Here is a 71,802-nt window from a genome sequence, read left to right on the forward strand (position 1 = left end):
ATTCTTCGGCTGCCCAGAGTTGATCTCACCCGAACTCAACTCCGACCTTCTTCTCAAGTAGTTTTCTCCCCCACTTTTTGTCCCTCGGAAGTGTCGCGCGTATCCTTCTCGTCCGTCGGTATACTCTTCTGCAGCTCCTCATCCCTCGACTGCACCGAGTTCGTCGACTCGCTTTCCTTGCCATCTTTCTTAGTCGCTGTATCTTTCGCTCGACTTTTTATGTTCCTAAGTCCCTATACAGACACAAGGGATCAAACCTGTAAAACTTAACTTAACTTAGTTGATTATATCAAAATTAATCCAGACTACTTACAACTAACTTCTACAATGATAACTTTTTATATATTTTACTTTTTTGAATGATAACCTAATTAAAATAATATTTTAACAAATAAAACAAACGATGAAAATGTTGGAGCAATCCCAATGGTCCGCGGGACCATGTGTTTTGGTGTTTGGGCAAAGGGTTTAAGTTAGGTTCACCCTTGTATTTGATATGTGTATTTGAGTTGTGCAGGTTTGCAGGATACACATATGACTCAGGTTGATGGCTTCGGGTCCGGTGAAGGATGGAGCATCCGAGGGACCGTGGACAAGGCAGCGAGGACAAGGGCCGAGGGAAGCGACTTCGAGGCATACGCGAAGGATGGCATTGGGTACGAGCCGCGGGCTTGAATGCATCCGAGGGACGAGAGCCAAAGGAAGTAGGCTTGAAGGCAAAAGGTCAAAGCTGCAAAGGAAGAATCAAGTGAGTCATAAGGGTGAGGGTACGAGTGCACGAGAGATTGTACTCGGAGTAAAATCCTAGTTTTTAGGGTTTACTGTAGCAGTACTGTAGCGCTACTGTAGCAGTACTGTAGCAGTCGACTGCATGTTTTAGCAGTCGACTGGCAATGAACAGAATGTGTGGAATCGAGCCGTTGGGATGTAACAGTCGAATTTCCACAGAGGGCAGTCGACTGCATGTTTTAGCAGTCGACTGGTAGGCGGGGTTTTCCAACCCGTGGCCTATAAAACCAAAGCTTGGGAGCTTGGTTTGAGTTGACGAAATAGAGGTGGTTAATCTCTATTAGTAGTCTACTTGTGCCCTAGCGTCAAAAGAGCTCTTGTGAGGGTTGTGGTGAGGTTTCTCCACCCACAAGGAGGTTTGAGCTAGCCGGAAGTTTTCCGGGGAGTAATCCACCGAAGGATCGGGATCGTCCACCTTACGGACACGCCGTGGAGTAGGAGCTTTATCTCCGAACCACGTAAATGATCGTGTAGCTTGGTTTGAATTCTTTCCTTTAGTATTTAGCTTTCTACTTGTTTTGTTTGCATTTCCGCTTGCGCACTAACGTTGTAGAAAGAAGCGAGTATTTGGGGGCGCCGCCTATCCAACCCCCCTTCAAGCCGGTCGTCCGATCCCCAACAAGTGGTATCAGAGCGAGGACGCTCTCCATTGGACTAACCGCCAAGGAAGCACAAGATGGCCGGGTTTATTGTCCCTCCAAAATTTGAAGGAGGAAGCCTTGGGGACATCACGTATTGGATGATGAGGATGGAGACCTTCTTCAATACGGATTGGGACATAATGATGGTGGTCAAAGAGCCATTCAAAGTCCCAAAGGACAAGAAAGGAAAGAAGCTCCGAACACGACATTGGACGGAAGAGCAAACCTCACGATCGGAGGCAAACTCAAAGGTAATATCAATCTTAATAGATATATTGCCGTCTAATGTGATAAATGGTGTAGGTGAGTATAAGAACGCCCACGAGTTGTGGAGCAAAATAAAGAAGGTTCAATGGGAAGAACTCATACCTACACAAGAAGAAGAAGAAAAAGAAAAATCCGAAGAAACGGATGTAGAAGCTCAAGTAGAGGAAGATCAACAAGAAGTTGAGAAATGTTCAACATCCGAGGAGGAGAAGAAAGATGAAGTGGTTCAAGAGGAGAAGAAGGACCATTTGGATGTGGAGACCAATTCAACATCAAAAGAGGAAGAGGAAGTGAATTCGGTCACATCCAAGGAGAAGGAGGATGAAGAAAGGCCATCCACAAGTGTGGATGAGGAAGATGAGGCATCATCAACATCCTCAAGAAGTGAAGAAAAATCCAAGACAAGTGAAGAGGATGAAGAAGAGGTCTTGGAAGTGGCCAACATAGCAAGCACCTCCACCGAAGTGAAGTCAAAGGACAACATAATATGCTTCGGGTGCAATGAGAAGGGACACTACAAGAATAGATGTCCTATGGGTAAGAAGAAGGTAAATCCTAAACCCAATCAAGTTATTTTAAATTCTAATGTGGATTGTAGGAATGAAGAAGTCCAAAAGAAGAAGATGCGCATCATATGCTTCACGTGTGGAGAGAAGGGTCACTACCACACCAAATGCCCCAAAAAGGGAGAGTTCAAGAAGTTGGAGCATCTAAAGAAATGGGAGAAGAAGAAGAAGAGCTCAAATCAAGGGGGAGCTTCAAGGGTAAGGGAGGTATACCCTAATTTGAAGTGTAATTCAAATTCAAATTCTTATCTTCCCATGCATGCTAGGAGAAATAATGATTATCATTATGTAGCAATGAAAAATTTTGGATTTAGATATTATGATAGGAGTAGGGTAAATGTGGATCATAACCCTAGGAAATCTATGCATGATAAATTTAGAAATGATAGACCTAAGGAGACCCAAGGCATTAATCCCAAGAAGGGGAGACACATGCCTAGAAAGGGTAGGTCTAGGAATGTCCATGGTGGACATGTTGACTCTAGGGTTAGGAACCTAGAGAGGGAGAATCAAGCTTTGAAGTTAAAGCTTGATAATTTGGAGAAATTCCTTAAGAGATTCACTATTGGATCTAAGGGATTAAATATGGTGTTGGGTAGTCAAAGACCCAACAATGATAGATCGGGCTTGGGATACCGATCTAGTCCCTCCAAGGTTAAAAGAAGACCATGTGCTAGGGTGGCACATGATAAGTGCAAGGGAGAGTCATCCAAGGCCAATAAAAAGAAATATGCTAGGGTTGCATATGATTATGGCAAGGATGATATGTCCAAGGTCAAGAAGATAAGGAGATCTTCTAAGGGACATCATTGTGGTTTGGTCACAATAGATGAGTCACCTAGGGAGGTGACTAAGGTAAAGAGCTCTAGGGGGAGCTCCAAGAGTCAATTTGGGACCCATGGCCAATGGATCTCAGGTGGGTTCTACTTGGGGGTCTAGAGGAGCCATGGAGTGTGCCAAATGGTTTGGAGACGGACTTGAGTCTCAAACCTAGGGTTTTGGCATAATTGGGTTATATTTCATGCTTGAGAATATGACATTGGGGTCATATAGCATGATAATTGGTTTTAGATGTATAGATGTCATATAAACCAATGCTAGGGATGCATTGTGGGTTAGTATGGGCAAATACATCAAGAGGAAGCCAAAACTAGGACTTTAGGTCAAGGTTCAATTGAACTTTTTAGCTAGTTTTGAGTTTTGTGTCAATCTTGGGATTGGTGATAGATACATTTTTGAATGTATTTTTCCCAAGTAGAAATGGGTAAAACAGACCTCTCCACAAAATTTGGGAATTTTTGGAGGTCTGTGGAATTTCTGGTGCATTTCTGAAATTGGGTCAGAAATGCTGAAAAAGGCTGAAAAACTGTGCCAGTCGACTGCAACTTTTAGCAGTCGACTGCACCAGTCGACTGCTAAAAGTTGCAGTCGACTGGCTGGAAACAGAAGCATTCTGTTCGCTCGACCAGTAGCGATCAGTCGACTGGTACTTCTTGCAGTCGACTGATATCAGTCTGAAATTGTCTTCAGCACTGAATTTTGACCAAGTCAACTCATACAAGTGTATGAAATCCATGGGGGATTAATATATGAGTTTAGGTCAATTTGAATGATAAGTTTTCAACAATTGGGATATTGTTGGAGAACTTTTTGGATGTTAGGCAAAGGGGGAGAAGTAAGGTTTAGTTAGGAAAACCTGAAAGTACCTTTGTGAAGGGGGAACCTTGGGATAGGTTCTTAAAAAGCCTGTTGTAAAATTCCTAACTCAATGGGGAGCTTAGGTGTAGGGGGAGCCTTGTGATAGGTTCAAATGCATTGATTTTCATTCGGCGGTTGCCAAGTGTGTAGCCTTGGCAACGTAAGACCATTCGGCGGTTGCCAAGTGTGTAGCCTTGGCAACGTAAGTCCATTTGGCGTTGTAAGTCCAAGTGTGTAGCCTTGGCATCGTAAGTCCATTCGGCGGTTGCCAAGTGTGTAGCCTTGGCAACGTAAGTCCATTCGGCGGTGTAAGTCCAAGTGTGTAGCCTTGGCAACGTAAGTCCATTTGTTTTAGCATGTTTATTTGCTATATGTTTTCCCTAACTTAAACGTATTGCCAAACACCAAAAAGGGGGAGATTGTTGGAGCAATCCCAATGGTCCGCGGGACCATGTGTTTTGGTGTTTGGGCAAAGGGTTTAAGTTAGGTTCACTTGTATTTGATATATGTATTTGAGTTGTGCGGGTTTGCGGGATACACATATGACTCGGGTTGATGGCTTGGTCCGGTGAAGGATGGAGCATCAGAGGGACCGTGGACAAGGCGGCGAGGACAAGGGCCGAGGAAGCGACTTGAGGCATGCGAAGGATGGCATTGGTGCAGAGCCGGGCTTGAATGCATCAGGGACGAGCCAAAGGAAGTAGGCTTGAAGGCAAAGGTCAAAGCTGAAGGAAGAATCAAGTGAGTCATAAGGGTGAGGTCCAGTGCACGAGAGATTGTACTCGGAGTAAAATCCTAGTTTTTAGGGTTTCTTGTGGCGATCTTGTAGCGATCTTGTGGCGCCATCAGATCATTGCATGTTTTAGCGATCGGTGCGATCGATCGGGCGTGAAGAATGTGTGGAATCGAGTTGGGATGTAATTGAATTTCCACGGAGGCGATCGGCATGTTTTAGCGATCGGTAGGCGGGTTTTCTAACTGGCCTATAAAACCAAAGCTTGGGAGCTTGGTTTGAGTTGACGAAATAGAGGTGGTTAATCTCTATTAGTAGTCTACTTGTGCCTAGCGTCAAAAGAGCTCTTGTGAGGGTTGTGGTGAGGTTTCTCCACCCACAAGGAGGTTTGAGCTAGCCGGAAGTTTTCCGGGGAGTAATCCACCGAAGGATCGGGATCGTCCACCTTACGGACACGCCGTGGAGTAGGAGCTTTATCTCCGAACCACGTAAATGATCGTGTAGCTTGGTTTGAATTCTTTCCTTTAGTATTTAGCTTTCTACTTGTTTTGTTTGCATTTCCGCTTGCGCACTAACGTTGTAGAAAGAAGCGAGTATTTGGGGGCGCCGCCTATCCAACCCCCCTTCAAGCCGGTCGTCCGATCCCCAACAGAAAATTCTATGACATTCTTAATATATTTTAAATAAATATAATCTAATTGTAGTAGAAACTAGTATATAACTTCTATATAGTAAGTACTTACTAACTTCTATACCTTATAGAAATTAATCAGGAATTTCTATAATAATGTTAAATTTAAGAGTATTTAAGATAAAATTATGAGAGGTACATCATTTAATTTTTTTTTTTTTTTTTTGAAAAATGGGCATTAATTTGGGATGCCCTCCACACTCCGTTATGAATTCATGCCGTTTTAAATATGCGGCAGCCAGATACGCGTCTTCTTCGGTCTAAATTACTTCATCGCTGGCGACACCCCGTCCGAAAATAAGTAACGATGATAATTATAAATCTAAACCAATGTACGTTTCGATGCTACAATTATAAATCTAAACCGTAGAAATATATATCAGCGACCCATCTGTGAACCTGTCCCTTTCACATTTGACGGCTGAGATGTGAAATTTGGAAAATTGAACGATAATGATAAAGCTTGTAAGATATAAACTTCACGTATAGCTTGATTAGGATGGCCAAGACGGAAGCAGACACACCTTAAACCGGTGCGGAGGCGGCGACGAGCTGAAGTGCTTCAGCCGATATGGATTCCTCCGCCGATCACAGCGATCATAAGAGATCCGAAGGCGATCAATCTACCGACTACGCTCCCTACCCCACGTTAACTGCCGAGGACGTTGCGCCCCCTCCGCCGCCCTCCGTTGCCTCCGGCCATCGCCATGCCGCCTCCATGCCGGCGAATTATAATCCCTATGTCACCTCTTCTCCCGCTAGCAAGAGTATGCGTACCTTTGATCTCCTTGCACGAGCCTCTGTTTTTTTTTTTTTTTTTTTTGGGTTCCCCTTTGTCTGCTTTTTCCTTGCTTTATTCACGCTGTTTAACTTCTTCAGGGCTGGTTTTAAATGATAAAATTTTGTTTCTTGGGAGATGAATAGGTACGGCTGATACGGTGCGGGAAGCTCTAGGGAAATTGGGGAAGAAGGTCAGCGAAGCAGCGAAGAAGACAGAGGGACTCGCCGGGGATGTTTGGCAGCACTGTGAGTGCATTATCTATCTTGATTGTGTATAAAAGATGCGTTTTTATGGTTTTTTTTTTGTGCACTTCTTCTGCCTTTGATTTTTGCTACTTGAGGTTGTAGCGAAGATTCGATCTGAGTTTTGCAACAAAAAAATTAATTTTTTTTGGGTTAAAAGGAGGCCTATAAAGGCATTTGTATGCAAACTTCTACTGGATAGAATTGAGTCCTTGGGTTATTAGATTAAATTCAAGGTTGGTTTATAAATTAAGGATTGCTAATGTAGTTTTTTTTAACGGCACTTATTAGAGTTAATCAAAAGGTTGTTTATTTTGTATGAGTAAACATAGTGTGGTTATACAGATGTGTTCAAGACTAAGGCAGGATTCACAAATTGTCAAGCCTTATATTTATTCTGAACAGCATGTTAGCAACGGGAATATGCGGTTCTGAATAAAAATAAGATGGAATTGGAATTTACTTGTTTAATAAAGTTTTTCTTATTGTTTCAAATTTAGCAAGATGTAGTTGACTCAAATCTTTTCCAATGACAACTAGTGGTATCTCTCGAGATGCCTCTAACCCCTACTTTGTCATCAGAGTCAGTTCATCTTTTAGTTGTAGTATCACTAATAGAGTTGTAAATAAGTCAAGCTAAGCCAAGCTTTGAAGTGTTCAAGCTTATTTGATAAGGTAACCAAACTAAGCCAAACATAAAATGAACGAATCATTTGAAATGATTGTTCAAGCTTGACTTGGTTTATTTTTTATGAGCTTAAGCTTGGTTTAAGCTTGGCCTGAGCTTGGTTCGTTGAGCTGTTATCGAGCTCTTAATTTAAGCTTATTTGATTGTTTGAAACTTTTACATTTTAAGCTTGTTTGGTCGGTTATTGAATTTGATAACACAAAATTATTTCTTCATTTTAAAACTTTCTTTGTTTATTTAGCATGTTGATAAAAGTTTTATTAATGAACATGGTTCACAAATATTGTTCACGAACGCGGTTCATGAAGGCTGTTTATGAATGTTGTTCACGAACATTAACGAGTTGCACATGTGTTGAAGCTTGTTTGTTTAGTTTAACGAGTTGTTCAAGCTTGTTCATTTAATTGATCTTGTGTGCATTGAACGAACATAAACAAGCTCCTACCAAGTCGAACAACAAGCTTGTTCACGACCGTTCGGTTCATTTACAGCCCTAATCACCAAGCAGTGACATAACTAGGAAATTATTCGAATGAGATCATTAATTTAATGATGACCGGGTTTAATGGCTGCAGGGAGTGTTGCCGATGTAGAACTTGAACAAGGTGCGACTCCTAGTAAACTTCTAAGATGCATGAGTAGAAATGTATGAGCACATTGCTGCGGGAGAAATGTGAGCAGCTCATTAGTGTTTACTTTTTATAAATAGATTAAATATGTACACTCAATTAGGGGTGTTCATTATTCGGGTCAATCCATTAACCCACCCGATCCAAATAATATTCGGTTTATTTGGTTTGGTTAAATGAAATTTAGGTCGGTTGAATGAACTGACCCAAAATGTTAATTGGGTTAATGGTTTGATTTTGAATTTAACTCCCTATCCGAATAACCCGTCAGAAACCCGAATAAGGAATTAATATATATTTTTTAATTTTTTTAGTATAATCTTTGGAATGTGTAAGTTTTTTTTTAATGAAACTATTTTATCAAATTTGGAGCTTATTTATTTATAAATATAAATTATTAAGAATTTATTTATATGAAGAAGATTGAAAATTTGAAATGAAAAGAAAATTGGGTTAATTGATACCCGAACCGAATAACTCGAATTAGTTTCAGGTAATTCAATTTGATTTATAGCTAATTCGATTTGGTTCTTGGTTGAATTTAGAAAATTATAAAATCCAAATAACCCGAACCGAATAACCCAAATAATCCGAACCGAACCAAATGAACACTTCTACTCTCAATAACAAGAGGGTTTTTGGTGGAATTGTTTGAACCTCCAAAAGAATACTATATTGAGTGCACTCGGTGCGGAGCAATTCGACAATAGGTGACCATTCGAGAAGCTTCTTTCTTGGAGTCAGATTTTACTATGTGATAAAACCGTGAGACCATTAGAATGGGATGCTAGCTAAAGCAAAGAATAACTATATGTTGTCAGTACATGATGTGTTACAATTAAAATTAAGGGCAAAATTCTGATATGAATTAGTTAGGATTGGATGGTAATTAAGGATAATGATAGTCTTGAAAAGGTTATGATTTTTGAGAAAATAATTGTTATTGACTCACAATGACACAACCAGTTTGGAGAGTGAGGAAAGAAAGGCGATGGGGCAAGAGAGTGCAATCAATGATGATGTGTAAGAGATGAAAGATAAGCATTATGTTGTATCGCGATGAGATTTGGCGGAGTTGTTGACACTCTAGTGGACCAGGAACGAGTAGAGAATGGCAACAATGATGATGGATGGAGCAATTTGTTAAATATATAACATATTTTTTGAAAATCCAATATATATATATATATATATATATATAGAGAGAGAGAGAGAGAGAGAGAGAGAGAGAGAGAGAGAGGGGGGATGATATCCTACCTACCTTACGTCGCACACCACATGCACACCTAAAAAAAATTTCGGTTGGAATTTTTTTTTTTGTACTTAATACTATAACTCAACCCCTAAACTCTAAAGACAAAACCTTAATGACATACCCAAAAACTAAAAAATAAAAAAAAAAAATTGGAAAACACGTTATTGTGGATAAAGTCCGCAACATAGTAAAGTCGTGTGTGTGTGTGCATTTGCATAGATGCTTGATTTTTTGAAAAATTAAAAATATTAAGAAATGGAAAATAAAAATTGGAAAAGTGGACTTCTTTTGTAACCATACAATGCCCAAATTCATGATTTTCCCAATGGTAGATCATTGCTTGTATTTCATTTCCATAAGGCTTGAGATTCACATATATTAGCACACGTCATTAGTTTACACATTTGATTTACCACTTAAGCTTGGAAGTGGAGTTGGATAATCCCATATTTACCTCATGTTGTATGACTTCCATTGCTCTTAAAATGACGACTAGACTTTGAATAAAAAGGTTGAAGGGGATGTGATCTCAATGGTGACATAAAAAATATTTTTTTTAATGTGGAGAGAGTTACCTAACAATGATCAAAACCACAATTTTTGTCACATTGATGCACAAAATGAATATGATGGTGTAATCAATGTGCCAGAACCCAGAACTCACATCATAACAAAGTCATCTTCCATCTAACAATAATGATTTTTCTATGTTAAAAGCATTTCATTACAAAATTTCCTATTGCTGGTGTATTTCAATCTTAATAGAATGAAATAAATAGGAATTTCTCCATTGTCATCAATATAAGACGTGAACCTATATTTTTTTTACCAACCAACATCAACTTCTATACTATTATATTATCAATTATAATATTTTTATTATTTTACATGCTTTTGCATACCAATTATTTTGAATAAAATAGATTTTTAGAAAATATTTATATAATTTTTTTTATTTGGACGTGATTCCACCGATTCAAAAATGTATCAAAATGTTTCTTGTATACATGATTCTTTGCATAGAAACCATTTTGGAGAAGAAACTGAGTCTTTAGAAGAGGTCAACTCCAATTATGATTCGATAATCATATGCATGATCCTTCACCTAAGAAACATCTTAGTTCGTTTCTTATTCCCATCTTTGCGACCTTCTTGTGGGTATGTGTCATATGATGATAGTGGGTCGAAGTAGGCTTGGTATGAATTGATGCTTTGACTTAATTTATAGCTTCCTGATATGATAAGATCAAAGTACACAAATCTTAAATTATTTTTGTATATGACTTCTTAGAGTTCCCATCATTCATATCCTTTATGCATAGTTGAAATATGAGTTAGTAACATTTTTCTGCATTTACTTTGCCTATTTCTTTTCTCTGTATTTCTGTTTTTTTCTGTTGCCTAGATGGTTTGTGGAGTAGCCTTTATTAGATCATGTTTGAACAATAATGATGCATTTGTTTTTCTTATTTCAGTGAAGACAGGCCCTAGTGTTGCTGATGCAGCTATGGGAAGGATTGGTCAGATATCCAAAGTCATAGCTGAAGGAGGTTATGAAAAAGTTTTCCAACAATCTTTTGAAATTCTTCCAGAAGAAAAACTGAAGACTACATATGCTTGCTACTTGTCGACATCAGCTGGCCCTGTCATGGGAGTTCTATATCTCTCAACTGCTAAACTTGCATTCTGTAGTGACAATCCGCTCTCATATAAAGTTGGAGATAAAACTGAATGGAGCTATTATAAGGTACCTTGATCTTCTTCATAGATCCAGAAGGCAGAATCTTAGTTTTTCTTTCCATGGAAATAACAATATTGTTCCTTTATTTTAATCAACCAATTTCATTAATCAGTCAATTTTACTTTCATGTTGATGTGGTGATAAAGGAGGACCCATTAAGTGCGGGTCAAACAACGAACATAGCAGCCAACATGGAGGTCAAAGTCAAGGAAGTCAACGGCAAAGGGATAGATGCTGAGGAGCCAAGCGGATCTCTCCAGCAGTGGCCGATCGGGCATGTATTGCTCGATCGACAAAGAGCCGATCCAAGCGAAGCGCTTGTTCAACCAAGACCATCAGACGGTCGTCACAAAGCAGAGGAGTGTGCGTATGACCGAAGTGTTATCGGGCGGAAACAAACTATCGAGACTTGTCTCCACGCGGAAAAGCAACCAAGTCCGGCCGAGCGGAGGAATACTTAGCCGAGCGGTTATCTCGCTCGGCCGATTGACGTATCCTTCGGGGAGAGAGCGTCGTTGACACAAAACTGTAAGGAACTAGGGCACTAAACACACGGAAGCGCAGCGGAAAACATCTAGTTCCTCCAAAAGATCTATGCGAAAGGAAATCATATACTAAGTCTTACACGAGAGGATTATACCTTTGATGTGTGACCTTCGCAATCCCGGCGCAACCTTTCTTTGGATGTAGATCTCAGCGCGATCAAGTGTCCGCGCCTCTACGGTATCCACACGAACATGTTTTGTTCGTATCACGAACTCTCGATCTGGAGAAGAACCAACTTCGTGGTGCTAGCCATATAAGGTGATTCGGCCATGAGGAAGGATCGACCAAGAGGAAGAAGAAGAAGAAGACAAAAAATGAACTTTCTTACAATCAATGGTTAAAATTCCTCCTTTTGTACTTTAATGGAATACCAAAAGTCCATTTGGCTCTTGATCTCCCTTTTGCCTCTTGATTTTCTTCATGAATTGACTCTTAGTCATCTTTCATGAACAATCTTTTGGTCAAGTTAAAATTGACCTTTCCTCTTCCCCTTTTGGTCAAGTCAAACTTGACCTTTCCTCTTCCTTGGTGAATTCAAGTTCACCCAATGAGTCTAACTCATTGAACCTTATCAAACCCAATTGACTCCATGGACATCAATCCAAATTGACTCCATGAATCTAATTCAAATTAGACACAATCCAGTAATTGGATCCAATTGAGTCTAACTCAATGAGTCTAATTCGGATTTAACTTCTTTTTGTTTTCCTCTTAATAGGTTGGATTATTATATTGGATTAACCATTAACCCAATAACCCAATAAGCCTAATCATCTCATAATTGGCTCTTATGGTTATTACTAACAATCTCCCACTAGCACTAGTGCCAATCATTACAAAGATGACACCAACACTTTAGATTAATCCATTAATCTTAAGATCTTTAGTATTTTAGTCAAACTAAAATATCCATCTCCAAACCAACATGTTTTTTGTGTGTGACCCAATAGGCTCTCGTAACGTTGGCAATGTATCCAAATCAACATTTTCGATACATAAACAATGAGTGACATCTAGCAATGTATCATTGCTACCCAAGTGACGAGAAAGTCAAGATCCGACCTAACCTGTTCGTGGCTATTATCTTGTATGACTCAGTTCCTCTATCCTTGATATCTAGATTGATCAATGAGACATAGACCGTGTCATCCTCTTATCAATCTTTGTGTTTCTTGATCTCCAAGTAGACACACTCAAAACAAATAAACTCAATATCTTATATTGACTCATTTGAGCATGGTCATGCAATCTTGTGTCCTACTAATCAAGGGGCCTACAGATATCGCTTCCGTCATATGGAAGGGATAGATCCCTATCTACATCACTCACATCCCTCTGCATAACTCATTGCATACCCAGTGATCGACTTTATAGTCCACCATGTTACAGGTGATGTTTGACAATACCAAAGTACACAACTCCTTATGTAGGGAACTGTAGTGACTTCAGGTCTAAGGACTCTTTATACTCACATGAGAATGTTTATAATACTCATATAACGATCCATGAAACATTCTCATGGTGGGTCAATTCAGTACATATTCTCTAATATATATCCATGTGTCAACTTGATATCTTATATCTATAACTTGTGAGATTAAGTCATCCGCTGACCTACATGCTTGTCTCAGCGTATTAATATTGTCCTTGTATATTAATGCTTAATTAGGAATAATTAAGAGTAACATTCTATATATCTACAACATCCCACTATCAATTCAGCCAATTGATATGTTGTAGGCTAGAACCTACTACCTTAGGACATTATTATATTTATTCATTCGACATTGAACTGAAATAAATATAATAACCATAACCTTTGTCCTTTAATGAAATAACGAAATATGATACAAAATGTCCTAAGTCAATTAACTATTGATTGCCTCTTAGGGCTTACACTAACATTCTCCTTATGCCACTAGTGTCAATTACTAAAATATCTAATATCCATTGACCTAGTGTGTTCATCATGTTTCCTCGGTGTCAAAGGCTTGGTCAAAGGATCCGTAATGTTAGCATTGTTTAGTTCTCTACATATCCTTACATCTCATATATCGATGATCCCTCGAATGAGATGGAATTGTTGTAGTCTCCAATACCCAGGACTACCATTTAAGTAAAATATATATCCTAACTGTGATCTAGAATCGTTCTTGTCAATTTGGAAGCTTGCACCACTGTAATTCTTTACAACAACTGTTGTAACCCTTTACAGCAAGCTCTTTATCGCCTCTAAAGATCAACAAATAATCTTGAGTTCTTCTCAAATACTTAAGAATATTCTTGACTGCTGTCCAGTGACTTTCAACTGTATCTGACTAGTATCTGCTCATCATGCTTAACGCATACAAGACATCTAAGCGAGTACAAAGCATGACGTACATGATAGACCCTATAGCAGATGCATAAGGAATCTGATCCATGTGGTCCCTGTTTCTTTAGAAGAGGGGCATTGAGTCTTTGAAAGACTCGCATCATGTGACATTGGTAGGAATCCCTTCTTGGAATCCTGCATGACAAAATGTTTAAGTACCTTGTTAATATATATACTCTGACTTAGACCAAACAATCTCTTAGATCTATCTCTATAGATCTTGATGCCTAAAATGTAGGCTGCTTCACCTAAGTCCTTTATTGAGAAATAATTCCTAAGCCAAGTCTTCACTAACTGAAGAGTAGAGATATCATTTCCAATGAGAAGTATGTCATCTACATACAATATGAGAAAGATGACTGTGCTCCCACTAACCTTCTTGTAGACACAAGTTTCATTTTCATTCTTAATGAAACCAAATGTTTTGATCGCATAATCAAATTGAAGATTCCAGCTTCTAGAAGCTTGCTTTAATCCATAAATGGATCTTTGCAACTTACAAACCTTTCCAGCATGCTTTGGATCTACAAAACCCTCAGGTTGTGTCATATACACATCCTCGAGTAGATTTCTGTTAAGAAATGCAGTTTTGACATCCATCTGCTAGATCTCATAATCATAGTAAGCAACAATAGCAAGCATGATCCGAATGGATTTTAGCATCGCAACTGGTGAAAAGGTTTCATCATAGTCTATACCATGAATCTGCTTGAATCCTTTAGCCACCAATCTACCTTTATAGGTATGCACATGCCCATCCATGTCAGTCTTCACCTTGAAGACCTATTTACACCCAATGGGTTTGATCCCTTCAGGTGGATTAACCAAAGTCCATACTTGGTTAGTGTACATGAATTCCATTTTGGATCTCATGGCCTCTAGTCATTTCTCAGAATCTGGGCCCTGTGTAGCTTCCTGATAAGATGTAGGCTCGTTAAGACCAACTAGCACTACATCACCATTATCAGACAAGAGAAAAGAATATCTCTCAGGTTGACGACGGGTCCTATCAGATCTGTGTAGAGCTTGTGCTACTTGAACAGGTTGTTGCTCCACAACTTCTTGTGGTGTAACAACATCATGATCCACAACATCTTGTGGTTCTTGTTCAGTTTCCATCAAGGTGTCAGTGTTAGTTTATGCATCTTGAATTTCTTCAAGATCGACTTTACTCCCACTAGTTTTTCTAGAAAGACACCAGTTCTGACAACAAACACCTTACCTTGTGTGGGATTATAAAAGTAGTATCCATTTGTTTCCTTGGGATATCCTACAAAATAACACTTGTCTGATTTGGGTCCTAGTTTATCTAAGACTTGTTGTCGAACGTATGCCTCACAACCCCAAATCTTCATGAAAGACATCTTGGGACTCTTCCCGGTCCATATTGTATATGGTGTCTTTATGACAGCCTTAGATGGAATGCGGTTAAGTGTGAAAGCGGTCGTCTCTAGAGCATGTCCTTAAAAGAAAGTAGGAAGATCTGTATGACTCATCATCGATCGTACCATATCTAATAAAGTACGATTTCTCCTTTCTGATACACTATTCCATTGTGGTGTTCTAGATGGAGTGAGTTGAGATATGATCCCACGCTCAAGGAGATGATCATGAAACTCTTGACTAAGGTAGTCCCCACCTCGATCTGATCGAAACATCTTAATACTCTTATCAAGTTGGTTTTGTATTTCATTTTTGAATTCTTTGAACTTTTTCAAAAGATTCTGACTTGTGTCTCATCAGATACACGTAGCTGTACCTACTGAAATCATCAGTAAAAGTAATGAAGTAATAGTAGTCTCCTCTAGCTGCTATTCTAAAAGGGCTATATACGTCTGTATGTATAAGTCCTAACAAGTCATTTGCTCTTTTGCTATGTCCACTAAATGAAGTCTTTGTCATCTTGCCTTGAAAACAAGATTCACATGCCTCATATGATTCAAAATCAAATGAGTCCAAAAGTCCATCCTTAAGGAGTTGGGATATGCAACTTTCATTTATGTGACCCAAGTGATAACGCTAGAGATATGTTTGGTATTTATGTTATAGATTGAGTTATAAAAGTCTTGAACACAGAGTCCATTCACAAGATATGCACTACAATAGAACATTTCATTGAAATAAACGGAACAACATTTGTCCTTTATTACAAATGAAAAACCTTTCTTGTCTAAACAAGAAAGAGATATAATGTTCTTAGTTAAAGCAGACACATAACAACACTCTTCAAGTTCTAAAATAAATCCAGTGGACAAAGATAAGGAATATGTTCTAGTAACAACTCTTGCGCCATTGTCTACTCGTAGGTCAACTTGTCCTTTGTCAATAATCTACTATTTCTCAGCCTCTACACATTAGTACAAATGTGAGATGCACATTCGATATCTAATACCCATGAAGAAGAAATAAATAGATTGACTTCTATAACATATATATCTGAGGCAGAAGTCTTACTTCTCTTCCTTTTCAGTTCCTCTAGATACACCTTGCAGTTCCTCTTCCAATGTCCGGTCTCACCACAGTGGAAGTATGTTCCTTCCTTAACAACTCCATCTTTGGGTTTCAATGCATGAGTCTTGCCCTTGTCTTTGGCTTGGGTTCTACCCTTACTTTTGAGCTTCCATTTGCCTTTGCCCTTTTGCATCATCAAAATGATACTAGGCTTTGCCTTCTTAAGGTTGAGTTCAACAGTTCTCAACATGCTTAACATCTAAGGCAATGGTTTGCCAATTTCATTCATATTGTAGTTCATGACAAACTGACTGTAACTCTCAGGCAAGGACTACAGAATAAGGTCAGTGACCAATTCTTGGCCTAGTGGGAATCTCAACCTTTGTAGATTCTCCACATACTCGATTATTTTGAGCACATAAGGCTCTACAGGACTCCTTGCATTCTACACTGAAACAGTGCATTAGAGATCTCAAATCTCTCATGTCTTGCTTGTCCTTGATATAGTTGTCTAAGATGTTCAACCATATCATAAGCATCCATGTTCTCACGTTGCTTCTGAAGCTTAGAGTTTATGGTGGCGAGCATAAGACATGATACATCTAATGCATCATCTTGATGCTTCTTATAAGTATCCCTATCAGCTCTAGTGGCAATAGTGGGGGGTGCTTCAAAAATGGGTTGCTCTAGGACGTACAGTTTTCTTTCTTGCTTGAGAACTATTCTCAAGTTTCTGTACCAGTTCAGGAAGTTAGCTCCGTTGAGCTTGTCCTTATTAAGGACAGATTACAGAGAGAGTGTATTCAACGTACTAGACGACATGGTGATCTACAACATCAAAATGTAGAAAAAGTATCATACTCAGATCATTTAATTAGGACTTTAATTAAATGATTCTCCCATTGAATTCTAAAGCTTGATAGAAGCAAGTCTCTATTAGCTCTAAATCCAACCGCGATGACATTCATGTGGGACAATATCCATATTATACCTCATCTTGAGTTAGCTTTGGCTAATCGGACTTGTATAAATTAGGTAAGCAATGTGTACCATTTGGACAAAATCCATATTATACCTCATATTGAGTTAGTTTTGGCTAATCGCCTAAGACTTAGTACAACTTAGGTAGACAATGTTTACCAATTACATTCTATGTAACTCTTGTATCTTTAGGTGAACAAGACTATTTGTTTGTTTGTCCATCTTATGAAATCCATATTATAATTCATCTTGAGTTAGCTTTGGCTAATCGCCCAAGACTAGTATAATTTGAATTACATCGTATGGGTTATGCCTCTAAGTTCTTAATCCAATTGAGGTAACTTAGTTAAGTCACAACTAAAATCCAATAGTTGGACATCACAATTGTTCTATTGCACTCTACCAAGATAAAACGAGTCACTTTGCTTTGGCAAATCTGACTACAAATGATCGAGGTAGTAGTGAGTACCAAACTTTGGTAGACATATAGTAAAAGGACCTAATTATGGTGCAAAATGAAACGTGACATGGTTATAACCCCTTAATCTACGATCCTCTCAAGCCAATGAGAAGATCGAAAAGTCAACCTAGGGCTAAGCATCTTCTCCAAGTGTCTCCTTGGTCATCGTGTGTTGTTGTCCTTCTTCCTTTTTCTCACCGTCGTCTAGTAGACTAATTATTCTCTAATTTGTATATTACAAAATCTAAAGAAACCTTGAGTTACATTCGAGGGTAGTCTAAATTTACAACAAGAGTGATAAAAGATGAAGGCACGATATGCAGGCCGTATTATGAATTACAACATACACACATATCTAATCACATTGGAGATAAAGGTCATAACCATGCACCATATCATATAACATTCACAATATTTCTATGATATAAAATTTACTATGATTTCTACAAAGACTTATGAGTCGCAACGCCACGGTAGTCCTGCTAGTCCGTTAGCGGGCGAGGGTCAAGAGGGCAGCGCCCCTTTCAGGGGCAATACCCCCAAAGTAAAATTATTTTGTATACTCATTTTATGAGTTGCTGCCATACCCGAGACCCTAAGCCCTAAAACCGACTTTGTTTTGTTCCCAACAAGACACCATTGGCCGAGACCTTGCTGGTCACAGTACCAACTATGTTTCATTCCCAACAAAACAATTTTGACCGAGACTCATAATCTGGCCGAGATTCTCAATTATGACCGAAACTCATAATATGACCGAAACTCATAATTTGTAGATCATAGTAAACCTATCATGCAGTTTTATATCATATATAAAATTCTAACAACTTGTAATATCCCTTCGCAAGTGACTCTGATACCACTGTAAGGAACTAGGGCGCTAAACACGTGAAAGCGCAGCGGAAAACATCTAGTTCCTCCAGAAGATCCATGCGAAAGGAAACCATATACTAAGTCTTACATGAGAAGATTATACTTTTGATGCGTGTCATTTGCAATCCCGACAGCAACCTTTCTTTGGATGCAGATCTCAGCGCGATCAAGTGTCCGCGCCTCTATGGTATCCACACGAACATATTCCGTTCGTCTCACGAACTCTCGATCTGGAGAAGAACCAACTTTTTGACCACACAAGGTGATTTGGCCATGAGGAAGGATCATCCAAGAGGAAGAAGAGGAGGAAGAAGAAGAATAAAAAATGAGCTTTCTTACAATCAATGGCTAAAATTCCTCCTTTTGTACTCCCATGGAATACCAAAAGTTCATTTGGCTCTTGATCTCCCTTTTGTCTCTTGATCTTCTTCATGAATTGACTTTTAGTCATCTTTCATGAAGAGTCTTTTGGTCAAGTCAAAATTGACCTTTCCTCTTCCCTTTTGGTCAAGTCAAAATTGACCTTTCCTCTTCCTTGGTGAATTCAAGCCCACCCAATGAGTTTAACTCATTGAACCTTATCAATCCCAATTGACTCCATGGATATCAATCCAAATTGATTCCATGAATCTAATTCAAATTTGACTCAATCCAATAATTGGATCTAATTGAGTCTAACTCAATGAGTTTAATTCGGATTAAACTGCTCTTTGTTTTCCTCTTAATAGGTTGGATTATTATATTGGATTAACCATTGACCCAATAACTCAATAAGCCTAATCATCTCATAATTGGCTCTTAGGGCTATTATTAACAAAGACATGGTCAACGTACGGATCGTACGACGGAAGCTTCTACTATCTTGTCAGGAATATACATATGCCCTGTTAAGTATGATGTCAGAGATATTTTCTTGACATGTCCTTTCATAGGACAAATTGGAGAATAAGCCCATGATCAATTGGAAAACGTGTCCACGTCTCGAGAGAAGTGCGCACATTACACACCAGGGCACTATATAAAATGGGTCCATACACCGGCGGAGGTACGCATTAGTCACTATTCACGCTTGTGTCTGTTGTTGCTCCACCTTTTTCTTCTTTCTGGTGACTGACTTGAGCGTCGGAGGGCCAACGTTGGGACCCCTTCTCTGGTCCGGCACTAATGTTTCTTGTGTTGCAGAGCGGAGCGGAGTCTACATCTGGTCAACGTGACAACCACATCCCCAGCTTGTCATCTCCATGATTTTCGGACAGGATCACATGTGTTGTGAGGTCTTAGTCCAGGCCACAAAACAACCACACAAACACATGACACTAGGTTTAGACATGGCTTTGGCGGGTGAATCAGTTCAGTGGGTTGGGTTGGAAAAGCAAGAGAGCAGACTAGGCAACAAAATTAGTAGACTACTAGAATTTAAGAACTTTCGTGACTGGGAATAGCGGGCAAAATATTTCTTGGTGTGTCTGGTAATTCACTTGTATGAATTATCACGGTGATTGGAGAAGTTTTAACTGCTTAAAAATTATGTTTAGATCTTTGGGTTGGTTCATGACACAGCCATAATTCACTTGTGATCATTCACTGTGAGTCTAAGTTACCATGAATCTGTTGATTTTTTTTTTCCGAATATTTGTTGTGACAATAAAATGCTTATGAGTTGAAATTAATAATTGTTTTATAAGGAGTTTGTAGAAAGAAAGAGCATGTTTTAAGAGATCTAGATACTTCTCATTATGCATTTTGTAGCTTATTTCTTGAAATTGCTAGGGAAACCAAATACGAGTTTCACCCTGTCATTCTCAAAATGCTGAATTTTTCCCTCATTTGGAAAATACCAATACAGGTAGCAGTTCCTCTTCATCAGCTAAGATCAATTAATCCTGTTACAAGCACAGCAAATGCAGGTGAAAAATATATCCAGGTCGTGTCGATAGACAACCATGAGTTCTGGTTCATGGGCTTTGTCAACTATGACAGTGCTGTTAAAAATCTACTACAAGCAGCGCAAGGTGCCCGTTAACCAAATTTGCTGGTGTTTATGGTATTAGACTTGCTCCTTGAATGATTTTCTTGGTGCATGATTTGTATGGTTTGAATAAAAATTGTACAGGCACTCGGTTTTTTCAGTTACTCTTGCTTGATAGTATTTGTATCCATCGTCCGGGATTCCTTTTTATATTATTTTTATTTCATTCATCAGCGAGCTATAATGAAAATGATTAATCTGGGATTTAGAGAAATCGATCTCCTACAGCTTCTTGCCACACAAGGAGTCACGGTTAACCTAAAGAAGAGAAGAACGTCATTGGACAATAACAACCAACCCAAAACAAAGAAATGGAGTGTTTCTAACCAAATCACCACATCTTCACTAAAAGCAGAAACTTAAGCTCTTTGCTGTAGCTAACTCAGTGGCTGAGCAGGACTGCATGCATATTTAACAAAACAGTGAAAATCACATATGACATCTTCTTGCCCATGACTTGTCAAATGATTGCAAAGAGAATTAAATATTATTAAAATAAAAATCTCTGAAATTTGAGTAAGCTACAGAGTAGTGTCTTGGAGGCTATGTACACACATATAGGGGATATGTAATATTTACATATCTACACTTGCTACCAGGATCAAATCAGTAGGTTTGATGAATAGATCTGAGGTGTGAATAGCACTGATCACTGCTTTTGAAGTAATCCAAGCACACCCAGCAAATGTGCCTTCCACACCTACACTCAACGTGGTTGCAGCCATCAGTCTTCTCAATTGTCCACCCACAGCCCGGGCAGTTGCTTACATTTTCTTTTTCCTTGACCCATTCAGCCAGCGAGAAGTCTGGGTCGTCCTTGTATTCCATGTATATGTCGCAGGAAATGAAAGGATGGTACTCGAGATTGCACTTCCTGCATGTCTCAGCAGTGCAAGCCCCACAGACGAAAGGCCCAACCTCATCATCCGGAAGGGCAACACGATACACTCCAGGGCAGTCAGGCGTCGGACAGAAGCGATAAGCACCATCACTGGATATCACAAACGCACTCAAAGATGCTTTGAATAGCTCCTCCAGCTTCTCTGATGATAATAAAGATTTGAGGTCTATCAGCAGGATTAGCTCCTTGCACCCCTCTTTGATGCAGCAAAGCGGGAAACCATCACGTGATCTCATGGTAGTTTCGCATTGATCCAACAAACAAGATCGACAGAAAGTGTGACCACAAGCTTCAAGTTTGTAAGGATCCTCCAGCTCACACAAGCATATGGGGCATGAAGATTCCAATGACCTCTCACTTACCCCATTTTGATCAATAGCTAATGCCAACTCAGTGATCAAGTCCTGAACCCTCTGCTTTTGGTCCTTGGTTCCACGTACAGAGAGGATATGGCGTCGGGTATTGAGAGTTAACACAACCTCAGGCATATTGTCCTTCAGCCCTTGCAGATCTGTTCCAAACCTGTGAACCACCTCTTTCATCAAGTTTGGTGGGAGCTTACGCCCATGAAGATGGATCTCAAGTTGCTGGTTCCCATGGAGATCAAGTAACATACTAACCAACTTATGCTCGGCAGCAGATACTTGCCTTGGTGGACCAAAAACTCTGATGTTTAAGCTACGCCGGTCACACAAAATATGAATTCCCATTTCCCGCTCGAGAGATTTTATGCATGCCATGCCATCACGAGACCAGACAACTTGTAGGACTGCCGGGTTGAGGCTTGGGTGTGAAATTATTTTGCCTCTTATCAACTGCTCCAGAGGTCTCCTCAAATCTGCAATGGTTTTTGTGGCATTCGCAGATATCTTTATACGATAAGAACCATTATCATTCTTCTCTAGGTTATATGATACACCTGACAAAAAACAACCAGCTAAGAACTTAAAATGATAGGCACATATAATTTACTAAAATGGTCAAAACTTCAGAACAATAGGTATTTATTCACTTAAATGCACAAAAGTAAACAAACAACTATTTGGCACTACCTATCCAAGCCATAGAAACAAACAAACAAACAGCCATTTGCTCACCTCGATAGACCTAAAAAAAAACTACAAGTTATAATTTAGATGTAAGTGGGTTTCAACCAATGCCAAAATGAGGACCGACTCTGGGCCAAAATGAAACATTTAAATAAAAATCAGGCTAAAACAGCAAGTTACAATTCCAAATTAATAAACATATGCAACTTGTACAACTGGGAACTAGAGAGGTAAAAAAAGCTTCAACCGCTCAATGTTTTATGAGAATCAAATATCTGAAAAGATGGCAAAGGAAGAAAGATTAATCAGTTATTTATTCATTGAAAATATGAAATAGACATATCATCACTTTTTTACAAAAATGAACTGAAATATAAGACAAGCTATTCAAAAATTACAAGGAATATATGCTTAAAAAAATGGTAGGTAAATTGTTATCTTTTGATGATGATGAATTGTTGATTGTTCTCTCTGCCGCTTTCAAGCATGAGAAATCTAGAAGGTTGAAGAGGATATTAAAAGTCACTGACAAAAATTTTCCATGTCCAAGATGCATTAATATTTGAAGTAGCAATAGGTTGTAGTTCTTAAAAAAGATGCAGATAACAACCATATTGAGGTTTTGCATGAGGAAACTATCATCCAATTAAAATCATCATCTTCCTCATAGCCATGTTAGTCTCAACTATATGAGATTGACTTCAGCTATTTGAAAATATCTAGCTAATTTACATCACTATCATCCAACTAAGTTTGGTAACAGAGGCACATGCACTATCACCTAGATCATGCAGGAAAGATCTTGTATACAACTCCTGTCTACAAGTTTATAACAGACCTTTTGCAAGCTCAGTAATTTAGCTTTTGGAAGGTGCAAGTTGAAAAGATGCTGCTACTCTTATTGAACCCTGGTGAGCTAGCATCTCGTTAGAGTCATATAATGTGAAATAAGATATCTCGTAGTTGAGTAACCATTGCATACCATAATTCAGTTTGCATCTATAGAGATTGCATTGTTAGTCCACTGGTTATTAACTTCCCTAGGATTTCTTGATAAGAACACTCTGAGTCAACTATCCTTCCTAGGATTTTCTGTTGATATCATCTGTTTTAATTGAGTGTGGGGTGGGGGGTGTAAAGTTGTTGTTGTGTGACCTGGAGGTCACGGGTTCGAGTCTTCTCTTACAAATTAGGGTAAGACTACGTACAATAAACCCTTTCTCAGGACCAACATTGGCAAGAGCTTCATGCACTGAGCTACCCTTTTTTATCATCTATTTTAATTGCTCTACAAGCTCACTGAGTTTTTTTTTAATAGAAAGATGCATTATGGATTTTTAAGTTCATTAAACATCCAAAATTAGAAAAAGCTTCATCTCGACAACATTACAATTATGGAGATTTTTATCACAATCTCATTAACTAATCACACTGCTGTCAGGCCCTTTAGATTGCATTACAGAGTAATGAAAACAATGCTCATACAATCACAAAGCAACAAAGCCAAGAAAATGCAGATGCACATGGATATAAAGTGAAAAAAGTATGTCATCAAATAGAAGTACAAATATACCTTTGCGACACCTGAAACTTTCCAGTAGTGAATCCAGATTTTTCCGGATAACAGCATAAATATGTGAAGGGAAACACAAAGAACTACGAAATACATGTTGACATTGAATCTTCTGCCACGAGAGACAACCGGGTAGCACTTTCCCTTCGATGTGTTCCAAAGCTTTAGCAGCCTCAAGATGCAGACTTCCATCAAATGTAATCATAGCTCTTGTGATTGGATCCTGGGGTGCAGGTCTGAAGATTTCGACACGGAAACTATTGTCAGAGAAATGCTTTTTAGGCATAAAAGGAGAAATCTCCTTGATAAGTGCTTCTTCAAAGGTGGAATTTGGCAGGTCAGTAATTACTTCTGTTCTACAAAGGCGAATGTTGAAGATTTTCCTCTTTGTCAGACTTAGAAAAGCATCATAAAGTTCCGCTTCTGATACATCTTTGGGAATTCCTCTAACAAACACACAGTTTTGGTATTTTTCACTGACCTGAAGATCAATGTATCTGCCTCCAATTGCTAAAGAAAAGCAGTCCTCAATAACATATTCTGCTTCTCCAGGTGCACATGTAACAAGTGCAATTCCCCTACTGGGCTTCCTTGGCCAACAAACCTTTACTCTAACTGCAGAAAAAGGTATGATCTTCTGATCAGCTGTCCTAATCGACAGGGCTTTTAGGAAAGACCCACCAAACTCTAGCATATTTAGCTTGTTAATTGCATATTCAGCCATGTCAGGAGAAAGGAATGTTATCCTTCCCCACTTAGTTCCATCTACTCCATCTTGTCCAGTTCCCACATACTTATGGTAGTTAGCTATTCTACAGCCACAATTCTCAACCATCATTAGAAGTTCCTTATCATCTAGAGCAAGTGAATTTGGATGTAGTATTTCCACTGATAAAAATCGGCTTTCTAGCTCTAGATGCTTAATTTCAGCACCAGAGCCAAAGAGAGCCAAAGAGGAACTATCTGACCGGCCTGGAAATAAACATTTCTCAATGCACTCATTTTTTATGAGTCTTGTTTCATACCCCATGGCATCCTTAACAAAAACAGACACCTCCTCCATATCTTTTTTTGAGGCATATATATAAACCTCATTTTTAACAAAATCAACATCGACGCTGATACGGTTGTCTGAACAAACATTTTGAAGATGTGAAACCACCCTCTGTAAGTTTTGGTTTAGCCTTCCACAAAATCTTCGAAGAATGTTATTGCTAACTCCAGTAATCACATTCATCTGCATCCTACGACTTTCAAGCTGGTACACATCAAAAAGAGGAGGCTGAATCATGAGTAGATCACCAAGGTCCACAGCAGTTACACAAACTAAGTAATCATTAGATAATGACAATATCTCCCCAAATACCACCCAATCGGGCTTTCTCCCATATGCTAGCAAAGAGCTTGATGGATGAAGTTCAATGCACTGACCAGTAATAGCCACTTCATAACCAAGTTGATCACGTCCAGAGAACATTGCAACATTCTCTGAAAGGGAAGAAAGAATGACTTTCTTCAGCAATTTATCATAGGTATTAGGTTTATCAGGATTCCACAGCCAATAACTAGGAATGATAATATTGAGTTCATGTCGGAGACAACTTTCCAATTCTGATATAGCTTCCTTACATCTCCTCATTGACTTTGCATTGATGCTATTTTTCCAACACCAGTTGCTACTTTCTCGTTCAGCCTCCCATGTTCTATAAACTGAGAGAAGAGTGAACAGGTCTCCATCATGATGGCAGAACCGAACCCTAAGACAATCAGCTTTATGCTTGTCCTCTTCAGTTCCAACCCTACAAAATATGCTGCTAGCATTAGCCATTACAGCCGCAAGGACAACACCCTCTTTCCTCAAACCACAGTCAAAGCAATCAAGAATTATTTTTCCCAGTCGTGGTTCAATGCCTAATTTCACCAAATTTTGACCCATCTCTGTAATGTCAAAGACCTCACCTTTTCGTGTGATAGCACCTAAATGTATTAGGTTCTGAATTGCTATTTCAACTGCCCTAGGGCACGGAGCATCAACAAACTCAAAGTCATCAACATTCTTAATACCCAAAGCAAGGATTCGCAAAACAGCAATACCAAGGTGGACTTTCCGGATTTCAGGTTCCTGGTGCATTTTCATTGAATGAAAATCAGACTCTGAATAGAGTCTGTAACACTTGCCAGGTTCTGTTCGACCTGCTCGGCCAGCTCGTTGATTAGCAGAACTTTGGCTGACTGTACTGACCTTAAGCACATTAGTCCCAGTGCTAGGTTCAAACCTGCTCTCTTTAACCATTCCAGAATCAACAACGTACTTAACACCTTTAATAGTAAGAGATGTCTCAGCAATATTCGTGCAGAAAATAACTTTTCTCTTGCCGGGATAATCCTGAAAAACTTTTCTTTGCTCTTCAACAGAAAGTTTTCCATGCATAGGCATTACCAAAGCAGTAGGATCAGTAAAGGTTTCACAAGCCCATTCTACTTCAATCTGAGAAGTCAAAAATGCTAGGATAGCACCATCTTCTTCTGTCTTGTGAATATAACTTACCATTTTTAAGACATCCAAGACATATGAAGCACATTTTCCAGAAGGGGCCTTTATATTAGTAGAACCATAAGGGCTAGCAGATACATCAGCTACATATTTGATTGCCACAGGAAAATTTCTTCCCATGATATAATAGGTGCTGCAACCACAAAAATAATCTGAGAATTTGGTTGCATCAGCTGTTGCAGACATTATTATAAGCTGCAATTGTGGCCTCTTAAGCAGCTCCTTTTTAATCAATGCCAGAAGAAGATCAGTGTTCAAATTTCTTTCATGAGCTTCATCTATAATAATGCATGAAATGCCATCCCAACTTGTATCATTCATAAAGTGCTGAAGGAGATAGTGGTCTGTCATAAATATTATGCCTGATTTAAATTCTTGAAAGGGTACATAACTGGGATAAGAAAGCACAAAATTGTTAGGATAACACCCATTGGCTTCCTCTCCAACCCTTTGTGCCAATGAGTTTACAGCAATTTTGCGAGGCTGCGTGCACACAACAGCTTTCTGAGCAGCAAATCCTGAATCAGCAAGAAACTGTGCCAATTGAGTACTCTTTCCTGAGCCGGTCTCTCCAATCAAGACTACGACCTGTTAAAAAGGAAAAAAAGAACATGCACTGACAAAGAAGTCCATGATTCTAAGATACTATATTGCAAAGAGGATCTCGGAAAGCATAGATGTAACAGAAATCCTAGAAGTCGAATAACATAATGCACAATAGCTAAAGTAAAAGTCTAGCACATTCACTGAACAATTATAAAACTAAAAAATGCACTAGTTGTGCAAGATAAGAATAAAATCATCACCCAAGCTAGCAGCTCAAGAATGTTGTACATGCAGAAGACATAGCTAAAGAACTTACTCCATGACAAGGGCCCTATTGGATTGAAGGACAACAATGCCTCCAGTTAAGTTCAATAAGCAAAGAAGAAAACAAGTTTATCTACAAACACACACACTAGCAAAGGTCTAAACAAAAGGCAATTGGTAACTGAAAGAACTCGGATGAATCATCCTCCCAAATTTAAAGTGAATCAGCCAGTGAAATCTTCTCTTACTTTTGCCAATATCTTGATCAACACTCTGTTGGAAACAATTGTTCCACTTGCCAGTTGATCAACATTCTGTTCATGCAATAGCACTAATAATTCCCCTATTCCAGATGCTTACCAAGGCACAATGTTAGGAAACCTTTAGTGTTAGGAAACCAAAGGTTGTGAACTTCATGATTATCCTCCCAATGGTGTCTTTTTGGAGTCATCTCTCTGCTAGCTACTGATGTGAGGTGTGGTAATCAATTGTATAGCATCCAGCATCAACAATTTCAGAGGCGGTAGTTTGTCATGGGGCCCATGAAATAATAAAGCCAGAAAGAGGATGCATTCTCCTCAGATCAGTGCTTGGCTCACAGACTCCACCATTAATTAATCTTGTCAACCTTCCTTTTCAAAGATCATAGTCATGTGAGTAAAGCTATTTCATGTAACCACAATAAATCTAGCAAGACAATACATCAATGCCAGACACCTATTTTGCCAGGGTGATGGAGGGGCAGCTGTGATGCAAGGAAGCTACATCCATTGACGATCCTCCAGCAGAGTAAGAGGAAACCGAGCGATTTAGGGCTGCTGACCATACACTAGGGACTGGTGCCAAGCGTGTTTGGAAATTATGCTATGGGGGTTCAAAAGGCTGGGAAATGTCGAGGACGGGCACATTTTGAATATCTGCCATGCATACTATGGCTTGACAACTGTCAACATTGCATGCAGTTACGAACTATTGAACCTACTCAATCGAAGCTCAGGTTTGCATTAACATAGTGTTCAGGATGTTAGGACACAGATTAGGTACGCCCATACACGATTGTACACCTTTTTTTGGATCACAATTTATTTACCTTATCCAAAAAAAACTAGCATGGCCTGCTCCACTTATTATAGTAGCATATAGGTTAAATTAATAGTGCATAAGCTGTATGTTTAGAGGATCCTTTACGTATCTTCCAAATTACTCCATCAGCCTAAATTAGGAAGCGCAACTAACTAGATGGCATTTGCAAGCAAGGTTTTAATGTATCCTCCCATACCAGAGTAGAACAATACAATATTGATACCATGCCAAAATCCAAAATACTTGCTAACATGGGCAGATCTTGGGTTCAAAGGGCAATTTCACCCACTGGACTGGACTCAAAGAAATTATTAAAGATAATGTGTATTTATACATTGAACTCAAAAAATAACTATTGGCCACATAATAATGTTTAATATATCTCTTAGCACTGGTCCAACTTTAATATTTGAAAGCATAATCTAATTTTATTTTAGCAATTAATATCACTACCCATCTCACATCTTTTTGACAAATATTTTTTTTTCTTTTTTAATATTGTTTATAGTTTATTCTTTATAATCATTTACCTTCATTATACAAGTATAATGCATTTCAAAGTATTCAATTAATAGCAACGTCTTAAGATTTATTAAGATTTATATTCCGTTTAATGGTTATGTCAATCAATTTTGCCCACATTGGATCTTAGATCCTCATCAATCCGAGATAATTTTAATATAGTTTTACTCTGTTAATCTCCTTCTACATAGTTTGTATAGTTCCAAAAAATTTGCATAGCAATTTGCTAGAAGATAAAATTACAATTTTGAGCAAACAAGTTTAAACAATATAATAAACATCTGACCTAATAAGAAATACACACACACACACACACATACACACACAAATATACATATATCAAGGTTTTAGGCGATAGGTGGTTAGCCCACTCCATAGCACCTATGTGGTAGGTGGGGGCTGAATTAAAAAAAAAAAACCTTTTTTTAAATGAACCAGTCTAGTTCGCCTAGGCCATTTAGGCAGGCAACATTTTGGAATATATATATATAGCAACATTTTGGAATATATATATATATATATATATATATATATATATAACATTAAAATGAATTAATAATAAAATGTAATAATTTGTTTATGCTCGTTTGATTGATGTAGGCTGATAAGTTATGAAAATCGACTTTATTGCTCTATGTATTTATTTTTAAAAAAATGATATGCCTTATACATATTTTTTAATAACTCATAATTAATATGTAATATTAATTCTGTTTAATTAGATACACTTACAAGTCATACAATTTAATCAATAAACTAACTAATAAACCTGCTTAATACCCTCATTGTAACCTATAGCAACCTCAATAATTTGCTTAACTGATGATCTGTTTGATTATTTCTAAGTTATGAAAACTAGATTATATACTTCTTTATTTATAACCCTAAGTTATAGCTACCAGTGCCCACCCACACCCCACATATCTCCTCCCATCTTTTGTTGAAGTTGAAGTATTTTGTGACCTGTCCATGACCACCCCTTCCAAAGCTCAACTGCCCTCTCTTTCACCCTTGCTCACATTTCTTCCTTCCCTTGCAAAATTGTTGCTTTCCCTTCTCCACATTCAAAGCTTCTTCTCCATCTTTTCAGAATCAAATTCTCTATCTTGACCTTGTCATGCAAGATAGTGTCAACACCTCTCGGTACCTCCATTTCAAGCTAGTATTGTCCTTCTTTTGGAAGGAGGCAAAAATGGCCAGATTCCTGTCTATGAAAGACCGTCAACATAAATCCTTCCATTGGATCGCTCCAAATAATCAAAGGAATGGACCTCAATTTGCATCTGCTTCTACAGATTTGAATCTGCTTGCTCCAAAAAAAGCACAGCCTTAAATTTGATGGAACTAACAACTAATAGGCTTCTTAGTGGTTAGATTTGAGATATATGTTAAACGCTCAACCATTTTAATTTATTTGTTTTAGTAGCTGAGGAACTTAACCGACCCCACCTAGTCGGATAAAACTTGGTTGCTATTGTATAGTAGCTGAGGAACTTGTGCAAAATACAGATATAGGGACATGGCAACAAAACTGACGTAAAAAGGAAATATACTTTTAACTAAATTGGGAAAGACGGGAAGTAATAAAGGCAATAAGATAATATGCCATTTCATTTTCCATCCCAACCTTATTAGTTGTGTAAATGGAGATTACAACATTGATCACATAGACCAACGACCATCAATAAGTGAGAACATAGCAATCTTGTTGTTGATGTAAGTAACCCAGGGCATTGAGAAGCTCTCAATCAATAAAAATAATACCAACATCTGATTGTACACTATCAGACGATACTATTGGTGACTCTAAATTAAGGGGGTAAACAATGGTAGGTCAGATAAAAAAAAAATTGCCAAAGTGAACTACAAGAAGGAACAAAGCAGAGATTAAGGAAGCAAGATTGCAGCTGAGATGGAAACAAACTTCAGATAAATGCCTATGGATCAAAAGCCTTATCTAGATAGTGTCAAGAGTAAGGTTAAGTTAAGTTAGAAAGTATAAAAGAATGCTTAGTAAGAAATAAAAATAATGATTCATATTGTCCATTAAAATTGAACATGCAGCAAATGAAGATACACAACGAGTAGTTAAATACAATTACATCATTGTTATTCTCCTTTTGTTATTACTTTTTCATTTGCAATTTTATAAACGAGCATTCTACAATCTAAATGGGGACTGCTAATGGATCAAATTTCCTCTAAAAAATCATATAGCTGCTATTAATTGCTCCATAACCATCACTGTGGTTCAATTCAAACAGATAGTCTTAAAACAACGAAAAAATAATAACAAAAAAATGACATGCTAAAAGAATTACCTGATTGGAAAAAATATGGGAAAGAATTTCCCTTCTGCATCCATAGATAGGTAATCCATCCTCTAACCGTCGGCACTCCCTCATCATCAGTCCATGAATTTGGTTCCAATCTAACTTATCTCCAAGACAAAAAATTTCCTCTTGTCCATCCCGACAGTTAGTCTCTTCATGCAAATCAGGGTGAATGTGGTCTAGTTGCTCCCCAAGTTTAGCAAGAAGACAGCCCATGGCAGCCCGGAACTCCCGTAGCTGATCCCTCAGCTGCTTTCTCTCGCTCAGGAGCCTATTCTTCTCCTCCCTCAGTTCATTAAACACCCGAGGCTTAGTAGGCTTTTTCCGCAGCACTGAACCATTATCCAACTTCATTGAGAGCTCCTCGATCTTCTGCTCAGAAAATCGCACCCTTCTATGACAAAGAAGTTCTCTAATGTGACTGCAAAATAGAGCCTTCAATAGAACCTCCTCTTCGGATTTATCATAGGACGGAGCGTTGAAATCGACTTCAATGAGAGGGGTGAGGAGGTGGGCGCCATCGAGGCGCTGGCTCCATAAGAAGAGAGTGGCGTCAAGGGCGTCGGCGTAGATGTTGTAGAAGAGACGCCCGACGGCAAGGCCTGAGGAGCAGATGCGGTAAAAGGCTGAGCGGGAGGGAATGGAGGAGATGAGCTCTTCGATGTCGGAGAAAGACATGGCCTTGCGTACACCGGGAGTCGAGTAATAGAGAACGACAGCGAAGGGTGGGCGAGGCCTATTCGGTTTGTACGGCGGCCGACGAACCGGCCACGGCGGAGGGCCCTCCATTCGACGACCAGGGAAATCGGCCCGGCTCATCTATCGTACCTCAAAGGAGTCGACGTCGGCAGTCGGCAGTCGGCAGTCGGCAGTCGGTGCCGGTGAACCCTAGAGAGAGGGAGAGGAGCAAAGTAGGGTTTTTAACCATGGTTTTCTTCGTCGGACTTTATTACACGAGATATATATACTTGGGCTTAACAAGTCGTCGAAATGCCCCCCAAAATAACCACTTTCCCCTCGCGTGATGCGAAGGACCAAATTTTGGTTAAATCGAAATGGATTTTGAATAAATTTCAATTGCGAAAAAGGAGGGGGAAAAAGGCATGATCGTTGAAAATCTTTTGAGTAAATTCCATATTTTTAATTATATTTTCCAAAAGAATAAGAATCATTTAAATTCCATAAACAATAATTAATTAAATATACAATCACAATGAAAAATATCTTGATATATAAATTTTATCCCCTGATTATCTCAAACACCATCCAGCAATAGCAGATTTAACGTGGACTTCGCACCTGGTTTTTATTGTCCTTGCATTGTATCGGATTTGCTTTTTCTGTTCCTTGCATTGTACCGGATTTGGAGAAGGACCCCACTGGGAGTTGGTGGTCAGCCACGTACGTCCCTGTTCCTCCAGTGGCAGGATCAGTTCAAAGGCATGTCCAATGGTGTTTTTTTATTTAAACCCGTCTTAAAAACCTGGCATCATTGTTATCAGATTTTTTTTTTTGTTTTGTCAACTTTTGATTGGGTTTGATTTAATATTTTTTCAGCTTTTAATATGATTGAATTAATTTTTCATTTTTTATTTGTTTTGGCCGAACGTTGATTAAGGTTGTTTTGTTTCGAACGTTAATGTTTTTATCATTTTTTTTTCAACGGTACTTTCTGACGTTTCAAACTGTTATTTTTGTCTATCAATCTTTCTAATAAATTTTCTCTTAACCGTAGTCAATTTTAAATTATAGATATATCTATTGCTTCTTTTAAAATTTTCTTATTTCTTCTTATTTCATCCTACCCAAAAGTCATTTCATTCTTTTATTTTTTTTTAATCCATTTCATCCTTTATATTTTTGAAATGGATCCCAATTACATGGAGATTTTAATTTTCTTTTTAATTTTGAAAATACAACTTCGTAAAATTCACATATCAACATCCTTAATTTTTCATTTCCACGTACTATCCTCCAAATTTTCTAAATATTCCATATATTTCATAATTTCTTTCAAATTTTTAAAATTCTCAAAACTTACCATATCTTCTTAGAAATGCCCAATCTTTATTTTATATATATCCTCTTGAATATTGACAATCTATAATAAATTAATTTTTAATATTATTTTTTAACAAATTAAGTGATATAAGAATTATTCATTAACAAATAATTGAGGTTCTTTTTTTAAAAGATATGTCAATTATTAAGTGTGGGGCAAAAAAAAAAAAAAAAAAAAATTTATAGGGAGGATATTTTATAGGAGAGAGAAAAGTCAAATTGTTTACTTTTTGATATGATAATAATGTGGCACCTTGAAAATGACAAAACTTCAATGTAAAATTTTTACATTGGAAATGCACTAGTTATTTTCAATTTGTGTTATTAATAAAATAATTTATTTTGGAAGCTTTTGCAATTACATTTTTTTCAATTTGTAATTTAACTTTCTAAAAAGTTAGACTTTTTTGAAAGAAGCTTTATCTTCGTCTCCACCGTCCATTAAACTTTGCCCTTATTCATATGGACATCGGAATTAAGTTTCACTTTATTATTTTGAACATAATAATATAACAGTTTAATATTCTCCCTTATTTGATGGATTGTTACCTGTCTCTTAATTAAGTTGACAAAGAAATCTCCAATATAATTAGATAAATGCAACGTTTCTTATTCTTGATACAATCATAAAAATCAGAGAAAAGATGATTCAATTTGCAACTATATAGTTATGTGAAATTATTTTAATTAAGATGATAATAAAACTTCTTCGACGTTTTAAATTTTTATTATTAGAAGAGATCAAAATATAGTGCCGTTTTAGGTATAATAATAAAACAAATAAATCCCCAGTATTAGTCTGCCATTAGAGTTTCTTAATTGTTATATTTTTAATTATTACATTAATTATTATTATTATCTATTATTTTAGAAGTAACTTTACAAAGTCACAAAAGAATTTAAGTCCACATCTATCATTATTTTTCTCAAAAAAATAAAAAATAAAAACAAATGCAATCGACTAATTCAATCAAAATGTTCATGCAATCCGTGTCTTCTTTACCACCAGATCCACTCAGCAAGAACTATCTAAGTGTGACCATAAAGCTGCCAAGGAATTCAGCCAAAATATTTATCTATCGAACGGATGGGAATGAGAGTTCTGCTTTTTGGTCTCTGGCAATTCAAAGTACTTCAGCTTCAGCTTCATGGATTCCTCATTTGGAGGTCCTGACCATGAACTTGCAATGCACGAACCTGGTGCTTCTTTCATGTGCTAATGAGGCGACGGTTAGCTGAGATCCATGAGCTTCAATTGTAAAAGAATCCAAAGCATAATTGATTCGAAGTGTCTCCGATTGCTATGCTACAATTCTAGTTCTCGCCAAGAACAAACCAACAGCTAATGCACTTCCAAAGAAAGCGTGCAATCGTACACAATAGTATTTTGCCATGAAAATCTTGATTTTATCCTGCATTTAAAATGAATTGTTGTAACAAAAGGAATTGAAGAAGAATCCGCAATGGTGTTGCATGCTAGGGACTGATGCTTACATTGTGGTTTTTCTCAACAAAGTCAATAACTAGCTTTCCCATCGGGATGGTCAGAACTGCGAGGAGCTAAAAGAACACACAAAGTAAGGACGAATTAGACATTTAAAAAATAAAAAACAAAACTCAACAATGGAATACTTACGAGGCAGGTTAATGGAAGAACATTGCATAAACTGAAAGCCATCAAAAGAATATAAAGTGAAATGACACCATATTTCACTACTTGGGAGCCAGCTCTCGTACCAATTCTAACCTATTGTGCATTTATACGCAGAAAAAGCCTCACGAAAATATCACCAAGAATTTAGTACTTAAGTGGCTTATAAACATGGAGAGATATTTAGAAGAGAACATACCAATGGGGACATCTTACCCACAGTAAGATCTTCATCAATCTGGAAGCATTTGGAGACTTAGTTTTTAACACTATCTAAGCAAAAGGCTAATGGAAAGGAGGTACAAATAAGGATCACAAACCTGGTGAAAATGACTGCAAAAAAGAATCAGTGTGGTAGTTAAACCAACAAGGAAAGATGACGCTAATACCATACTTGTTAGAGGAAGAGAGTTTATCCCACTGAAAAAAATAATATAATCTGGTTCAACTCAAATTGTCTATATAACAAATAAAACATGCAACAGCAAGCTAATGATAGAATGAATTACTTAGATAGGTTTTTACTGCTGCTAGAGAAGTAGAACGAGGTTGTGGCAAATGGACCAAATGCGGCAAAGCATAATGGCTCTCCCAGTCCAAGGTAACTCAGTCGAAAAGGGGGGCACTACAACAAGAAGAGATTAATACTACAATCATACTAGTCTGTTATATTATAATGCCTGAAAAAGTAAACTACAGGTAGCTTCACTTTGTAAAGACTTAAACCTAGAATAATGTTCCATATTAATATCCCGAATACCTGATAAACATACCCACAAAGGATTGCAAATGTCACTAACAGAATGAAGTGGAAATTTCCTGCGTCTGCACACGCCCAGAAAAGACCCATAAAGCTGAGAACAAGTGATGTAATTGCAGCAAACTGGGTCACTCCACGACTATTTCACATACGTATAACAGCAAGATTGTTATTTCATTTTTGTATAGATAATGAAGTGTGGAATAACTGTGAGAGTACCTGCCAAGTATGTTGACAACAGATTCTTTTTTGTTTCTATCTGCCCCGGTATCAAAATCATAAACATCATTGCTGCATGCAAAATGAAACAAAACATTAGTCTCCAATACAACAAGAAAAGGAAGACAGTTGGTTTTATATTGTTGTTAGAGATTGGTACGTAGTATTTGAACCCTAAAATTCCTGCTCCAATATCATGTTTGATTGGCTATCCACTAAACCAAAAGCTCAAGATATTAGAAAAGGAACCAATTTTATATTTATATATTGGACAACCGCAATTGTTTATGTACTAATGAGCGTTAAGCATCCTATTTCTAACAGAATAAGCATACTGCAACTACCTCAAATTGAGCCACGTGATGACAAGAACTGATGCAGACAGAAGTATAAGATAACGCTTTGCAAAAAATAGGCCTGTTTGATGGTAAGCTGCAGCAGTACCTACCTGGTGACTCGTGACAAGAAATCACAAGAATCAGAGGATACAAGCAAAACATGTAAATGATTGCGAATTTGTGATACTGAAAAAATAATTAAATAAGATAGCACAGCACAACTAATATGCCCTAACTACTACATCTTTTCTTCTGTTTTTTTTTTTTTTTTTACATTTTTGCTACAAAAGGAAATTCTACATCTCTAACCTTAGCATATTTCTGCCGATGCACGAAGCTCCCGCCATGCAGGGTCCCGGGAAAGGATTCATTGTACACAGCAAACCCATGACCTTTATGTCACAAAGCAATAACTTTACCGTTACGCCAAGACTCCCTTCTATCACATCTCGAAAAAGAGAATTTTTAATCTTAAATACCCAAAAACCTCTCCCTTAGGTGCCTTGGCATTATGGGTTCTATTGGACTCTCTCTTAGGCTTCAACATGATATTAGAGTCGTATACTGATATAAGGTCATAAACAAAGAATAATGTTATCACGTAGATACATGCATGTTATTTTTTTCATTGATAATCTTCACATCATTTCTAGTTGTAGGTATTATAGACTTACAAGACATCATCCTAGCAGGTGAAAATGAATAACCCACGTGGTGATCTTTCACATAGTTTATGATCACGTAAAGTTGATATGGATAGTTATATTTAAAAGTATCCCTTTACCTACTTCTAGTAGCACATATGTTTTTATGGTGAGAATGGCTTGGAAATTTTTCTAATTGAATTTGTATAGCTATCAAAATGAGGTTTTCCACTCTAGATATTGTATATACAAATTGGGTGTCATTATGAAAAATATATATATACATTTTAGCCAAAATTACATAATTTAAATTTTCTATTTTTCACTTTCAACACATTTTTCTAAAAAATATCTTTTTCAAGTCGAGAACAAAAAGTAATTTTTAAAAAAAAAAATCACTCCAAATGCAGCCTAAAACTCCACTCTTTAATCCCATATCCGTAAAACAAGTTTAATCCCTACATATGAAACGTTTATGCCTATGAGCGCAATGTGTAGCTTATGAGTCATCCAGGTGGCCCAGGAGGTGCATCATGCTGCCTTGTTGGCGCACTTTAAATATTCATGTGCAAACATGATCTAGGTGAAGCAATGTCTCAATTTCCTAATCCAAAATGGTTAATCTGATCCAAGAGCTCCAATTGTACCCCAACAGATACAGTCCAATCCTCATAGCCAATTGAATGGGCATGGATTAGTCAGTAAACTGCTCATAGGATAAGTTGTGCAAATCATTTGGAATTCAACCGAATTTGACAGCTTCTCTTATGCAACATATCATTATCTCGCTCTTGTTTCTAGTTAAGGTGGATCATGGATCCACTTCGACGGTGAAAGCATAAGAGCAAGGATCTCATTGGATCCCAGAGGATAATTGTTGGACTTGGGTAGGAAAGCAACTACTCATTTATTGCAGTTGCTATAGTTTCCTTTTTTTGGTAGATGCAATTGCCACATCTTAACGAAACAAATCTAAATCCACCAACCAATGACTTTTTTTCCAACAAGGCTAAAAACACATGGTTAAATAGTTTTGATCCCTAATACAATATATTCTAAGCTAAAGCGATGCCATATATAAATTAATTTACAAAGGGTACTACTCCCCGTGAATTCATATAGCCATAGATAATCATACCACATGAGTTTACATGTCACTCGCATAGAGAAGAGAACATCAAACTACAAATATATAGTTCGTTTGTCTGAGCGTTAGCATAGAAAATCAGATCAATCTTTTATTCGAAGAAAAAAAAGGGATGGTAGATGATATGGTGCATCGATGTGGGGTCTGTGAGATGATATGGCACGAAGTCAAAGCCATAAAAGAGTCAAGAGTTAAGCCAGCTTGGAGGTCAAAAGTCTTGCCTCTATGACAATGTCACCATGGGGGTCAAAAGTCAGAATTACAAGGAGGTCAAGATTCCGGTACACGTGGCCAAAGTCAAAACTTCAAGTGAGGTACTGGTCAAACGACTAATTCACAAGTTGGACCGGGTCCGGGGACGGATCCGGTCTCTAAAGGGAATTGGAAAAGGACCCGACCCTCCCAGGACAAAATTCAATGGAGGACCGCTCACAAGGGTCAGGTGCAACCAGAGATTGAGGGCGTCTCAAGACCAGTTTATGGATCGGATGGATATAACGAATACGATTTACTTTGAACGGATGCAGGTCAGAGATCCGACCCAACATGCAGGTCGGGAGGATCATACGTATAGGTCGGGACGATCATACCATGGATAACAACAGATGGACACAGGTCAGAGATTCGACCCAACATGCAGGTCGGCGGACACAGGTCAGAGATCTGACCCAACATGCAGGTCGGGAGGATCATACCATGGATAACAACAGATGGATACAGGTCAGAGATCCAACCCAACATGCAGGTCGGCGGACACAGGTCAGAGATCTAACCCAACATGCAGGTCGGGAGGATCATACGTATAGGTCGGGACGATCATACCATGGATAACAACAGATGGATACAGGTCAGAGATCCGACCCAACATGCAGGTCGGCGGACACAGGTCAGAGATTTGACCCAACATGCAGGTCGGGAGGATCATACATGCAGGTCGGGACGGTCATACCATGGATAACAATGTTGGTGCAACCTTAGGTCAAGGTTGACCTGGTTGACCCGACTCGAGTTGACGTGACTCGAGTTGTATTTTGATGTTTGACTTGGGAAGATTGTCAGTGCAACCTTAGGTCAAGATTGACCTAGTTGTGATGCATGTTGATGTTTGACACTCGTGAGAGAGTTCTATTCTTGATGTGGGACAAGAATAGATGTTTGGGAGATTATTGGTGCAACCGTAGGTCAAGGTTGGCCTGGTTGACCTGATTCGGGAAAAGTCCAAGTATGGAGACTTGGCACGGAAAAGTCCAAGCAGGGAGCTTGGCACGCGAAAAGTCCAAGTATGAAGGCTTGGCACTGGAAAAGTCCAAGTATGGAGATTTGGCAGTGGGAAAGTCCTGGTAAGTGAAGCCAGGCAGTGGAAAGTCCTAACTGGGATGTTAGGCAGTGTGGAAAGTCCTGGTGAGTGAAGCCAGGCAGTGGGAAAGTCCTGGTGAGTGAAGCAGTGAGAAAGTCCTAACTGGGATGTTAGGCAGTGTGGAAATCCTGGTGAGTGAAGCCAGGTGAAAGTCCTGGTGAGTGAAGCCAGGCAAAGGGAAAATCCAGATGGATCAGGGATGATCGGACTTCTGGTGTTGGAAAGTCCAAGTAGGTCAAAGGGATTGACCGGACACTTGACTGGTAGGTCGAGAGTGACCGGATGCTTGGGATGAAGTACCATAGGTCGAGGTTGACCGGATATTGGTTTGAAGTCTTGGAACTTGGTTTGGGCAAAACCAAGCTCGGATCGGTCACCGACCGATCCGGTGATACTGTTGCTCGATCGGTGCGGTGACCGATCGATATCGAAACTCTGTTGATTCTTGATCGATCGTGGCCGATCGCCAGCAATGAGGCGAAAAGAGGCAGGTGATCGGTGCGGGACCGATCAGAGACGATGTCGCGGAAGCACGGCGAGTTGGGATCGATGCGTGGACCGATCCAGGTCAGCCGATCGGTCCACGCATCGATCTGTGAAGGTTACGCACTAGCGGTCGATGCGGGACCGATCGGCCCGATCGGTCCGTAGACCGATCGGGGTTCTACTTCTCAGTTTCTTCGCTGTCTTCTTCGCAGGTATAAAGGGGTCGAGGGCTGCTGCTGCGCGACAACTTCTTCCTCTTCTCTTTTGCTACAGAGCTGCTGTTCTGGTGCTTGAGTTTTGTTGAGCTCTTCTTCGCAAGCTTCGCGTGAGCTTCCGGCTGGGTTCCTGCTGTTGTAGGCGTCGCTTGAAGTTGCTGCTTCATCCAGCCGACAAGAAGGCAAGCGAGTGCTATTGTATTCATATTGTATTGCTTTTCCTGCTGTTCTTGTACTCTTTGTTTGCTGTTGCAAACGTTTGTGGCGAGGTTTCTCCACCCACAAGGAGTATATTGTATTAACCGGTTCTCCGGGGACTCATCCACCGACGGATTGACTGGACTCGTCCACCTTACGGACACGCCGAGGAGTAGGAGCCCTAATCTCCGAACCTCGTTACATCCTCGTGTTAAGGTTTGATTTCTTCTCTTACGTTTCTTTGTATTTTCCGCTGCGCTAACACGTTTCGTAGGAAGAAACGCGAAAGATTGGGGTCGGCTATTCACACCCCCCCTCTCTAGCCGTACAAAGGATCCCAACAAACAACAGATGGACACAGGTCAGAGATCCGACCCAACATGCAGGTTGGCGGACACAGGTCAGAGATCTGACCCAACATGCAGGTCGGGAGGATCATACGTGCAGGTCGGGATGATCATACTATGGATAACAATAAACGAAATCAGAGCAGGGAGCGAACTCAGCGTGCAGGTCGGGAAGCCGACCCAGGGTGCAGGTCGAGAATCAATAGATCATTGAGATGTACATACTTTAGACGGCACAAACAAAGGGGGGTCAGGGGGGCAGACGCTACATGACAAATAGGCCTGCAAGGAATCGTAACCACCTATCAGAAAACAATCATCACATGTCAGGGAATATTCTAACAGTGGGAGGCTCCTACTCCTCTGGGTTTCTCCGCCGGCCTATGAGAGAAAGCCACGTGTCAATCACCGCCGGACAGAGCCTGACACCCGACATTCCCTGACATTCGCCAGGTTCCAGAAGCCCCAGTTGCAGAATAAAAAGGGATGCTTTGTCCCTTACGCAGGTACGCTCACTCGTCATTTTTTACCAGTCTTTTACTTTTTCTAGCTTTCTCTGTGATTTCTGGGGAAAAAGTACCTGATTTGAGAGTCGGAGGGCCTGACCCGGGGACTTTTTCCCTGGTTTCTGGTCTCTAACGACCGTGTGACTTGTCTGAGTGTACGCAGAGCGATAGCGCCATCATCCTGAACCTTTCTTCCCTTCGTACCACCGCTCGTGCACACTTGTCCAGGGGGTAACTTACTGACTCAGCATCTCAACGACTTTTCGTCAACGTTCGGCACAGCAAGACCCGCCCTCATCCGACTCAGCTTCCGGGATCAGTAGATATCCCAAAAAGACTTCATTTCTTCTGTGTTTATTTGGGTTGAAAAGAAACATCAATCTTTTATTTTTAAACTATTTCATTTCTCACTTGTTTCCTTTTCTCCTAGTAACGAAACTGTCAAATAACAAAACCCTCTCAAAGTCGAGCATACTGCCATGCTTGATTTTGAACCCATTGCCCATTAACATAAATATATAAATAAATAAGTCAATCATTCAAAAAGAAAGAGTTACTATAATCGCTAACCTAAACCGAGGAAGCGACAAGCAGCTCACCGTGAGAGGTACAAGGGCGACGGAATAGATGGGTAGCTTAGCGGCCCGCCAAAGCAGCGTTGCCCTCGAGACGCCATCTCCATCGCCTCCAGAGAATGCTTCTGTAGAACACCTAGGGTTCAGAGGGCGGAGCGTCCTCCTCGCTGAAACAGCCCTTCTGCTCCCCCTTGCGGATGGGGCAGCGGTGGGTCTCCGGAAGACGAGCGGAGTGAGAGTAGCCGTGTGGAGGGAGGGAGAAGAGATGAAGTGGGAGAGAGGAGGAAGGGCGGTTACTGGCGTAAGAGCGGCAGGAGCCATCTTTCACTAGTGCATCCTTGCTGCTGGGCGAGGCGAGCGACCAGGAAAGCTACGAGACCGGTAGAGGCGATGAGTATTTGCCAATTCAACGGTCCCCTGAATCACCACGGCGGAGATAAGGCTTTGTGGGGCCACGTCGAATGGGATTCTTAAGCGAGGTGCAATAACAATTTTTAAGACACGCAACATGATTATTATTATATTAATTTGAACGCCCCAAACAATAAACTATACTTGAATCATCCAACACTCAATCTCTGTTCATCAGTAATCCCTTTCCTCCCATCATCGACCAACACGAGATGAGAGCACGAATTCTTCCTTTCTTCCTCAATCAACCATCATCCTTATCTTCTCGTTCATCTCCCTCTATATATATACACGATACAAGTTATCCTCTCCCTCAATTCTCATGGCTTCCTCCACCCTTCTTCTCCTTTTCCTTCTCCTCTTAGATTTCCTATACCCATCCGAATGTGCTGCATCGAGAAAGCTCACATCCGTCTACCATCCACCTGCCACCGTCCTCACTTTCCACAATGGGACCCTCCTCGATGGTCCGATCCCCGTCTCCATCCTTTGGTATGGTCACTTTTCTTCCTCCCAACGTGCCATCGTCGCTGACTTCCTCCTCTCCATCACTCCCCCGCACCGCCCCACCACCTTCCCTGCCGCAGCCCACACTGTCTCCCGCTGGTGGCGCACCGTCGACCTCTACCTCCAGAAGGCCGGGAGACGACGAGCCCGCGTCCTCCTTGCCAATCAGGTCCTCGACGAAGCCTGCTCCCTCGGCCGGCGGCTGAGCCGGCGCCAGCTCACCGACCTCGCTCGCGGCCTGGGCGTCATGCCGGGCGGCGTCACTCTCGTGTTCACGGCGGCGGACGTGGCAGTCGACGGATTCTGCTCCTCCGCGTGCGGCCTACATGGCTCGATCGGCCAGGAGCCGAACCGATCCGCCTACATATGGGTTGGGGATTCCGCAGCCCAGTGTCCGGGTCAATGTGCCTGGCCATTCCACGAGCCTATTTACGGCCCTACCGGCCCGGTCCTCCGTGCACCCAATCTAGACGTTGGGTTGGACGGCATGGTCATCAACTTGGCCACCCTGCTCGTTGGCGCCGTCACCAACCCATACGGCGGTGGCTACTTCGAGGGCCAACCCACAATGCCGATCGAGGTCGGGGCCGCCTGTGCAGGTGTGTACGGCCAGGGAGCGTACCCTGGTTATGCCGGGAAATTGAGAATGGATATGAAGACGAGAGGGAGTTATAATGTGGAAGGAGAGAAGGGAAGGAAGTATTTGGTGCCGGCTTTGCTGAACCCTATTAGTCATGCTTGCTCGGTCACCGCTTGATGCTTGATTTTGTGTTCAGTTGCGCCAAACTTCTTTGTATATAATATAAAGAACATCACGAATGTTAATGCTCCATGATCCTATCCGAAAATAGGAGAGTGGAAAGTTGAGATGTGGCTGTTGTGTTTGATTGGATGTAGACCGTGTCTTATTCTATAAAATAAGTAACGTCAGTGTCGAGTTAGGGAAGGGGTCTCCGGCGTTAACCCTCCGACGCTCAAGTCAGTCACCGGAACTGTAGATGAAAGCAGAGCAATAGTAACGCAAGCACAAATAGTAATAACGCATACATCCGCTGATACTTCGACTCCCCTTTATATAGAGCCCTGATGGACAATATACACGCTCCTCGAGATATGGACACATTCTCTAATGTGTCCTATGAAAAGACCTGTCAGGAAAGTGCCTTTGACACCATATCTTAACAGGGCCTGCATATCCCTGACAAGACAATAGAAGTTTTCGTCGTACGATCCGCCTGTTGACCATGCCTCGTGTCAGTGACACTATCTCCCAAAAGGATATATAGAAATATAACAATGATCCCGCTGCTTGGCTGAGCGGGGTAGCCGCTCGACCAGGACTTATCTGCTCTATCAACCTTAGCTCCTCTTCCTTGCGGTGACTGAGCGTAGTAGCTTGCCCCTCCCGATCGAACAAGCTCTTCGATCTCCTTAGTGTCCTACCGCTCCGCACTAAGTGTCTGATTGTCTTATCGTATTATCTCGAGCTGGACGGTTGGCCTGCTCGGATACTGATTGACTTGATCGGCCGTTGTAGTCTCTTACCAATCGGACACTGATTGCCCCGACTGGCCGTTGTAGTCGACCTTCACTTGGACACTGTAGGCGAACCTTTTAATACCTCGATATTGACCATCTTAACTTTAACCTTTACCTTGACATTTGATCCACACCGGACGACTCCCATTATTGTCGCATCATTCTACAGACCTTCTTTTGCAAACCAGTTAAATTGCAAATCTTAAATAAAGTGATGCATCTAATAATAACGGGGACAAAGTAAATAGTACGACATCAACATTGAATTCACGACAGTGGTCACTTCCTCATCTGCATCAAGCTGACGACCAACCTATTGATATCGGTGGTCGAGGAGCCACCAAGGCCGAAAGCATCCCTAGCCTTCTCCTTCCACTCGATCGCCCTGTGCTTCATTTCTTCATCCGCCCTTACGGTCAGCAAGCAGCGCTCCACCTCCCCCTGCATCCCGGAGATCTCCATGCCTATACGCCACGTGACGCATAAGTATCGACAGTTGGTTTATTGTTCGGCGAAAAAGGGCCAACATATGATGGGCCTACCTTCAGCCACGCTCTCTAGTGTCGAGTTCCACCCACAATGTGACAGGAACGTTGCCATCGCTGGGTGAGCCAAAACCCTCTGTTGGTCACACCACCCCACCACTGCGCCCCGATCCCCCACTTTTGCCGTCATCTCCTTCACTATCACAGCCGCATCGCTTTCCTGCAACAGATCCGGCTGCACTGCCTACAAGAACCCGTGCCCGCTTCGAACCAGGCCCCATGCGAACTCTTTTAGCTGCGATGTCGTGACCACTGCGATGATGCCAAAGTTTACGTGGACGACGGAGGCGTTGGGTTGGGCGTCCAGCCACCAGAGGCAATCCACGTCCTCTTGCTAGAGGGAGGAGGAGACGGGGGAGGAGGGGAGCGGGCCGATGGCGTACAAGTTAGGGTACTTGGAACGGATCGTGTCGAGAACTGGACCCTCAAGAGCGGCGAATGTGTTGAGGATCAAGCCTGCGCATCGAGGGGCATTGATGGTGGCACGACAGACAATAAGATTGAGCATGACGTCATCAGGGTTCGTGGTGCGGACGAAGGTGGGGAAATCTCGCAGGCGGAGGTTCTCCAAGACGGGGATCTAGTCGATGGGCGTGTCCAGGTACCCGTTGCTCAAGAAGCTTTCGTCTACTAGCTCATAAATAATTGTAAAATAAATTCTCTTAATTATTTTGTTATTTTTTTCCAGTTTATTTCTTTAATTCAGTTGAATTTTTTTTACCTTTGAGGCGTGTAGCCTCTACTGACGAGATCCGGATAGTGGAGGTAGCTCTAGCATCCACAGGCACTATGCGTGAAGAAGAACACGAGCATGCCAAAGCCCTCGACGACTATGAACCCCATCCCTTCGTTGGAGATGATGCTTGTCACCGGCGGCACGTCTGGCACGTGACCGAGGCGAGCCATGAGGTCCCTGAAGGGGCGAGGCATGTGGAGCGCACGGACAAGTACACTGACAGGATGTCCTGCGTGACATCCTGCTTGTCCGAAGGTGGCGGAGGGAGGTCGTCAGGGATGGTCTCAACGCGGAATGATGGGCCGCCAGCGGTGGCCCAGTCGTGGCCTCGAGACTGGGCCAAGTGGCGGGCGTTGTACTCGGTGAGGACGAAGGTGACGCGGAAGCCGCGAGAGAGGAGGAGGGTGGCCAGGCGTAGGAACGGGGTGATGTGGCCTTGCGGCGGAATGGGAACAAGAATGGAGAGGGGTTGGGGTTCAGTCGCAGTCAGTGAAGCCATGGATTTTTAGATTGCTCTTGCTACTGCTGCCCTGGTCTATTGTGGTTCGGTAGTCAAATATATAAAAACACTTGAGAAAAAAAATCTTTCATACATTTAGATATAAAGATCTGGTTTTAAAAAAATTATATTGTTGTAGTTAAGTGTTACGATTCCGCAAGTGCACGGATTCGTCGTCAGTAATAAAGATTATCGATTCCATGAGGACTAGTTATAAGCACTAGCGATGACTCACTTAGGATTAGCTAAACTACCGATGATTGTAAATTATCTAAAGAAAAGGGGTTTGGAAATGGAAATGAGAACTAGCAAAGAGGAAGTAATAGACTTGGTTTATAAAGAGTCCTAGGAGTTTGGCTTCATTGTGGTGGTATTGATGTATCACATTCTATCCTTTACTCATTGTCCATCAACATGCATTCGCCGGAAGCTGAAGTATCTAATCTTAGGTACCAAATAAAGAAGATCCCTATGAAATCTTGTTACGGTTAACCCCTGTCACTAGGACGCCTCGGTAGATCACAAGAACACTACTCTAATTGGAGTCACTAAGGATAGAAATAAGAAGCTTAGTTTGGTCTCTTATTTCCTTGTGGAGGAGTTGTCTCTCCTTTCAAGGAAGTACCTAGATGTCCGTGAACGGGTTACCCCTATCACTAGGGCCCCTTGGGTGTACGATCTAGGATATTCTCTCTACTGTTGGTGCAACATCCCTCAGGTCAAGGTTGACCTGGTTGACCAAGCTGAGTCTTGGTTTGGGTTTAGATGTTTGACAATAAGATATTGATTGAAGAAGAGTCAAGTAGGTCAAGGATGACCGGATACTTGACTGGGAAGTCCTAACTGGGATGTTAGGCAGGAGGAAAATCCTGGTGAGTGAAGTCAGGTGAAAGACCTAGTGAGTGAAGCTAGGCAATTGGGAAGTCCTAGTGAGTGAAGCTAGGCAGGAGAAAAATCCTGGTGAGTGAAGCCAGGTGAAAGACCTAGTGAGTGAATCTAGGCAATTGAGAAGTCCTAGTGAGTGAAGCTAGGCAGGAGAAAAATCCTGGTGAGTGAAGCCAGGTGAAAGACCTAGTGAGTGAATCTAGGCAATTGGGAAAGTCCTGGTGAGTGAAGCCAGGCAAGAGAAATCCAGATGGGTCAAGGTTGACCAGACATCTGGTGAGAGTCCAAGTAGGTCAAAGGGATTGATCGGATACTTGGCACGAGGAAGAAAAGTCCAAGTAGGTCTTAGGGAGTGACCGGATACTTGGCAAGAAGAGAAAAGTCCAAGTGGGTCAAAGGGATTGACCAGACACTTGGTGAGAGAGTCCTAGCTGGTCAAGGGTGACCGGATGCTAGGTCTTATGTACCAACAAGTCATGGTTGACTAGATGTTGGTTTAGGGGGCTTTGGGCTTGGTTTTGGGCAAAAACCAAGGTTTGGATTGATCCGTGGATTGATCCAGCAGGTTTGGATTGATCCGCGGATTGATCCAGCAGGTTTGGATTGATCCGTGGATTGATCCAGCAGGTTTGGATTGATCCGTGGATCGATCCAACAGATCTGGATCGATCAGTGGATCGATCCAGAAGATCTGGATCGATCCACCGATCGATCCGGTGAGTCCCCACGAACAGAACCTCTCTGGATCGATCCAGAGGTCCAAATCGATCAGTGGATCGATTGGGACGCTGCTGCTTCGCGCGATAAGTGCTGGATCGATCCGTGGATCGATCCAGAAGTTTTTCCAGAGCACAGAGGCGCTCTGGATCGATCCGTGGATCGATCCAAAGCCTCCCCAATCGATTGGGAGCAATCCAATCGATTGGGATTCGACCGTTGGCGTCGTTTATAGCTGTTGGCGTGCGATTTCTTCAGCAGAACTTCACCGATTCATTCCAGATTCATCACAGCTCCTCCCCAGCACTCTCTAAGCTCCTCACCGCCAGTTCTTGAAGGTTCTTGGAGGTTCATCCAAGTCAAGAGGCGAGTTGCAACGAGAAGAAGAAGAAGCTAGGGTTTTTACTGCATTTCTTGTAAGCTTTTGCTTATTCTTTACTACCCTTTCTTCTTCTTGTACTAAGAGTCTTGTAGGGCTTCTCCGCCCTCGGTAGTTACCGAAAAGGAGTGTTTTCATAGTGGAGGGTGCGTGCGTGGTGTGGATCCTTGGATTAGTCATCTCCGTTGGAGGTGGATACCAAGTAAACTCCTAGTGTTAGCGTGTTTGTGTTTGTTTATGTATTTTCTGCTGCGCATTCTTGAAGAAACAAGCAACACCGAGCAACGAGCACGCGACGAGCTATTCACCCCCCTCTAGCTACTTTTGGTCCTAACATCTACGAGATAGGCAATTCCTACACAATCAATTAACACGATATAGAGATCGAGTAGTCGAAACAAAGCAAGCGAAATCATCTAATAAAATAGAGGCAAAAGTATGAGTCTTACATCAAACCAATCCACAACTACTCCCTTATCTTAGAACAAAGAATCTACTCCATAGATGCCGGAGAAAAACCCGAAGACATAATGTTAAGCATACAATTCTCAAACAAGAAGAGAGAAAGAGAAAAGACGCTTATCCAACGACAACGTGTGATATTCGGATCTAATCCTTTACTTCTGGAGTTGATGTAGTGATGAAGGATCGCTGGACGGAGGTCCTGGATAGCATAGAACGACACCAAGTCGATTCTCTCCCTGACGGCTCGCTTCCACGACTCTCCCCTCTTGAGGAAAAGGGTTAAAACCCTTTTATAGGTTAGGGCGCGGCTGCGGCGGCACGACCGTGTAAGGATGGTACGACCGTGTAAGGATGGCACGACCGTGCCCTTTCTTGTCTTTGGCCGCACTTCACGGCCGTGCCAATTGGCACGATCATGTGAGCTTCGAGCTCGGTTCATGGGGCACAATCATGCAGGGTTGCACGGTCGTTCCTTACTTGGCTTCGGTCGTGGGAGGCACGACCGTGCAAGTATTGTAAAATACGACAATAAAATAATAATTAAAAAGAAATATTATTTGACAAATAATTTTATTGTATTTTTTAGGGATTTTTAGAAATTTTTCTGGAATTAATCGGAGCACGTACGACATATTTTGAGGGGATGCATTTGTAGACTTGGGAAAAAGTCTGTTTGGAATACCCAAATATGGGAGTTGATTGAGGAATAAACTTAAGTTTTGATTTACCGAATCCTAAGTTCTAAATATAAATATTTCCTCCCTCCCCTAAGCTCGCTGCGCCGAACACCCTTGCCCTTGCCCGTGCCCTAGCTCCCCACACGGCGCCGAGCTTCCTCTTCCCCGTCGATCTCTCCCTCACGCAAGCACCAACCGACGATTCTCTCTTCATCCCGCGAGCACCAGCCGACCACTTCCTTTCCCGAGCCTCACCTCGCGACGCCACCCTCTCCATCCTTCTTGCCCTCACTCGACGTCGCCGAGCTCGCCACCTTTCCTTCTACTCACGCGAGCACCCCAGCAGTCGCCGACTCTCCTCCTCATGCGAGCACCACGATCGTCGAGCCTTCATCACCGACCCAACAGAGCGATCGCCGGCGTAGATCTAGTCGCAGGTGATCTTCTCCAGCCTCAGGTGAGAACATCGATTCTTTTCCCCAATTCTTGATTCTTTGTATTGCCTTATCGCCGTTTCTTCTGGTTAGTTGACGCTGAAGCCACCCTGCCTCGTCATTGTGTTGAGGGATATCTTTCGTGTACCTTCTGTGCAAGTTCGGGTATAGTTGTTAGGGGTTGATGGATGTTGTGTCTTCGAGTAGAGTTGAAATTAGGTGTTTCTTTTTGTTTGATGGTTTTAGACTCAAGGGCTGGAAACAGATTTGAAATCTTGATATTTTTCTTAGGTGGTTTGGAGTTGAAGAGCAGTTGATTTTGTGGATTTCTTTGATCTTGTTCGGTGGCTTAGGTAGATCGGAGGTGAGTAGTTCTGTGATTTAGGGTGCTGGATCTTGTGATTTCACATCTGTAAATAACTGAATTGCTTTAGGGTAGATTGATGTCAAGGCTTTGAGTTGAGATCTGATTCCGTGTGCTTGTTGTGGTCGGATTCGGTAAGGTGTTGTTTTGCTCTTGTTGTTCACCTTAGCTTTGGATTTGGATCTAAGTTCCCCATTAGGGTTGGATTGAAGCTTTAGCGTGGTACTATCTTTATGGACAGATTTCAAGTGTAGGGATGTAGGTTTCGAGTTTTGTGATTTGATTCTTTGTGATGGTTTTGGAGTTTCGGATCTCATTGTTAGTGATACGAGTTTGATCAAGTATTAGATTGGCTATGGGAGAAATTAGGATCAATTGAGGTAGATTATTAATTAAGGTTAATTGATAATCGTTTCGATTAGGGTATTTCCTAATTAGTTGGGATGTAGTTTAGCCAGTTGTGACATATGTAATTAGCTAAATACAATTTGTGATGCAGGACTTTGGCTCGAGACGAGTACTGCGATGCGGGAAATTGTTTAGCTCGATCTACACATAAGGCGGGTACTTCTTGCTTTATTTTCTTTTAGTACTTTGACCTTAGTGCATGAATTATTTTGGATAAGGACTATTTACCTTGACTCCACTCTTATTTTTCCTGCGCTTGATACTTCCACGTGATCTTTGAGATATTCGTTTCCAGATCTATACAGTCTTTTGTTATTGTCCATGATCAGTAGCAGATACTAGATACCATGTTTGTGTGCTTTGACTGTTGTTTATTTATGTACTATATTGAGCATGCTGGCTTTATATAGCATACCTGTTTCTGCTTATATATATGTGATGACTGTTGCATTGTTCGCATCATGTCATTGCATGCATGCCCCACCCTCGGCCACTCGAGAGAGTGGTAGCTGGAGTTGATGCCGCTTGTCCTGTCGTGCCGCACTCGGCCACTCGTGTGAGTGGTAGCTGGAGTACGAGCAGCAGGGATCCCGTCGCAGATGTAGCTAGTTAGCTACTATGCAACTGTCCCCTCGGCCACTCGTGTGAGTGGTAGCTGCAGTGGTGTACAGTCTGTCACTGACCCGGCCTCTCGACCATACATGGATCATGGTGCGGAGAGATGGGCGGGAGTGACCATCCGTGCATACGCTGTTATTATATTTGCTTTGGCTGTTGCTGTCTATATATGCTGTTATTGCTTACTGTTGTTGTTCACATATGCTGATATGCTTACTTATGTTGAGATGTATTCTCATTGTAGATGTTTAGTCATTGAAAATTTGTATATACCTTGCTTTAGCAAGTTAGTATCAGTTTTGACCTGTTTTAGCTAGCTTAGGATATGGTTTTAGGTATGAGCATTTATTTTGGTTCTATTGTAGTATCTGCTATCTCTTATGAGACTGTATACTGTTGACACTCTCTACTTACACGTTCATGCACTATCTCTTTCCTTACCCGCTGAGTTCCAATACTCACCACCTCACAAAATGATTTTCTTTCGCCAGGTAACAGGTAGATGAGTTATGGATGCTTGGAGAGATGCCGGCTGCCAGTCTTGGGTCCTATGTCTCACTCGAGGATAGTTTTCGTTTTGGTTTTGTTATCGTTTGGGGTGGTATATTGATTTTGTGTATTCTGTTTTTCAATAAGTCGATGTGAATTTTGGGTCAAGTCTGTGATGACAAGTATTTTTGTTAGTGTTGTTGTTGGTTTTACGTTCGTATCGTTTTATGTCTTCCGCTGCTGTGTATTTTGTTCCAGCCGAGTGGGCTGTTATTAACTGCGTGGTTGTACTTATATCCAGCCGTGTGGGCTGTTGTATTATGTTATAGGTTTTATTCATTTATGTCCAGCCGGGTAGGCTGCGTATATTAACTGCGTGGTTATGTTATTTCTATTTTGCATATATATTCCAGCCGAGTGTGGTTGAGGTATATTTTGTATGTAGTAATGCTTCAGATTGTCACTCGTACAGGGGAGATGCTGCCGGATTTTTGTCTGGCAAGGACTCCTCTGGGGCGTGACAATTTAATGGTATCAGAGCTCAGGTTGCGTAGCCTATTTTTATGTTTCAAATTTTACGATTTGTTTTTCGTATTATGGATTTTCAAGTTAATCTGATACCAATTTAGTGGTATCAGAGCCAAGTTGCGAAGCCTATTTATGTGCTTCAGATTGTGCGATTTGTTTTTCGTGTTCGGTATTTTCGAGTTAATCTGATACCAATTTAGTGGTATCAGAGCATGGTTCGAGTCAAATGTTGTGTTTTGTGTTTTGAAATTTCGATCTTGTTTCAATTTATGATTTTCGGTGTTCCGATTGTTTTGTTTTCCCTTTGTAAGTTGATCCCTCGATGTGACTCTCGAGTTGTGGGACCAGGCAGCGGCAGGAATCTCCAAGCTATAGGAGGTCTGTAGTATACCGTTATCATACACTTTTGCTAGTACCTGGTTAGTTGTTTATACCATGTGTGCTTTTTAGTTGTTTGTACCATGTGTTTATACCATGTATGATTTGTGGTGTCAGTCATTGGCTAGATCAGATATGGTGATATGTTATCTTTTGATGATCTATTAGTGGATATTAGACTTGATGATTATTATTTAGCCTTTGATGTTGATAGTAACTTAAAGAGTATAATGCCTTGATATTTATGGAGTTGGTGATTTTAGTTGAAGGTTAGATTACAGACTTTGTGTCAGTGATCTTATTTTTGGGTATGTTTGTTGTACGGACATGAGGAGTCCTTGATATTGCTATTTAGGTTTACAGTGCCCTAGATATTTTTATGGACCCGACGTATAGAGTATCGATTTACTCACGTTGGTTTGGTTAGTAGAGGACTGATTTACTCTTATTAGCTTGATCAGTAGGAGATCGACTTATTCTTTCATAGGTCTAAGGCTCCCTCTATATATAGCAATTATGGAAAGGGAAAATGCAGAGGATGATATTGTGAACTTTGAAGTCTGATTCTCTGTGTGTCAACAAGTGAAGGAAGAATATCAGAGTGGCGCAGTGGAAGCAAGATGAGTCCATAACCCACAGAAGCATCCTTTTCGGTTAAGGATTTGATCATAACAGTATGATGGACTAGTATATGGGTGTGTTATTGGTTGTTATCCTTTGATGAGGGTTCCTGAGTGAAGTAGTAAATTTGGGGACCAAATTTTTATTAGTGGGGGAGAATGTAAAATACGATAATAAAATAATAATAAAAAAAGATTATTTGACAAATAATTTTATTGGATTTTTTAGGAATTTTTAGAAATTTTTCTGGAATTAATCGAAGCACGTACGACATATTTTGTGGGGATGCATTTGTAGACTTGGGAAAAAGTCTGTTTGGAATACCTAAATATGGGAGTTGATTGAAGAATAAACTTAGGTTTTGATTTACCGAATCCTAAGTTCTAAATATAAATATTTCCTCCCTCCCCTAAGCTCGCTGCGCCGAACCCCCTTGCCCTTGCCCGTGCCCTAGCTCCCCACACGGCGCCGAGCTTCCTCTTCCCCGTCGATCTCTCCCTCACACAAGCACCAACCGACGATTCTCTCTTCATCCCGCGAGCACCAGCCGACCACTTCCTTTCCCGAGCCTCACCTCGCGACGCCACCCTCTCCATCCTTCTTGCCCTCACTCGATGCCGCCGAGCTCGCCACCTTTCCTTCTACTCACGCGAGCACCCCAGCAGTCGTCGACTCTCCTCCTCATGCGGGCACCACGATCGCCGAGCCTTCGTCACCGACCCAACAGAGCGATCGCCGGCGTAGATCTAGTCGCAGGTGATCTTCTCCAGCCTCAGGTGAGAACGTCGATTCTTTTCCCCAATTCTTGATTCTTTGTATTGCCTTATCGCCGTTTCTTCTGGTCAGTTGACGCTGAAGCCGTCCTGCCTCGTCATTGTGTTGAGGGATATCTTTCGTGTACCTTCTGTGCAAGTTCGGGTATAGTTGTTAGGGGTTGATGGATGTTGTGTCTTCGAGTAGAGTTGAAATTAGGTGTTTCTTTTTGTTTGATGGTTTTAGACTCAAGGGCTGGAAACAGATTTGAAATCTTGATATTTTTCTTAGGTGGTTTGGAGTTGAAGAGCAGTTGATTTTGTGGATTTCTTTGATCTTGTTCGGTGGCTTAGGTAGATTGGAGGTGAGTAGTTCTGTGATTTAGGGTGCTGGATCTTGTGATTTCACATCTGTAAGTAACTGAATTGCTTTAGGGTAGATTGATGTCAAGGCTTTGAGTTGAGATCTGATTCCGTGTGCTTGTTGTGGTCGGATTCGGCAAGGTGTTGTTTTGCTCTTGTTGTTCACCTTAGCTTTGGATCTGGATCTAAGTTCCCCATTAGCGTTGGATTGAAGCTTTAGCGTGGTACTATCTTTATGGACAGATTTCAAGTGTAGGGATGTAGGTTTCGAGTTTGTGTGATTTGATTCTTTGTGATGGTTTTGGAGTTTCGGATCTCATTGTTAGTGATACGAGTTTGATCAAGTATTAGATTGGCTATGGGAGAAATTAGGATCAATTGAGGTAGATTATTAATTAAGGTTAATTGATAATCGTTTCGATTAGGGTATTTCCTAATTAGTTGGGATGTATTTTAGCCAGTTGTGACATATGTAATTAGCTAAATACAATTTGTGATGCAGGACTTTGGCTCGAGACGAGTACTGCGATGCGGGAAATTGTTTAGCTCGATCTACACATAAGGCGGGTACTTCTTGCTTTGTTTTCTTTTAGTACTTTGACCTTAGTGCATGAATTATTTTGGATAAGGACTATTTACCTTGACTCCACTCTTATTTTTCCTGCGCTTGATACTTCCACGTGATCTTTGAGATATTCGTTTCCAGATCTATACAGTCTCTTGTTATTGTCCATGATCAGTAGCAGATACTAGATACCATGTTTGTATGCTTTGACTGTTGTTTATTTATGTACTATATTAAGCATGCTGGCTTCATATAGCATACATGTTTCTGCTTATATATATGTGATGACTGTTGCATTGTTCGCATCATGTCATTGCATGCATGCCGCACCACTCGAGAGAGTGGTAGCTGGAGTTGATGCCGCTTGTCCTGTCGTGCCGCACTCGGCCACTCGTGTGAGTGGTAACTGGAGTACGAGCAGCAGAGACCCCGTCGCAGATGTAGCTAGTTAACTACTATGCAACTGTCCCCTCGGCCACTCGTGTGAGTGGTAGCTGGAGTGGTGTACAGTCTGTCACTGACTCGGCCTCTCGACCATACAGGGGTCATGGTGCGGAGAGGTGGGCGGGAGTGACCATCCGTGCATAGCTGTTATTATATTTGCTTTGGCTGATGCTGTCTATATATGCTGTTATTGCTTACTGTTGTTGTTCATATATGCTTATATGCTTACTTATGTTGAGATGTATTCTCATTGTAGATGTTTAGTCATTGGAAATTTGTATATACCTTGCTTTAGCAGGTTAGTATCAGTTTTGACCTGTTTTAGCTAGCCTAGGATATGGTTTCAGGTATAAGCATTTATTTTGGTTCTATTGTAGTATCTGCTATCTCTTATGAGACTGTATACTGTTGACACTCTCTACTTACACGTTCATGCACTATATCTTTTCTTACCCGCTGAGTTCCAATACTCACCACCCCACAAAATGATTTTCTTTCGCCAGGTAACAGGTAGATGAGTCATGGATGCTTGGAGAGATGTCGGCTGCCAGTCCTGGGTCCTATGTCTCACTCGAGGATAGTTTTCATTTTGGTTTTGTTATCGTTTGGGGTGATATATTGATTTTGTGTATTCTGTTTTTCAATAAGTCGATGTGAATTTTGGGTCAAGTCTGTGATGACAGGTATTTTTGTTAGTGTTGTTGTTGATTTTACGTTCGTATCGTTTTATGTCTTCCGCTGCTGTGTATTTTGTTCCAGCAGAGTGGGCTGTTATTAACTGTGTGGTTGTGCTTATATCCAGCCGTGTGGGCTGTTGTATTATGTTATAGGTTTTATTCATTTATGTCCAGCCGGGTAGGCTGCGTATATTAACTGCGTGGTTATGTTATTTCTATTTTGCATATATATTCCAGCCGAGTGTAGCTGAGGTATATTTTGTATGTAGTAATGCTTCAGATTGTCACCCGTACAGGGGAGATGCTGCCGGATTTTTGTCTGGCAAAGACTCCTCTGGGGCGTGACAAGTATGCACGACCATGCTCTGATCTGCCTCTGGGTTGGCCGTATGACCGTTCAAGTATTGCACGGCTGTGCACTTCTCCTCTTCTGTTTGGCCACACGGCCGTGTGAGGTTGCATGACCGTGTTCTCTGGCTCGTTCCGGTGCGTCGATAATCATTATTTTTGCTCCGAAAGTTATCCCTGTCAACACAAAACCAAACAAAGAGCAGATATCCAGACAAAAGAGTATATATGATGAGTACATGATAAAAGAGGCGATCATGCAAAGAATATATACGTATAAAGCAAGTGAATGTGCATTAAAATATGCATAAACGATCATAATATTTACGCACATCACACCCCCAGACTTGAACTTTTGCTTGTCCTCAAGCAAAACGCTGCAAACTATCTTCATAAGCGTCTGATAGTGTTTCATAATCCCTAGTGCATTTGTCCAACTCTATCAACTAGTTTCATTGATAAGAACGATTGTGAAGTAACCTAAGTATGACCTAATCAAAAGTTCTTTGTGCTCAGTGCAATAAGTAACTCAAACTCTTCAAGTTTTAATTTTCTGTCCTAGTTAAATCGTCATACAATTGAGTTCCTAATGTTCATGGTGATAGATGTTGGGACCAAATATGTAGTTAGAAGGGGGGGGGGGGGGGGGGAATAGCTCAGCGCAATCCTCGTGCTCTTCGTTGCTTGTTTCTTCAAAGATATGCAGCGGAAATACAAGAAACAACACATACAACACTAACACAACGGATTTACTTGGTATCCACCTCAAGAAGAGGTGACTAATCCAAGGATCCACACACTCACGCACTCTCCACTAATAAAACACTCGTTTACGATAACTACCGAAGGCGGAGAGCCTTACAAGCTCTCAGCACAAGAAGAAGGAAAGGGAAAACAAAATATAAGCAAAAGCTTACAAGTTTGCACACGAAACCCTAACCCTAACTTCTTCCTCGCCTCTTGACTTGGATGTGCACCAGCACAAGCCTCCAAGAACCTTCAAGAACTGGCGATCTAAACCTGAGAGATGCTGTGGAGATGCGGTGAAGTACAGAAATGGAAGCCGTGGGTTCTGCCGAGAGAGACGCTTGCCAACAGCTATATCCTGAGCCAACGGTCAAATCCTGATCAATTGGATTGCTCCCAATCGATCGGGGAGGCTTTGGATCGATCGGTCGATCGATCCAGAGCGCCTATGTGCTCTCAGGAATTGCCTGGATCGATTGGCTGATCGATCCAGGGCTTATCGTGCGAATCACACCTCCCAATCGATCGGCTGATCGATCGGAGGCTCCCAATCGATCGGCTGATCGATTGGGAGGCTTTCTGTTCACGCGACACTTCTCCCCAATCGATCCACTGATTGATTGGGAGGAGACTTGTCGCGGGGACTCTCCTAATCGATCGGCCGATCGATTGGGCATGAGCCAATCGATCGGCTGATCGATCCAGCCCTTGTTTTTGCCCAAAAACAAGTCCAAAGTCCCCTAAATCAACATCCGGTCAACCATGACCTGTTGGTACATCACGCCTAGCATCCAGTCATCCTTGACCTGTTAGAACTCCCTCACCAAGTGTTCGGTCAATTCCTTTGACCCACTTGGACTTTTCTCCTCGTGCCAAGTGTCCGGTCATCCTTGACCCATTTGGACTTATGTTCACCAGATGTCCGATCAACCTTGATCCACCTGGATTTCCTGTGCCTGGCTTCACTCACCAGGACTTTTCATACTGCCTAGCTTCACTCACTAGGTCTTTCACCTGACTTCACTCACCAGGACTTTCTATACTACCTAGCTTCACTTACTCGGTCTTTCACCTGGCTTCACTCACAAGGATTTTCCATACTGCCTAGCTTCATTCACTAGGTCTTTCACCTGGCTTCACTCACCAGGACTTTCCATACTGCCTAGCTTCACTCACTAGGTCTTTCACCTGACTTCACTCACCAGGACTTTCTATACTACCTAGCTTCACTTACTAGGTCTTTCACCTGGCTTCACTCACAAGGATTTTCCATACTGCCTAGCTTCATTCACTAGGTCTTTCACCTGGCTTCACTCACCAGGACTTTCCATACTGCCTAGCTTCACTCACTAGGTCTTTCACCTGACTTCACTCACCAGGATTTTTCATACTGCCTAGCTTCACTCACTAGGTCTTTCACCTGACTTCACTCACCAGGATTTTCCAGTCAAGTATCCAGTCAACCTTGACCTACTTGGCTCTCCTTCACAATCTAACCACATGAACAATTGCGCCTGCAATCTCCATGTCTTGTCTCCATGTATTGTCAAACATCGAAACCCAAACATCAAGACTCGAGCTTGACCCAATTCAAGCCCAGTCAACCAGGTCAACCTTGACCTAGGAAATATTGCACCAACAATCTCCCCCTTTTTGATGTTTGACAATACCACTTGTAAGTTAGGCTAATTCTATAGCCTCAATTCCTTTCATGCCAATATGAGAATGATGGTTTCCTTTATTCTCCTCCTTTTCTAGAGGGTAAACTCCCTCTTTAGGTAATGAAGGCCTAACTTAACCACACATTCTCCCCCTATTGGCACACATAAAAAACTCTCCCCCTGAAGAGTTATCCAATGTTGTTGACAACTTCACTCATTGTTCACAACATAATAACGAAGGTCCCATACCCTTCATTATTCTAAACGCTCATTCTTGAGCATATACCACTTGGTATATTCACACACGATTCAAATGAAGGTCCCATACCCTTCATTGTCATCAATTGCTCATTCGTGAGCAAACACCACATGAATAATGAAGATATTCACTCTCCATTATAGTCAAATGCTCAACCTTGAGCATTTTCGCGAAAGAAGGTTAACCACCTTCCAAGGTGTATGAAAAATAAATTTTCATGTCCTTAAAGAGTAACTCCTCCTAAAGACATTCACGTAACTTCTGTCATTGCACCAATAATGACTTGGAATCCCTAAACCTTTAGGAAACCCAAATTTAGAAGTTTTGAGGTTCAAAAATTCAATATTGAAACCAAACCTCAACCTAAACTTCTGCTTAGTCTTCCTTAACCAATCCATCCTTGTTTTCATCATGAAAACTCCCCCTAAATATATACAAATATGTTTTGAGGGGTTAGGAGTGGTTACCTAGACTAAAAGGAGTTCAAAATACTGAAATCAGGCTTTCCCAGCCAAAATCAGCATCCCCAATCGATTGGAGTTGGGTCCCAATCGATTGAACCTTGCTGAATCGATCCACTGATCAATTTAGACCGCGTGGATCGATCGGTGGATCGATCCAGCGAGCTTCTTCTTGCGAGAAATGCCTTCTCAATCGATCGCCCGATCGATTGAGGCACTCCAATCAATCAGTTGATATATTGAAGCTCTAAAAAGGCTGAAATTCAATTTCAGTCAATTTCAGAAACTCCCCAAAAATTCTAAAAAATTCAAAAAATTATGAAAATTCATGTAGACATTCCTTAGTGCATATATTATCATGGAAAAATAGTTTTCTAAGAAAATACTTCATATTTTTCAAGATTGACACAAACTAGAAAACTTGTAAAAATTTTAGTGTTTTCTTCTAGTTTGTGTCTAACTTTTCAATGATGAGTACTATCAAAAGATAGTCTTCACTAAGGTTTTCCAAAACATATTTGAAATCATTTTCAAAACCAATTTTCAACCATGTTCTTTGGGCTCAATGCACATGACTTGTACATTAACTTTCCCAATGATTGAAAAACACATAACTATGTGTTCGATGAACTTAAAACTCACAAAAATGCACTAAATCAACATCTTGAGTTTTGTTCATCATCCTAACATCTCACTTGTATTTAATGTGTACTAGACCACATACAAGTCACCTTATAGTTCATAGTGAGATGTAAAATTTGGTTTTGTCCTATTCTAGGGATCATGCATATCTACCTAAGCATTTTGAGGTTATGAACATCCACCAAGGATGTTATTTGTTAATAAATTCCATTTGTCCTTGAATTGCAAGGAATTAAAATAATGCATGATATGTTATGACATATATCAAAAAGAAATAATTTTCAAAAAAAAAATTCCTATAACTACATGATGCATGTATGACATGACATAATATTTTTGTGTTTTTCATAAAAAGACAAGAATGCAAAAATAAATATGATGTCATGGCATATGATGGATAAATAAAACATGGCAAATTAGCATAAAAGAAATACCTAGATTATCTATCTAAGTATCCTTAATCCTTAGCTAAATTAAAATTTAACCCTAGATTGCCCACTATTTCCCAAGAAAATGGCAAAATTCAATTTTGACATTTCTTTTGATTTTCCTAATTTTGTGCCAATTTAAATTAAGCATATTCCTCAAATTTTGACACAAATTACTCTTTTAAAGAGTAACAAATTAAAATAAGGCTTAGACTTGCCTTTATCTTCCTAATAGAATGCCAACATCCTAACTTGGCATTTCTTTAGACTTGATTTCTTGTGCCAATTAAAATTATGTCCAACTACTCAAATTTTTGGCACATCTTACTCTTTCCAAGAGTAAGCCATTAATCCTTATCATTTTCAAAGGTTAACAATAATCTTGAAAATGCTATTAGGTGCCAACTTTATCATGATTGGGTTAACTACCCTTTCAATTAGAGTTGACACTCTCTAACCCATCTAAGGGGTAGAGAAAATGCTCCTAGGAACCCAAAACCTATTGGTGCTCCTTGGATGCTCTAGGTATTCACTAGGGATAACTTCCCTAGATACCTTCCTAGTGACCTTGTTAGGCTTCTTAGAAGCCTTGGTCACATTTTCTAGGTCAACTCTAGGGATTTCTTCCCTTGTGACCTTCTTTGTGACTTTCTTGGACTTCTTAGATGTCTTAGTCACTTTTGTTGCAAAAATACTCTTAGGAATAACCTTTCTAGTATTTTTGACTTGACCATTTGACCTAGACTCGGTTCCATAGCTATATGGAACCCTATGGTAAGAAATTACATCCTTCTTAGCCTTTGGTTTGTATCCCAAACCTCTATGACCATTGGATGACTTTTGTTGCTCTAGACCTAGATTTTGCTCGTTCTGCCCTTTTAGGATATTTTCCATCCTTTTTAGGGTCTTTTCTAATTTATCAAGTCTTGACCTCAAGACTTGATTTCCACCATTAATTTTTTAGTTTTTGGTTTTTCATTTAATCCTTGAGCATTTTTGTTTCTAGGCTTATACTTAAAATCCTTAGAATTCTTGCCTAAATTTTTATCTACCTTCCTAACGCTAGGTGTAGTTGTTTTAGCATGAAAAGCTACATGTTTTTCCTTAATGCTATCATGCTTCCTATTTCTATGGTAAATAGCATTAAAAAGATAAAAATTAGAATTATCATGCTTCTTACCATTATTTAAAGGAGTAGGCTCAGCAAATGATACCTTTCGTTTTACCTTGGAGACTCCCCCTTAAGTAGTGCTTCCTCCTTGATCCTTGACCGCTTTCTTCTCCTTGGGACATTGACTCCGATAATGTCCTTTTTGATTGCAAGAGAAGCACACAATGTGCTCCTTGCTCTTCTTTGTTGTAGGGACGGTCTCCTTGGGCTTCACCTTGCCCTTTAGTGCCACTTGGCCCTTCTTCTTGGCCAATTTGGGGCACTTGCTCTTGTAGTGCCCATGTTCCCTACACTCAAAACATATAATGTGATTTTTATTTTTAATTGAAATATTTTTACCTTCGTGTGTAGGGATGACATCTTCTCCTTTTGATTCGGATGTAGAAACTTCCTCTTGTTCCGACAGTGATGCTCCTCCAATAGATTTGACTTGACTTGTGGAGGTGGAAGCTTCTTCATCCTCTTCTTCTCTTGACCCGGATGTGGAGGCTTCTTCTTGCTCCGGTGTCAATGATCTACACTCCCCCTCAATCCTAGAGGTGGAGGCTTCTTCATCTTCATCTTCTACATGGAACAAGGAGTATGCCCTCTCCTTGCCCTCTTCATTGCATTCCTTTGAAGATGAAGCTTCTTGGATTTCTTCTTCGCAAGATGAGCATCTCTCACCTTCGGAATTCTCCTCCTCTTGGTCTTGCTCCAATGAGTCACCCTCTTTGGATTCTTCATTGTTTTGTACAGTGGAGGGGATCTCATGAATCTTGGTCAATTTGCTCCATAGCTCTTTGACATCTTTAAAATCTCCAATTTGCTCCAAGATGTTGCCTGACAATAAATTGACCAAAAGCTTGGTCACTTTGTCATTAGCCTCACATCTTTGGATTTGTTCTTGGCTCCACTTGCTCCTGTTGAGAATTTTACCCTTTGAATTCTTTGGAGCTTCGAAGCCTTCCATTAGAGCAAACCATTGCTCTATCTCCACCATCAAGAAATTCTCGATCCTTGATCTCCAAAGATCGAAGCTCATCATTGTGAATGGTGGAGGCACCCTTGTATCGAATCCAAGTCCATCTTGGAATTCCATCTTGAAGTTGAGCCTTTTGATGAAGTCTTCGACTTGTTTAATTTTGCTCCAACTTCTTCACCCTCTAGCCTGTTTCCCCTTCTGGCGATGATTCCGGTGAAGAGCAGTCTCGCTCTGATACCACTTGTTGGGGCCAAATATGTAGCTAGAGGGGGGGGGTGAATAGCTCAGCATAATCCTCGTGCTCTTCGTTGCTTGTTTCTTCAAAGATATGCAGCAGAAATACAAGAAACAACACATACAACACTAACACAACGGATTTACTTGGTATCCACCTCAAGAAGAGGTGACTAATCCAAGGATCCACATACTCACACACTCTCCACTAATAAAACACTCATTTACGGTAACTACCAAAGGCGGAGAAGCCTTACAGGCTCTCAGCACAAGAAGAAGGAAAGGGAAAACAAAATACAAGCAAAAGCTTACAAGTTTGCACACGAAACCCTAACCCTAACTTCTTCCTCACCTCTTGACTTGGATGTGCACCAACACAAGCCTCCAAGAACCTTCAAGAACTGGCGATCTGAACCTGAGAGAGATGCTGTGGAGATGCGGTGAAGATCAGAAATGGAAGCCGTGAGTTCTGCCGAGAGAGACACTCGCCAACAGCTATATCCTGTGCCAACGGTCAAATCTCGATCGATTGGATTGCTCCCAATCGATCGGGGAGGCTTTGGATCGATCAGTCGATCGATCTAGAGTGCCTCTGTGATCTCGAGAATTGCCTGGATCGATTGGCTGATCGATCCAGGGCTTATCGTGCGAATCACACCTCCCAATCGATCGGCTGATCGATCGAAGGCTCCCAATCGATGGACTGATCGATTGGGAGGCTTTCTGTTCGCGCGACACTTCTCCCCAATCGATCCACTGATCGATTGGGAGGAGGCTTGATGCGGGGACTCTCCCAATCGATCAGTCGATCGATTGGGCATGAGCCAATCGATCGGCTGATCGATCCAACCCTTGTTTTTGCCCAAAAATAAGTCCAATGTCCCCTAAACCAACATCTGGTCAACCATGACCTGTTGGTACATCACGCCTAGCATCCAGTCATCCTTGACCTGTTAGAACTCCCTCACCAAGTGTTCAGTCAATCCCTTTGACCCACTTGGACTCGTGCCAAGTGTCCGGTCATCCTTGATCCATTTGGACTTATCTTCACCAGATGTCCGATCAACCTTGATCCACCTGGATTTCTTATGCCTGGCTTCACTCACCAGGACTTTTCATACTACGTAGCTTCACTCACTAGGTCTTTCACCTGGTTTCACTCACCAGGACTTTCTATACTGCCTAGCTTCACTCACTAGGTCTTTCACCTGACTTCACTCACCAGGATTTTCCATACTGCCTAGCTTCACTCACTAGGTCTTTCACCTGGCTTCACTCACCAGGACTTTGTTGGTTGCTACTCGGAAAACCTAGAGGTTCCACTGTACAAAAATTTTGTACAAAGGTCTGAACCTTTTTCCTAGCTACCATGTGTTCTTTTAAATTAAATTTTGGATCGCCTGCGGAACTTAACACGTTTGATCCAAAACTTAATCTATTTGTTCTTTTAGGTTTTGACTTGGATCTCCTGCGGAACTTAACACGTTCGACCCAAGTCACCTTAAGTTATTAATTCCATTAAATATTAATTTTCATAATTGGTTCCCAGTACTGACGTGGCGAGGCACATGGCCTTCTTGGATATGGGAGCAACCACCACCGACTAGACAAAACCTTTTATGAAAAGCTAATATTTAATTTCCTAAAATAACTTTAGGTTAACCGAAAAGAATAATCAAATCACAAGGAAAAGAAAAACAAAAGAACACTATATCGAAAACAAATTCGAAACTCTAGAATCGTATGCCTCTTGTATTTAGTATTATTTCCAAAAATAACTAGTATGATGCGGAAAGAAAAAATACTAGTTATACCTTTTAGAAAAACCTCTTGATCTTCTACCGTATTCCTCTTCTAACCTCGGACGTTGTGTGGGCAACGATCTTCCGAGATGAGAACCACCAAGCACCTTCTTCTTCCTTGCAAGTTTCGTCCATCAAAACTTCTTCTAGGATGAAGAGGTTCGGCCACCACCACCATGCTCCAAGGGATGCTAGAAACAAAGCTTTCTTTCTCTCCTTCTTCTTCTTCTTCTCTAAACTTGATCTGGCCACCATATGAGTCTCCATAAGAAGGATGAGGTTCGGCCATCAAAGAGAAGAAAGGAGGAGAGGATGGCCGGCCACACCAAGGAAGAAAAAGAGAGAGGAAAAATAATAGAGTTGTTCACCATGAAGGCACCTCTACCCTCTCTTTTATAATCCTTGGCCTTGGCAAATAAGGAAATTTAAATAAAAATTTCCTTAATTCTTTTTCCATTGATAAGGAAAATTTATTTAATTAAAAACAATTTTTTTCTCATCAACAATGTGGCCGGCCACTTTAAACCAAGCAAAGGAAATTTAATTCAATCAAGAATTAAAACTTTCCTAATTTGTTTCCGGAAATTTTATAAAAAATTTCTCTAATAATTTTTCCCTTCATGATGGTTAATAAAAAGGAAATTTTATAAATTAAAATATTTCTTTTAAACATGTGGATAAAAAGAAAGTTATCTTTAAAAAATTAAAATCTCTTCCAATCTATAAATAAGGAAAGATATCTAATCTTTTCTTAATCTTTGTAGAAGCTTTATAAAAGAGATATTTAATTTTTAAACTCTCTTTTAAATTACGAACATGATTAAAAGGAAAGTTTTTACCAAAATTAAAATCAACCTTTTAATCTACAAATAAGGAAAGAGATTTAACTCTTCTCTTAATCTTTTGTAGAATCTTATAAAAGGAAAGATTTAAAATTTTAAACTCTCTTTTAAATCATGTTATCCACATAAGAAAAATTTAAAAAATAAAATTCCTTTTTATTTAACAGGGCCGGACACCTAAGCTTGATTTCAAGCTAGGGCCGACCACATGAATTCACCCATGAACCAAAACATGGCCGGCCCTAGCTTGGTCTCCAAGCTAGCTTGGCCGGCCCCCTATAGGATGGGTAAGAAGGTGGGTATAGTACTCTATAATCAAGAGGCTACGATAGGGACCGAGAGGAGGAATTGGTTTTGGTCTCCCGATGAAATTAAGCATCCCGTGTTCGCCCTGAACACACAACTTAATTTCATCAATAATAATTCATTCCACTAAAGAACTATTATTGAACTACCGCACCAATCCCAAATTACATTTTGGGCTCCTTCTTATTATGAGTGTGTTAGTCTCCCTGTGTTTAAGATAACAAATGTCCACTAATTAAGTAGGTTACTAACAACTCACTTAATTAATATCTAGCTCCAAGAGTAGTACCACTCAACTTCATCGTCATGTCGGACTAAGTCCACCTGCAGGGTTTAACATGACAATCCTTATGAGCTCCTCTTGGGGACATTCTCAACCTAGATCACTAGGACACAGTTTCCTTCTATAATCAACAACACACACTATAAGTGATATCATTTCCCAACTTATCGGGCTTATTGATTCATCGAACTAAATCTCACCCATTGATAAATTAAAGAAATAAATATCAAATATATGTGCTTGTTATTATATTAGGATTAAGAGCACATACTTCCATAATAACTGAGGTCTTTGTTTCTTTATAAAGTCAGTATAAAAGAAACGACCTCTAATGGTCCTACTCAATACACTCTAAGTGTACTAGTGTAATTATATAGTTAAGATAAACTAATACCTAATTACACTACGACCTTCCAATGGTTTGTTCCTTTCCATTATGGTCGTGAGCTACTGTTTATAATTTATACTGATAACATGATCCTCTGTGTGTGACACCACACACCATGTTATCTACAATATAAATTAATTGAACAACTTCATTTATCATAAATGTAGACATTTGACCAATGTGATTCTTATTTCTAGATAAATGTTTATACCAAAAGCTAGGCTTTTAGTATATACTCTAACAATCTCCCACTTATACTAAAAGACTAAGCTGCCATATCTGCTGCCATACATCTGATTCCCAACCCTTCAACATGTCCATCAAAAGCTCTCGCCTTAAGGACCTTGGTGAAAAGATCTATAGGTCATCATCTGATGCATTCTAGGCAGCAACAACTTCTCCTCGTTTATACGATTTCTCGTATTGGGTGGTACTTGCGCTTTATTGTGTTTACTTGCCTTTATAGACTTATGGTTTCTTCGAGTTTGCTACTGCACCAATATTATTACAATAAATTGTAATAATCTTTGGACAAACCAGAAATCATATCTAAGTCTATCTTGAGGTTATTGAGTCATTCAACTTTTATGGCTACCTCAGAGGCTTGCCATATACTAAACTTCTATGGTGGAGTCCAGAAAAACACCTATGCTTATCACTCTTCCATAATTATGACTTTACCTCCTAAAGTAAACACAAAACCCCGAGGTTGACTTATTATTGTCCCTATCCGATTGGAAGTCAAAATCCATGCAACCCACAAGGACCAAATCAACTGCCTTGTAAGCTAGCATATATTCTCTAGTGCCTCTAAGGTACTTCAATATATGCTTTACTGCAATCCACTGTCCTTGTCCAGGGTTACTTTGATATCTGCTAACTATGCCCTTGGCAAAACAGATTTCTGATCTCGTGCATAGCATACATTAGGCTTCCGACAGCCGAAGCATAAAGAACTGCCTTTATTTCCTTTATCTCCTTTGATGTCTACAGAGACATATCTTTAGATAAAGTTACTCCATCTTGAAAAGTTAAGAAACCTTTCTTGGAGTTTTGCATGCTTAAAATGAGCAAGGATTTTTCTGATATATGAAGCTTGGGATAAGTAAAATATTCTTTTCTTTCGATCACTTATTACAATGATCTCAAGAATATATACATTCTCCCAAATCCTTTATATCGAATTATTTGGACAACCATACCCTTACTTCTGACAACATTTTGATATTGTTTCCAACTAAAAAAAATGTTATCTACGTATAGTACAAGAAATACCACCACGCTTCCATCACACCTTTTGTATACACAAGACTTATCCGGTTACTAAATCCATAGACTTTGATAAACCGGATGTTCTAAGACCTTGAAGCTTTACCTCAGTCCATAGACTGATTGAGCTTGCACACAAGATGCTCTTAGCCCTTTGCAATGAACCCTTCTGGTTGCTTTATATGGATGCTTTCTTCAAGACTTCCAATAAGGAATGCTATCTTGACATCCACTTGCCAAATAGATAAAAGAATCTGGATAGACTTAAGCATGACTACCAGTGAAAATGTTTCCTTTTTCATCAAGCCTTGCTTTGAAAGTTACTACCTTCCTGTCTATCCTTCTTTCCCTATTATAGACCTTTTTACACCCAACGACTTTTACACCATTTGGTGATTCTACAAGCTTCCAGATTTTATTAGAATTCATATATTCTAATTCTATTATTCATTACTCTTTGCCAAGATGCTGCATCTTTATCTTGGAGTGCTTCATTATATGATCGGAGATCAGGTTCATGTCCTCCAGGGATCGAGTCCAAAAACTCTCCCAAAACATGAACCTATTTAGGTTGCTTGACAACCCTCCCACTACGATGAGGCACTGTCTGTAATTGTGTATCATTTATGATACGTGTTGCAGTTTCTTGTGATATTTCATCTTGTAGAGTTGGTACTAGATTAGACATGTCCTTTATTATTTCCTTAAGAACAAATTTACTTATGGGCACGTGGTTTATTACATAGTCCTTTTCTAAAAATTGATCATTGGTGCTAACAATGACCTTCTGATTTTTAAGACTATAAACCTACTTTCATTTCTCTAGGATAACTTACAAACAAGTGAATTCCTGTCCAACTTATCATTGTCTCTCTTCAGCATATGTGCTGGACTACCCGAATCCGAATATGCTTCAAAATAGGCTTATGCCTATTTAGCAATTCTATATGAGTAGAGAGTTCTGACTTTGGAAGGTACTATATTCACTTCCGTTTCCAGAGTATATCCTTAAAATGATTTTGGTAATATTCTAAATAACTCATCAATCTACTTATTTTCATAAGAGTCCTATACCTTCCTTTTTCTACACCATTCTGTTGGGGTGTACCAGGTGCAGTTAGTTGGGATTGAATCCCTACTTTTGATAAGTGACTCCTAAATTATCCCAAGAGGTACTTGCCACTACGATCTTACCATAGTGACTTTTACTTTAACATTTCTCCGCATCAGCCTTGTACTCTTTGAACTAATCAAAGTACTTAGTCTTGCGGTACATTAAGTAAATTTATTTGTATCTTGAATAGTTGTCTATAAAATAGACAAAATATTCAATACCACCTCTTGTCTGGATAGTCATAGGATCACACAAATCAGAATGAACCGATTTCAACATATCTTTGACTCCATACCCCTTGGACTTAAAAGCTTCTTGGTTATTTTCCTTCCAAGTAAGACTCGTAGGTTGGAAAGATTTCCACTACCAATGAACCCAAAAGTTCATCAGCTACCAATAAATCCTACTCAAGTATAACCTAGCTTTAGATGCCAAAGATATAATTGGTTCATTTCTGAAGGTTGCTTTCTCTTAAAATTAGAAGATGTGTTACTATTTTCCATTTGTTGCATCGTGGGAGTTATTGGATTATAAATTGTCAACCATCATACCAGAATAGATAACTTCCCTATTTTTCTTGATAACAACTTTGTTATCAAAATAGACACAATATCTATAATAGTTTAGAAACTGAAATCAGGTTCTTTCTAAACTTGGTACGTAAAGACAATTACTTAAAATCCATATTTTATTCTTATCAAAGGATAAACATCTCCCACTGCAACAGCTACCACTTTTACAGTAGTGCCCATGTGGACGGTGATTTACCTTTCATTTAGTTGTCGGGTTTCCTGGAACCCTGCAATGAATTGCAGACATGATTAATGGCATCTGTATCTACACTCCAGGTTCTGGTAGATAACACCACTAGACATGTTTCAACTAATGAATTAAATACACCTAAATTGTTCTTAGTTCTAAGAGGACAGTCTACCTTAATGTCCAAATCCTATTTCCAATCAATTATTATTGAGACCACTAAGTCTATCCTAAAATATATCAGCTGGGGATTGACCATCATCCTAAGAATCACAAAAATATTTGGTTAAGACCAACTCCTTAAAAATCCCCATGAATTTTGTATGCCACGTTAGTGTGGACGTATACAAATTCAAAGAGGAAATTTTATCATTTAATTTTATTATCTCGTCAACCTTACTTTATGACGAATAAAATTAATAGTTGGTATATCTTTAATCAAATATTTGGTCAAGACTCTAAATTTAAAATAATATTGATTCCTCTAACAATACTATTTAAATTTACCAACACCTCAAAACACCGTGAATTTTGCATGCCACGTTAGTGTGGGCGTATACAAAATCAACATTTGTAAGAGGAGGGTTTTACCCATTAACTATCTTGTCAACGTAACTTTATGACAAATAAAATTATCTCAAACACCGTTAATTTTGTATGCCACGTTAGTGTGGACGTATACAAAATCAATCATTTGTAAGAGGGGTTTTAACCCTTTAATTTTATTATCTTGTCAACCTAGTTTTATGACAAATTAATAGTTGGTTTCATTTGGTCACACAAATAATAGCAGTGACTCCGATGGGGAGGATACTATTAGATGTGTCTAAGTGTATACAATTACTTGACACTAAGTCCATTAATAAGATTATGCCCCTTTCGTTGGGGAAGATCACACGCTCTTAATTAACTTCCTATAGTCATCCAAAAATGGAAGTCTGTTCTAGTGATCTGCAAACAAGCTCATCCGTTATGGAGGAAGGCACTCAGAGCCAACGCGCAAGCTTGTTTGCATCACTTACAAACCAGTAATGGAGACCATGGGATTTACTTAAAAATCCCTCTCCCACTTAGTTATTTATAAATGAGGAATTTTAAACTATGCTAGCCTACTAAACTTGTAAACTAACATGCACACGACAATATAAAAGCAATAAATAGAAAATCTAATTTTCAACTATTATGGCTTTTATCTCTAGTTGTCCTCCGTGTGTTGTCATCCCAAGCTGCTGCCATATTTGGCCACCGCCACCGGGTCTAGCTGTCGCCTCCATCTTGCTCCTAGTTCCGCTGCGCCTCTGGTCCTTAGAAGGTTCCACGCTTTGCAAGATTCGATCCGCGACATAAATAGAATTTTACATTTTGATCCTATATTCCATAAAAGGAATGTACATATATCTAGATCAAAAATAAAATCCTAATAAAACTAAATACAACTCCTGCTGTATTTTAATACAATCATGCACACACATATAAATGCCCTTGACATGTCCAATGGTCCAATCACACACATAATAATTAAAAGTCATAATAGTTGGATCCTGCATCCACAAAGTTAGCACATCCTACTATTATCCTGCCTAAATTATGTATGACATGTGCATAATTAAACTAATACCAAATACACAGAGGCAAAACCCTAGCTCTGATACCAATTGTTGGTTGCTACTCGGAAAACCTAGAGGTTCCACAAAAATTTTGTACAAAGGTCTGAACCTTTTCCTAGCTACCATGTGTTCTTTTAAATTAAATTTTGGATCGCCTGCGGAACTTAACACGTTTGATCCAAAACTTAATCTATTTGTTCTTTTAGGTTTTGACTTGGATCTCCTGCGGAACTTAACACGTTCGACCCAAGTCACCTTAAGTTATTAATTCCATTAAATATTAATTTCCATAATTGGTTCCCAGTACTGACGTGGCGAGGCACATGGCCTTCTTGGATATGGGAGCAACCACCACCGACTAGACAAAACCTTTTATGAAAAGCTAATATTTAATTTCCTAAAATAACTTTAGGTTAACCGAAAAGAACAATCAAATCACAAGGAAAAGAAAAACAAAAGAACACTATATCGAAAACAAATTCGAAACTCTAGAATCGTATGCCTCTTGTATTTAGTATTATTTCCAAAAATAACTAGTATGATGCGGAAAGAAAAAAATACTAGTTATACCTTTTAGAAAAACCTCTTGATCTTCTACCGTATTCCTCTTCTAACCTCGGACGTTGTGTGGGCAACGATCTTCCGAGATGAGAACCACCAAGCACCTTCTTCTTCCTTGCAAGTTTCGTCCATCAAAACTTCTTCTAGGATGAAGAGTTCGGCCACCACCACCATGCTCCAAGGGATGCTAG

The 71,802-nt window shown here is 40.2% G+C and overlaps 5 protein-coding genes across 8 annotated transcripts; 2 read left to right on the plus strand and 3 right to left on the minus strand.

Moving 5' to 3' along the window:
• Positions 1–5,870: 5,870 nt before the first annotated feature.
• LOC121980659 (GEM-like protein 1) lies at positions 5,871–20,605 on the plus strand. Its single transcript, XM_042532798.1, has 4 exons — positions 5,871–6,152; positions 6,310–6,411; positions 10,456–10,727; positions 20,253–20,605. The coding sequence occupies exons 1-4, from the start codon at positions 5,957–5,959 to the stop codon at positions 20,427–20,429; spliced, it is 747 nt and encodes a 248-aa protein (XP_042388732.1). The 5' UTR covers positions 5,871–5,956; the 3' UTR covers positions 20,430–20,605.
• Positions 20,606–20,922: 317 nt separating this feature from the next.
• Positions 20,923–32,267, minus strand: LOC121980668 (ATP-dependent RNA helicase DEAH12, chloroplastic-like). Its single transcript, XM_042532806.1, has 3 exons — positions 31,249–32,267; positions 23,959–27,100; positions 20,923–22,255 (listed from the first exon to the last, which is right to left on the minus strand). Exons 1-3 carry the CDS (start codon positions 32,077–32,079, stop codon positions 21,042–21,044), a joined length of 5,187 nt encoding a protein of 1,728 aa, XP_042388740.1. The 5' UTR covers positions 32,080–32,267; the 3' UTR covers positions 20,923–21,041.
• Positions 32,268–34,216: 1,949 nt separating this feature from the next.
• On the minus strand, positions 34,217–42,213 carry LOC121980673 (2-carboxy-1,4-naphthoquinone phytyltransferase, chloroplastic-like). Of its 4 annotated transcripts, none has more exons than XM_042532834.1 (10): positions 41,789–42,213; positions 36,296–36,399; positions 35,952–36,023; positions 35,746–35,797; positions 35,482–35,597; positions 35,293–35,392; positions 35,172–35,210; positions 34,958–35,068; positions 34,816–34,881; positions 34,217–34,733 (listed from the first exon to the last, which is right to left on the minus strand). In XM_042532834.1, exons 1-10 carry the CDS (start codon positions 42,083–42,085, stop codon positions 34,623–34,625), a joined length of 1,068 nt encoding a protein of 355 aa, XP_042388768.1. In that variant the 5' UTR covers positions 42,086–42,213; the 3' UTR covers positions 34,217–34,622. The 4 variants fall into 4 exon arrangements, with proteins under 4 accessions (XP_042388768.1, XP_042388760.1, XP_042388752.1 ...); XM_042532826.1 differs by having other exon boundaries at positions 35,733–35,826; positions 41,789–42,211; XM_042532818.1 differs by having other exon boundaries at positions 35,733–35,871; positions 41,789–42,211.
• Positions 42,214–42,362: 149 nt separating this feature from the next.
• LOC121980692 (protein PHOSPHATE-INDUCED 1 homolog) lies at positions 42,363–43,572 on the plus strand. Its single transcript, XM_042532856.1, has one exon. It carries the CDS (start codon positions 42,498–42,500, stop codon positions 43,437–43,439), a length of 942 nt encoding a protein of 313 aa, XP_042388790.1. The 5' UTR covers positions 42,363–42,497; the 3' UTR covers positions 43,440–43,572.
• A 1,528-nt stretch (positions 43,573–45,100) lies between these two features.
• Positions 45,101–46,001, minus strand: LOC122042441 (7-deoxyloganetin glucosyltransferase-like). Its single transcript, XM_042602569.1, has 2 exons — positions 45,660–46,001; positions 45,101–45,346 (listed from the first exon to the last, which is right to left on the minus strand). The coding sequence occupies exons 1-2, from the start codon at positions 45,999–46,001 to the stop codon at positions 45,101–45,103; spliced, it is 588 nt and encodes a 195-aa protein (XP_042458503.1).
• Positions 46,002–71,802: the final 25,801 nt, after the last annotated feature.

Source organism: Zingiber officinale, chromosome 1B (assembly GCF_018446385.1).
Source record: "Zingiber officinale cultivar Zhangliang chromosome 1B, Zo_v1.1, whole genome shotgun sequence".
Taxonomy (NCBI): domain Eukaryota; kingdom Viridiplantae; phylum Streptophyta; class Magnoliopsida; order Zingiberales; family Zingiberaceae; genus Zingiber; species Zingiber officinale.

Coding starts and splice junctions, on each gene's coding strand:
- LOC121980659 (XM_042532798.1), top strand. CDS start 5,957: ATGGATTCCTCCGCCGATCACAGCGATCATAAGAGATCCGAAGGCGAT. Junction 6,412..10,455: donor CGGGGATGTTTGGCAGCACT/GTGAGTGCATTA, acceptor TTCTTATTTCAG/TGAAGACAGGCCCTAGTGTT. Junction 10,728..20,252: donor CTGAATGGAGCTATTATAAG/GTACCTTGATCT, acceptor ATACCAATACAG/GTAGCAGTTCCTCTTCATCA.
- LOC121980668 (XM_042532806.1), bottom strand. CDS start 32,079: ATGAGCCGGGCCGATTTCCCTGGTCGTCGAATGGAGGGCCCTCCGCCG. Junction 27,101..31,248: donor CCCATATTTTTTCCAATCAG/GTAATTCTTTTA, acceptor CCTTTTTAACAG/GTCGTAGTCTTGATTGGAGA. Junction 22,256..23,958: donor AAGTTTCAGGTGTCGCAAAG/GTATATTTGTAC, acceptor GTTTTTTGTCAG/GTGTATCATATAACCTAGAG.
- LOC121980673 (XM_042532818.1), bottom strand. CDS start 42,085: ATGGCTCCTGCCGCTCTTACGCCAGTAACCGCCCTTCCTCCTCTCTCC. Junction 36,024..36,295: donor ATCACGTGGCTCAATTTGAG/GTAGTTGCAGTA, acceptor TTTTGCATGCAG/CAATGATGTTTATGATTTTG. Junction 35,211..35,292: donor TTTGCAGTCATTTTCACCAG/GTTTGTGATCCT, acceptor AAATGCTTCCAG/ATTGATGAAGATCTTACTGT.
- LOC121980692 (XM_042532856.1), top strand. CDS start 42,498: ATGGCTTCCTCCACCCTTCTTCTCCTTTTCCTTCTCCTCTTAGATTTC.
- LOC122042441 (XM_042602569.1), bottom strand. CDS start 46,001: ATGGCTTCACTGACTGCGACTGAACCCCAACCCCTCTCCATTCTTGTT. Junction 45,347..45,659: donor GGACCTCATGGCTCGCCTCG/GTCACGTGCCAG, acceptor CCCATCGACTAG/ATCCCCGTCTTGGAGAACCT.